Here is a 72,089-nt window from a genome sequence, read left to right as displayed (position 1 = left end):
ACATGATGAATGTCATCCGGCATAATTATCCATCACCGATCCAACGCCTACGAGCTTTACCGCTACTGTTGTCACTACTGCTACTGTTACCGCTACTGCTGTCACTGGTGCTACTGTTACTGCTACTGCTGTCACTATTGCTACTGTTATCGTTTCTACCGTTGCTATCACACTACTTTGCTACTGAAACTTTACTGCAGATACTAAGTCTTTCAGGTGTGGTTGAATTGACAACTCAACTGCTAATACTCGAGAATATTCTTTGGCTTCCCCTTGTGTCGAATCAACAAATTTGGGTTGAATACTCTAGCCTCGAAAACTGTTGCGATCCCCTATACTTGTGGGTTATCAAGTGGCAACAGCCTAAGCTTGGGGATGCCCAAGGCACCCCAAAGCCAAATTCAAGGACACCAAAGAGCCTAAGCTTGGGGATGCCCCGGGAAGGCATCCCCTCTTTCGTCTTCAATCCATCGGTAACTTTACTTGGGGCTATATGTTTATTCACCGCATGATATGTGTTTTTCTTGGAGCGTCATTTTCTTTTATTAATACTTGCTTGCTGTTATTTAGATTAATGTTTCGCATCATTTAGTTCATCCGGATAAGTGTTGAAGCAATCAGTGTTGAAGGTTGCATCGACGTAACCCTTTACGATGAGGTCTTCATCACCTCGATAAACGAGAAACATTTCCTTAGTCCTTTTCAGGTAGTTCTGAATATTCTTAACCGTTGTTGAGTGCTCCATTCCTGGATTACTTTGAAACATGACTGCCATACTTATGGCCAGGCTGACATCTGGTCTAGTGCACATCATTCCATACATGACAGACCCTATGGATGAAGCATAGGGGACGACATCATCGTTTCTCTATCTTCTGCAGTCACTTGGCATTGAGTCTTACTCAACTTTACACCTTGTAACACAGGCAAGAAACCCTTCTTGGATTGTTCCATTTTGAACTTCTTCAAAATACTATCAAGGTATGTGCTTTGTGAAAGTTCTATCACGTGCCTTGATCTATCTCTATAGATTTTAATGCCCAATATGTAACTAGCTTCTCCTAGGTCCTTCATTGAAAAACTTTTATTCAAGTAATCCTTCACGCTTTCCAAAAGTTCTACATTGTTTCCAATCAGCAATATGTCATCCACATATAATATTAGAAACGCTATAGAACTCCCACACCCTTTCTTGTAAATACAAGCTTCTCCAAAAACTTGTATGAACCCGAACGCCTTGATCACCTCATCAAAGCGCTGATTCCAACTCTGAGATGCTTGCACCAGTCCATAAATGGATCACTGGAGGTTGCATACTTTGTCAGCATTCTCTGGATCAACAAAATGTTCTGGTTGCATCATATACAATGCTTCCTTAAGAAAACCGTTAAGGAACGCTATTTTGACATCCATCTCCCAAATGTCATAATCGAAAAATGCAGCTATTGCTAACATGATTCTGACGGACTTAAGCATCGCTACGGGTGAGAAAGTCTCATCATAGTCAACTCCTTGAACTTGTGAAAAACCCTTTGCCACAAATCGAGCTTTATAGACGGTCACATTACCGTCCGTGTTCGTCTTCTTCTTAAAGATTCATTCGTTCTGAATGGCCTTCCGGCCTTGAGGTAATACTTCCAAAGTACATACTTTGTTTTCATACATAGATTCTATCTCAGACTTGATGGCCTCTAATCCGGGCCCACCATTGGTTCTCCATAGCACGTAGGTTCATCGATGTTTAACAACATGATTGATAAGACAAAATTCCCATACCACTCAGGAGTAGTACGTGCCCTTGTCGACCTACGATGTCCAATAGCAACTTGATCTGAAGTTTCATGATCATCATCATTAGTTTCCTCTTCAACTAGTGTAGCCTTGACAGAAACTTCTTTCTGTCCTGCGCCACCATCTAGTTGAAGCAAAGGTTCTACAACCTCATCAAGTTCTATATTCCTCCCACTCAATTCTTTCGAGAGAAACTCTTTCTCAAGAAAAGCTCTGTTGTTAGCCACAAACACTTTGCCCTCAGATCTGAGATAGAAGGTATACCAAACTGTCTCTTTTGGGTAACCTATGAAGACGCATTTTTCCTCTTTGGGTTCCAGCTTTTCAGGTTGAAGCTTTTTGACATAAGAATCACATCCCCAAACTGTAAGAAACGACAACTTTTGATTCTTGCCATACCATAGTTCATATGGTGTCGTCTCAACGGATTTTGATGGTGCCCTATTTAAAGTGAATGCAGTTGTCTCCAATGCATAGCCCCAAAACAATAATGGAAAATTGGTAAGCGACATCGTAGAATGCACCATATCTAATGAAGTACGATTACGATGTTCGGACACACCATTACGCTATGGTGTTCCACGCGATGTCAACTGTGAAACAATTCCACATTGTCTTAAGTGAGCACCAAACTCGTAACTTAGATACTCGCCTCCTCGATCAGATCGTAGGAATTTGATCTTCTTGTTATGATGATTTGCAACTTCACTCTGAAATTGCTTGAACTTTTAAAATGTTTCAGACATGTGCTTTATTAAGTAAATATAACCATATCTACTCAAATCATAAGTGAAGGTGAGAAAATAACTATATACATGGCACGCCTCTATGCTCATTGGTCCACACACATCAGTATGTATGATCTCCAACAAGTCACTTGCATGCTCCATTGTTCCAGAGAACAAAGTCTTAGTCATCTTGCCCATGAGACATGGTTCGCATGTGTCAAGTGATTCAAATCAAGTGACTCCAAAAGTCCATCAACATGGAGTTTCTTCATGCGTTTTACACCAATATGACCTAAGCGGCAGTGCCACAAGAAAGTGGCGCTATCATTACTAACTCTACATCTTTTGGTCTCAATGTTATGGACATGAGTGTCATCACTATCGAGATTCAACATGAACAAACCCCTTACATTGGGTGCATGACCATAAAAGATATTATTCATATAAATAGAACAACCAATATTCTTTGACTTAAATGAGTAATCGTCTTGCAATAAACAAGATCCAGATATAATGTTCATGTTCAACGCAGGCACTAAATAACAATTATTGAAGTTCATCACTAACCCTGATGGTAACTGAAGTGAGATCGTGCTGATGACAATCACATCAACCTTGGAGCCATTTCCCACGCGCATCGTCACTTTATCCTTCACGAGCCTTCGTTTATTCCATAGTTCCTGTTTCGAGTTGCAAATGTGAGCAAAAGAACCGGTATCAAATACTCAGGCACCACTACGAGAGCTGGTGAGGTACACATCAATAACATGTATATCAAATATACCTAGTTTGGAGTTGGACGCCTTCTTATCGGCCGATACTTTGGGCAGTTTCGCTTCCAGTGACCAGTCCCCTTGCAATAATAACACTCAGTTTCCAGCTTGGGTCCAGCCTTGGGTTTCTTCGTCGGAGGGGCAACAACTTTGCCACTCTTCTTGGAGTTACCCTTCTTGCCCTTATCGTTTTTCTTGAAACTAGTGATTTTATTGACCATCAACACTTGATGCTATTTCTAGATTTCCAACTCAACGACTTTCAGCATCACAAACAGCTCGGCGAGTGACATATTCACCCCTTGCATGTTTTAGTTCAACACGAAGCTCTTATAGCTAGGCCACAGTGACTGAAGAACTTTGTCAGTGATAGCCTCTTGCGGGAGAGCAATCCCCAGCCCAGTTAGATGACTAGAGTACCCATACATTCTGAGTATGTGTTCACTGACAGACACGTTCTCCTCCATTTTGCAAGCATAGAACTTATCGAAGGTTTCATACCTCTCGATCTGGGCATTCTTCTCAAAGATAAACTTCAATTCCTAGAACATCTCATATGCTCCATGACGTTCAGAATGTCTTTGAAGTCCCCATTCTAAGCCATACAAAACTACACATTGAACTAATGAGTAGTCATCCTTACGCGACTGCCAAGCGTTCAAAATGTCCTGGGTCGTTGTATCGGGTGGTGCATCACCTAGCGCTGCACCAAGGACACATTACTTTTGGGCGACCGTGAGGATAAGCCTCGGATTATGGCCCCAGCCAACAAAGTTTCTTCCATCATCTTTCAGCTTAGCTTTCTCTAGGAACGCATTAAAATTCAGGGTTGCTACTGCGCGAGCCATTGATCTACAACACAAAATTTTGCAAAGATTACTTAGACTATGTTCAAGATGATAGAGTTTAGCTAATCATATTACTCATAAACTCCCACTCAAATTGACATACCTATAGTCATTCGAGTGTCGCATGATCCAAATTCACTAAGTCAAGTCCGATCATCACGTGAGTTGAGTTTAGTTTCAATGGTGAACATCTCCATGTTGATCATATCAACTATATGATTCATGCTCGACCTTTCGGTCTCTTGTGTTCCGAGGCCATGTCTGTACATGCTAGGCTCGTCAAGTTTAACTAGAGTGTTCCGCGCGTGCAACTGTTTTGCACCCGTTGTTTGTGAACGTAGAGTCTATCACACCTGATCATCACATGGTGTCTCGAAACGATGAACTTTCGTAACAGTGCACAGTCGGGGAGAACACAACTTTGTTCTGAAATTTTAGTGAGGGATCACCTTATAATGCTATCGTCGTCCTAAGAAAAATAAGGTGCATAAAAGTATTAATATCACATGCAAATCATAAGTGACATGATATGGCGATGAACTTGTGCTTCTTGATCTCCATCACCAAAGCACCGGCATGATCTCCATCACCAAAGCACCGGCATGATCTCCATCATCACCGGCGCCACACCATGATCTCCATCATCATGCTTCCATCGAGGTTGCTGCGCTAACTATGATGTTGCTACTAAAGCTACTACTAGCGATAAAGCAAAGCATCACCAAGCACAAAAATAATTAAAGACAAACCTATGGCTCCTGCCGATTGCCGTAGCATCGACGTGCAAGTCGATACTTAACTATTACAACATTATCAACTCATACATCCAATATATCATATCATGTCTTTGGCCATATCACATCACATGCATACCCTGCAAAAACAAGTTAGACGTCCTCTAATTTGTTGTTGCAAATTTTATGTGGCTGATATTGGTATCTAGTATGATCGCATCTTACTTACGCAAAGCCACAACGGTGATATGAAAATTGCAATTCAACCTTCTCCAAGGACCGCCTTGGTCAAATAGGATTCAACTAAAGTTGTAGAAATAGCCAGTCATCTTTATGTTGGAAATATGCCCCAGAGGCAATGATAAAATAGTTATTATTATATTTCCTGTTACAAGATAATAGTTTATTATCCACGCTATAATTGTATTGAATGAAAACATAAATACGTGTGTGGATGCATAGACAAAACAATGTCCCTAGCAAGTCTCTAGTTGGCTAGCCAGTTGATCAATGATAGTCAAGGTTTTCTGACTATATGCAAGTGTTATCACTTGATAACTGGATCAAGTGATATGAAAATTGCAATTCAACCTTCTCCAAGGACCGCCTTGGTCAAATAGGATTCAACTAAAGTTGTAGAAATAGCCAGTCATCTTTATGTTGGAAATATGCCCCAGAGGCAATGATAAAATAGTTATTATTATATTTCCTGTTACAAGATAATAGTTTATTATCCACGCTATAATTGTATTGAATGAAAACATAAATACGTGTGTGGATGCATAGACAAAACAATGTCCCTAGCAAGTCTCTAGTTGGCTAGCCAGTTGATCAATGATAGTCAAGGTTTTCTGACTATATGCAAGTGTTATCACTTGATAACTGGATCACATCATTAGGAGAATCATGTGATGGACTAGACCCAAACTATGAACGTAGCATGTTGATCATGTCATTTTGTTTCTATTGTTTTCTGCGTGTCAAGTATTTATTCCTATGACCATGAGATCATATAACTCACTGGCACCGGTGGAATACCTTGTGTGTATCAAACGACGCACATAATTGGGTGACTATAAAGGTGCTCTACAGGTATCTCCAAAGGTGTTCGTTGAGTTAGTATGGATCAAGACTGGGATTTGTCACTCCATGTGACGGAGAGGTATCTCGGGGCCCACTCGGTAATACAACATCACACATAAGCCTTGCAAGCAATGTGACTAAGTGTAAGTCACGGGATCTTGTATTACAGAACGAGTAAAGAGACTTGCTGGTAACAAGATTGAAATAGGTATGCGGATACCGACGATCGAATCTCGGGCAAGTAATATACCAAAGGACAAAGGGAATGACATACGGGATTATATGAATCCTTGACACTGAAGTTCAACCGATAAGATCTTCGGAGTATATGTAGGATCCAATATGGGCATCCAGGTCGCGCTATTGGATATTGACCTAGGAGTGTCTCGGGTCATGTCTACATAGTTCTCGAACCCGCAGGGTCTGCACACTTAAGGTTCGATGATATTTTAGTATAGTTGAGTTATATGTGTGGTTACCGAATGTTGTTCGAAGTCCTAGATGAGATCACGGACGTTATGAGGGTTTCCGAAATGGTCTGGAAATGAAGATTGATATATCGGATGGTTTCCTTTGGTCACCGGAAAGTTTCGGGTATTACTAGAAGTGTACCAGGAGTGGCGAATGGGTTCCGGGTGTTTACCGGGAGGGACCCACCCACTCGGGAGTGAGCCCAAGGCCCTAGGGTGGCGCACCAAGTCCTTAGTGGGCTGGTGGAATCAGCCCAAGAGGGCTATGGCGCCACATGTAAAAATACCAAAGGAAAAGAAGAAGAAAAAAGGAAAGAGGGAGGTGGGAAGGAAGAGGGGGACTCCTCCTTCCCAAACCGAATTGGAGGAGGAGTCCTCCCCCTCCCTGGCGGCCGGCGCACCCTTGGGGCCCTTGTGCCCCAAGGCTAACCCCTCCCCTCCTCCTATATATATTGGTGGTTTAGGGCTTTTTGAGACACAACTTTGCCATGTGCAACTCTAGCCTATTCCACATAGTTTTACCTCTAGATTGGATTTCTGTGGAGCTCGGGCGGAGCCCTCCATGAGTAGATCATCACCACCACCGGAGCGTCGTCATGCTGCCGAAGAACTCATCTACTTCTCTGTCTTGCTTTCTGGATGAAGAAGGCTGAGATCGTCATTGAGGTGTACATGTGTTGAACACGGAGGTGTCGTCCGTTCGGCGCTAGATTGGGACGGATCGTGGGACGGATCGCGAGACGGTTCGTGGGACAGATCGTGGGACGGTTTGAGGGATGGATCGTGAAGACGTACCACTACATCAACCGCGTTTCTTAACGCTTCCCGCTGAGTGATCTACAAGGGTACGTAGATCTAATCTCCTTTCATAGATGGACATCACCATGATAGGTCTTTGTGTGCGTAGGAATTTTTTTGTTTCCCATGCACCGTTCCCCAACAGTGGCATCGTGAGCTAGGTTCATGCATAGATGTTATCTCGAGTAGAACACAAAAGGTTTTGCGGACGGTGATGTTCGATTTTCTACCCTACTTAGTCTTTTCTCGATTCGGCGGTATTGTTGGATTGAAGCGGCCCAGACCGACATAACTCGTACACTTACGAGAGACTGGTTTCATCGATTGACACGCAACCTTGTTGGATAAATATGACTGCTGGTGCCTGTTTCTTCAACTTTAGTTGAATTGGTTTTGACCGAGGTGGTCCTTGGAGAGAGGTTAAATAGCAATTTGCACATCTCCGTTGTGGTTTTTGCGTAAGTAAGATGCGATCATACTAGATACCCATAGCAGCCACGTAAAACATGCAACAACAAATTAGAGGACGTCTAACTTGTTTTTGCAGGGTATGCTTGTGATATGATATGACCAATGATGTGATGTGATATATTGGATGTATGAGATGATCATGTTGTAATAGTTAATATCGACTTACACGTCGATGCTACGACAACCGGCAGGAGCCATAGGGTTGTCTTTAAACTAACATTTGTGTTTGCAGATGCGTTTACTATATTGCTAGGCCGTAGCTTTAGTAGTAATAGCATAGATGGCACGACAACCTCAATGGCGACACGTTGATGGAGATCATGTTGTGGCGCTGGTGACAAGAAGATCATGTCGGTGCTTTGGTGATGGAGATCAAGAAGGACAAGATGATGGCCATATCATGTCACTTATGAATTGCATGTGATGTTAGTTCTTTTATGCACCTTATTTTGCTTAGAACGACGGTCGCATTATAAGGTGATCTCTCACTAAAATTTCAAGATGAAATTGTGTTCTCCCCGACTGTGCACCATTGCGACAGTTCGTCGTTTCGAGACACCACGTGATGATCGGGTGTGATAGACTCAACGTTCACATACAACGGGTGCAAAATAGTTGCACACGCGGAATACTCGGGTTAAACTTGATGAGCCTAGTATGTGCAGACATGGCCTCGGAACACATGAGACCGAAAGGTCGAGCATGAATCGGATAGTTGATTTGATTAGCATAGAGATGCTTACCACTGAAAGTATTCTCAACTCGCGTGATGATCGGACTTGAGTTAGTGAATTTGGATCATGTACCACTCAAATGACTAGAGAGATGTACTTTTTGAGTGGGAGTTTATCAGTAATTTGATTAGTTAAACTCTAATTATCTTAAACATAGTCAAAGTCCACTTTGCAAAATTTGTGTTGTAGATCAACGGCTCACGCGACAGTCACCCTGAATTTAATACGTTCCTAGAGAAAGCTAAGTTGAAAGATGATGGAAGCAACTTTGTAGACTGGGCTCGTAATCTTAAGTTGCTCCTGCAAGCTGGGAGGAAGGATTATGTCCTTAATGCTGCGCTAGGAGATGAACCACCCGCTATGGCTGACCAAGATGTTAAGAACGCCTGGTTAACACGTAAGGAGGAGGACTCAGTAGTTCAATGTGTAGTCTTGTATGGCTTAGAGTCGGGACTTCAACGTTGCTTTGAGCGTCATGGAGCATATGAGATGTTCGAGGAGCTGAAGTTTATCTTTGAGAAGAACGCCTGGATCGAGAGGTATGAGACCTCCGATAAATTATATGCTTGCAAGATGGAGGAGAATTCGTCTGTCAGTGAACATGTGCTCAAAATGTGTGGGTACTCAAACCGTCTAGCTGAGCTGGGTATTGAACTCCCGCAAGAGGCTATCACTAACATAATTATTCAATCACTGCCACCTAGCTATAAGAGCTTTGTGTTCAACTATAACATGCAAGGGATGAACAAGTCACCCGACGAGTTATTCGTGATGTTGAAAGTCGCAGAGTCAGAACTCCGGAAAGAGCATCAAGTGTTGATGGCAATAAGACCACTAGTTTCAAGAGAAACGGCAAAGGAAAGAAGGGTAACTCCAAGAAGAGCGGCAAGCCTATTGCCAATCCGACGAAGAAACCCAAGGCTGGGCCTAAGCCTGAAACACAGTGTTATTATTTCAAGGGACAGGGTCACTCGAAGCGCAACTGCCCCAAGTATTTGGCTGATAAGAAGACGGCCAAGGAAAAACCAGGTATATTCGATATACATGTTATTGATGTGTACTTAACCAACTCTTAGTAGTGCCTGAGTATTCGATACCGGTTCTGTTGCTCATATTTGCAACTCGAAGCAGGAACTGCGGAATAAACGAAGGCTAGCGAAGGATGAACTAACGATGCGCGTGGGAAATGGTTCCAAGGTTGATGCAATCGCCGTCTGCACAGTTTCACTTCAGTTACCATCAGGATTAGTTATGAACTTAAATAATTGTTATTTAGTGCCTGCGTTAAGCATGAACATTATATCTGGATCTTGTTTATTGCGAGAAGGTTACTTGTTTAAGTCAGAAAAAATGGTTGTTCTATTTCTATGAGTAATATCTTTTATGGTCAAACACCCAATGTGAGAGGATTGTTCATATTGAATCTTGATAGCGATGATACACATATACATAACATTGAGACCAAGAGATGTAGAGTTAACAATGATAGCGCCATGTTTTTGTGGCACTTCCACTTAGGTCATATTGGTGTAAAGTGCATGAAGAAACTCCATTCCGATGGTCTTTTGGAGTCACTTGATTTTGAATCACTTGACACGTGTGAACCATGCCTCATGGGCAATATGACTAACACTCCGTTCTCCGGAACAATGGAGCGTGCAAGTGACTTGTTGGAAATAGTACATACCGATGTGTGCGGTTCGATGAGTGTGGAGGCGCACAGCGGATATCATTATTTTCCCACCTTCACTGACGATCTGAGTAGGTATGGATATATCTACTTGATGCAGCACAAGTCTGAAACGTTTGAGAAATTCAAGCAATTTCATCTTAACAAGAAGATCAAGTTCCTATGGTCTGATCATGGGGGTGAATATCTGAGTTTCGAGTTTGGTGCTCACTTAAGACAATGTGGAATTGTTTCATAGTTGACACCGCCTCGAACACCACAGCGTAATGGTGTGTCCGAACGTCGTAATCGTAGTTTGTTAGAAATGGTGCGATCTATGATGTCTCTTACCATTTTGCCGTTATCGTTTTGGGGTTATGCATTAGAGACAGTTGCATTCACTTTTAAATAGGGCACTGATATGTCTCAAACGTATCTATAATTTTTGATGGTTTCATGTTGTTATCTTGACATCTTTGGATGTTTTATGTAACTTTTATATATTTTTTGGGACTAACTTATTAATTCAGTGCCAAGTGCCAGTTCCTGTTTTTTCTGTGTTTTTGGCTCTTTTCAGATCAGATTTTGGAACAGAGTCCAAATGGAATAAAATCCCCGAAAAAAAAGTTCCCGAACGGAAGAAGATCACGGGGCTTGAGGGCCAAGCCAGGAGGGCTACAGGGGGCCCACAAGCCCCCTATCCGCCACCAGGGGCGGCGGCCAGCGGGCTTGTGGCCTCCCTGGAGCCCCCCTGACCTAGCTCCTTCGCCTATATATTCCCTAAAATACAGAAAAAATCAAGGGATCCACGAAAATACTTTTCCGCCGCCGCAAGCTTCCGTTGCCGCGAGATCTCATCTGGAGACCCTTCCCGGTGCCCTGCCGGAGGGGACTTTGGAGTTGGAGGGCTTCTACATCAACATCATCGCCCCTCCAATGACTCGTGAGTAGTTCACTTCAGACCTACAAGTCCGTAGTTAGTAGCTAGATGGCTTCTTCTCTCTCTTGGATCTTCAATACAAAGTTCTCCATGATCCTCATGGAGATCTATCCGATGTAATCCTCTTTGGTGGTGTGTTTGTCGAGATCCGATGAATTGTGGATTTGTGATCAAATTATCTATGATATATATTTAAGTCTTTGCTGATTTCTTATATGCATGATTTGATATCCTTGTAAGTCTCTCCGAGTCTTGGGTTTTGTTTGGCCAACTAGATCTATGATTCTTGCAATGGGAGAAGTGCTTGGTTTTGGGTTCTTACCGTGTGGTGACCTTTCCCAGTGACAGTAGGGGCAGCAAGGCACACATCGTGTAGTTGCCATCAAGGGTAACAAGGTGGGCTTTGTCGTAGATATGAGATTGTCCATCTACATCATGTCATCTTGCTTAAGGCGTTACTCTGTTCTTTTGGACTTAATACACTAGATGCATGCTGGATAGCGGTCGACGTGTGGAGTAATAGTAGTAGATGCAGAAAGTATTGGTCTACTTGTTTTGGACGTGATGCCTATAGATATAATCATTGCCATAGATGACGTCACGACTTTGCGCGGTTCTATCAATTGCTCGACAGTAATTTGTTCACCCACCGTCTACTTGCTTTCATGAGAGAAGCCACTAGTAAACACTACGGCCCCCGGGTCTATTCACACCTATCGTTTCCACTTTCGCTTTTACTTTTCTTTGTTACTTTGTTTCTTTCAGTTCTCACTTGGCAAACAATCTATAAGGGATTGACAACCCCTTCATAGCGTTGGGAGCAAGCTTTTTGTGTTTGTGCACGCACTTGTGATACTCCTTCACTGGATCGATACCTTGGTTCTCAAACTGAGGGAAATACTTACCACCGCTGCGCTACATCACCCTTTCCACTTCGAAGGAACACCAACGCAAGGCTCCAACGCCACGGGGGAAATCCTTTGCATATTTTCCTAGGAAGTCCCTTAAGGCGTAGGTGTAGCAGAAGGATTCCAGGTGTCGTAGCACGTTTCTGGCGCCGTTGGAAGGTCTTTTGTTGCAGTAGCACAAGTATTTCTGGCGCTGTTGCCGGGGAAGGAGAGATCTATCCAAGTAGGTCTCACAAACTCATCTCTTGCATTTACTTTTTTGCCAGTTGCCTCTCGTTTTCCTCTCCCCCAATTCACATTTGCCATTTTCATTTGCCTTTCTCCTTTGCCGTTTTCTTTTGCCTTTTGCCTTTTTGCCGGTTTTCTTGCTTGCTTGTGTGCTTGTTTGTTTGTTGAAGTCATCATGGCTGAAAACACCAAACTTTGCGACTTCTCGAGCACTAGTAATAATGATTTTATTAGTACTCCGATTGCTCCCGCCACTAGTGCGGAATCGTATGAAATCAACGCAGCTTTGCTGAATCTTGTTATGAAAGAGCAATTTTCTAGCCTTCCTAGTGAAGATGCCGCATCCCATCTCAATACCTTCATTGAGCTTTGTGATATGCAAAAGAAAAGAGATGTGGATAATGACGTGATTAAGTTGAAACTTTTTCCTTTCTCGTTGCGAGATCGCGCAAAAACTTGGTTTTCTTCTTTGCCTAAAAATAGTATCGATTCTTGGGATAAGTGCAAAGATGCTTACATATCCAAGTATTTTCCGCCGGCTAATATCATCTCCTTACGTAACGATATCATGAATTTCAAGCAACTTGATCATGAACACGTTGCACAATCTTGGGAGAGGATGAAGCTTATGATTAGAAATTGTCCCGCTCATGGCTTAGGTTTCTGGATGATAATACAAATCTTTTACGATGGCTTGAATTTCGCTTCTCGCAATATCTTGGACTCCGCCTCGGGTGGAACGTTCATGGAAATCACGTTAGGAGACGCTACAAAACTCCTAGACAATATCATGACCAACTACTCAGAGTGGCACACTGAAAGGTCGTCTGCTAGCAAAAAGGTACACACTATAGAAGAAATTAACTCGCTTAGTGCTAAGATGGACGAGTTGATGAATTTGGTTGCTAGTAGAAATGCTACGGTAGATCCTAATGACATGCCACTATCTTCCTTGATTGAGAGTAGCAACGCTAGTTTGGACGTGAATTTTGTTGGTAGGAACAATTTTGGCAACAACAATGCTTTTAGAGGAAACTATGTTCCTAGGCCTTTTCCTAGTAACTCCTCTAACAACTATGGCAATTCCTACAACAACACTTATGGAAATCACAACAAATTACCCTCTGATTTAGACAGTAATATCAAAGAGTTCATCAACTCTCAAAAGATTTTCAATGCGTCCATAGAGGAAAAACTACTCAAAATAGACGATTTGGCTAAGAGCGTTGATAGGATGTCTTCTGATATTAATGCTTTGAAAGTTAGATGTGCTCCTCCCAAGGTCAACTCGGATGAAACTTTGAAAGCTATGTGTTTCTCCATGAATGAGAGCAAAGAAAGAACCGCCCAAATTCGCGCTAGGCATGAATGGTTTAAAAGGGTGCGTTCTAGTGATGCAAATCACGAAGATCTTAAAGTGCTTGGTGTGTCTCCTATTGAATCTTTGTTTTCGCGTGTAAAACCTATTGATGGAGGGGCTGGATATGAATCCACTTTGGTTGAAAAACACCCCAATGATTCGGAGTCTACCCATCTTGATGATAAAGGTGTGGAGAGTGGAGTAGAAGAAATCAAAATTTTGGGTAGTAATGAAACTCCCACTTTGGATTTCAAGGAATTCAATTATGATAATTGCTCCTTGTTTGAATGCATTTCTTTGATGCAATCCATTGCAAACTCTCCACATGCTTATAGCCAAAGCAAAGCCTTTACCGCGCATATCGTAGATGCTATGATGAAATCTCTTGAAGAGAAGCTCAAATTAGAAGTCTCTATACCTAGAAAACTTCATGATGAGTGGTAACCTACTATCATAATCAAGATCAAAAACTATGAGTGCAATGCTTTGTGTGATTTGGGTGCTAGTGTTTCCGCGATTCCAAAGTCTTTATGTGATATTCTTGGTTTTCATGAGATTGAAGAGTGTTCTCTTAATTTGCATCTTGCGGATTCTACTGTCAAGAAACCCATGGGAAGGATCGATGATGTTCTTATTGTTGCAAATAAGAACTATGTACCCGTGGATTTCATTGTACTTGACATAGATTGCAATCCTTCATGTCCCATTATTCTTGGTAGACCTTTCCTAAGGACTACCGGTGCTATCATCGATATGAAGGAAGGGAATATTAGATTTCAATTTCCTTTAAAGAAGGGCATGGAGCACTTTCCTAGAAAGAAAATAAGATTGCTTATGAATATATGATGAGGGCTACTTATGGTTTGAGCACCAAAGATGACTATACGTGATTCCATCACCTTTTCCCTAGCTAAGGGCGTTAAACAAAAGCGCTTGTTGGGAGGCAACCCAACGAATCTATCCTTTTTATTTCTTTTTTGTGTTTTCCACACTTTCATAATTCTGTTATGATTGTGTTTCTTTTTGCGTTTGTGCCAAGCAAAACCGTTAAGTTTAGTCTTGGGGATGATCGTTTGGTCATGCTGGAAAAGACAGAAACTTTCTTGCTCACGAAAAGAATTTTCATTTTTTTTCTTTCTGTAAGAGCTTTTGAGTTGATTCCTTTTGCTGCTGATTGCTACGCAAATTCTTCAGACTGTCGTAAGTTTTCAGAATTTCTGAAGTACCAGAAGTATACGAAATATACAGATTGCTACAAACTGGTCTGCTATTAACAGATTCTGTTTTTGTTGTGTTGGTTGCTTATTTTGATGAAACTATGGATAGTATCGGGGGGTATTAGCCATGGAAGATTGAAAATACAGTAACCCAACATCAGCATAAGTAGAATTTAAGTTTGCTACAGTACCTAAGGAAGTGGTGGTTTGCTTTCTCATACTAATGTTATCACGAGTTTCTGTTTAAGTTTCGTGTTGTGAAGTTTTCAAGTTTTGGGTGAAGTTCTTATGGACAAAGAGATAAAGAGTGGCAAGAGCTCAAGATTTGGGATGCCCAAGGCACCCCAAGAGATTCAAGGATGTTGTAAAAGCCTAAGCTTGGGGATGCCCCGGGAAGGCATCCCCTCTCTCGTCTTCAATCCATCGGTACGTTACTTGGGGCTATATTTTTATTCACCACATTTTATGTGTTTTTGCTTGGAGAGTCTTGTATCCTAGGAGTCTTTTATATTTGTTGAGTCACAATCATCCTTGCTGCACACCTACAGAGATATATATGCACTCACCATGATTTTGTCGAGCTTCACTTATATCCTTTGGTAAACAATTCAGCTCACATGTGCTTCACTTATATCTTTTGAGCTAGATACTTTTGCTCTATGTGCTTCACTTATATATTTTATAGCATAGCGGTGCGTGGCTTGGTAGTTGATCTATGCTTTGAAAGTAGTCTCAAAAGGGGTAGTTATCCAAAGGGATACGAAAACTTCCACCTTCATGTGCATTGAATAGTTAGAGAAGTTTGATTCATCTCAATTAGTTTTGAGTTGTGGTTATGGTAATATTGAAGTCATGCTAGTAAGGTGTTGTGGATCTAGAAATACTTGTGTTTAAGTTAGTGATTCCCATAGCGTGCACGTATGGTGAACCGCTATGTGATGAAATCTGAGCATGATTAGTCTATTGATTGTCATCCTTTGCGTGGCGGTCGGGATCGCGCGATGGTTTATACCTACCAACCCTTCCCCTAGGAGTATGCGTTGAATGCTTTGTTTCGATTACTAATAAAACTTTTGCAAAAAGTATATGAGTTCTTCATGACTAATGTTGAGTCCATGGTTTAGATGCACTTTCACCTTCCACCATCACTATCTTCTTAGTGTCGTGCAACTTTCGCGGGTGCACAAAACCCACCATTAGCCTCCCTCAAAACAGCCACCATACCTACCTACTATGGCTTTTTCAAAGTCATTCCGAGATATATTGCCATGCAACTACCACCATGACATGTGCCACCACGTCTACATTGCCATTTCATGATCATAAGATAGCTAGCATGATGTTTCCAGTAATGTCTATGCCATGCTAGATTATTGTCACGGTACACTACCGAAGGCATTCCATATAGAGTCATCGTTGCTCTAAGTTTTGAGTTGAAAGTGTGATGATCATCATTGATGGAGCATTGTCCCATGTGAGGAAATAAAAGAGGCCAAAGATGCCCACCAAAAAAAAGAAAAAGAGGCCAAAGAGCCCACCAAAAAAACAAAAAAATGAGACAAAAAGAGAGAAGGGACAATGCTACCACCTTTCCACACTTGTGCATATTAAGCACCATGATCTTCATGATTGAGAGTCTCTCATTTTGTCACCACCATATAGTAGTGGGAAATTTTCATTATATAACTTGGCTTGTATATTCCAATGATAGGCTTCCTCAAAATTGCCTTAGGTCTTCGTGAGCAAGCAAGTTGGATGCACACCCACTAGTTTTCTTTAAGAGCTTTCGCATACTCTTAGCTCTAGTGCATCATTTGTATGGCAATCCCTACTCATTCACATTGATATCTATTGATGAGCATCTCCACAGCTCATTGATATGCCTAGTTAATGTGACCATCTTCTCCTTGTTTTTTCTTGCAACCTCCACCACACTCCACACCACTTATAGTGCTAAAACCATGGCTCACGCTCATGTATTGCGTGAGAGTTGAAAAGGTTTGAGAAAGTAAAGGTGTGAAACAGTTACTTGGCCAATACCGGGGTTGTGCATGATTCAAATTATTTGTGCAATGATGATAGAGCATAGCCACACTATATGCTTTTGTAGGGACAACTTTCTTTTGGCCTTGTTATTTTGAAAGTTCATGATTACCTTGCTAGTTTGCTTGAATTATTATTGTTTCCACGTCAATAAAAAACTATTGTTTTGAATCTAATGGATCTGAACATTCATGTCACATAAGAGGAGTTACAAAGGACATCTATGCTAGGTGGCATGAAAGCATCTAAAAATCATTCTTTATCACTTCCCTACTCGAGGACGAGCAGGAGTTAAGCTTGGGGATGCTTGATACGCCTCAAACGTATCTATAATTTTTGATGGTTTCATGATATTCTCTTGTCATCCTTGGATGTTTTATGTACCTTTTATATCTTTTTTGGGACTAACTTATTAATTCAGTGCCAAGTGCGAGTTCCTGTTTTTTCTGTGTTTTTGGCTCTTTTCAGATCTGATTTTGGAACGGAGTCCAAACGGAATAAAATCACCGAAATAAATTTTTCCCGAAAGGAAGAAGATAAGGGGGCTTGAGGGCCAAGCCAGGAGGGCTACAGGGGGCCCACAAGCCCCCTATCCGCCACCAGGGGGTGGCGGATGGCAGGCTTGTGGCCTCCCAGGCGCCCCCTGACCTAGCTCCTTCGCCTATATATTCCCTAAAATACAGAAAAAATCAAGGGATCCACGAAAATACTTTTCCGCCGCCGCAAGCTTCCGTTTCCGCGAGATCTAATCTGGAGACCCTTCCCGGTGCCCTGCCGGAGGGGACTTTGGAGTTGGAGGGCTTCTACATCAACATCATCGCCCCTCCAATGACTCGTGAGTAGTTCACTTCAGACCTACGGGTCCGTACTTAGTATCTAGATGGCTTCTTCTCTCTCTTGGATCTTCAATACAAAGTTCTCCATGATCTTCATGGAGATCTATCTGATGTAATCCTCTTTGGTGGTGTGTTTGTCGAGATCCGATGAATTGTGGATTTGTGATAAGATTATCTATGGTATATATTTGAGTCTTTGCTGATTTCTTTTATGCATGATTTGATATCCTTGTAAGTCTCTCCGAGTCTTGGGTTTTGTTTGGCCAACTAGATCTATGATTCTTGCAATGGGACAAGTGCTTGGTTTTGGGTTCTTACTGTGTGGTGACCTTTCCCAGTGACAGTAGGGGCAGCAAGGCACACATCATGTAGTTGCCATCAAGGGTAACAAGGTGGGATTTGTCGTAGATATGAGATTGTCCATCTACATCTTGTCATCTTGCTTAAGGCGTTACTCTGTTCTTTTGGACTTAATACACTAGATGCATGTTGGATAACGGTCGACGTGTAGAGTAATAGTAGTAGATGCAAAAAGTATCGGTCTACTTGTTTTGGACGTGATGCCTATAGATATAATCATTGCCATAGATGATGTCACAACTTTGCGCGGTTCTTTCAATTGCTCGACAGTAATTTGTTCACCCACCGTCTACTTGCTTTCATGAGAGAAGCCACTAGTAAACACTACAGCCCCTGGGTCTATTCACACCTATCGTTTCCACTTTCGCTTTTACTTTGCTTTGTTACTTTGTTGCTTTCAGTTCTCACTTGGCGAACAATCTATAAGGGATTGAGAACCCCTTCATAGCATTGGGAGCAAGCTTTTTGTGTTTGTGCAGGCACTTGTGATACTCCTTCACTGGATCGATACCTTGGTTATCAAACTAAGTGAAATACTTACCACCGCTGCGCTACATCACCCTTTCCACTTCGAGGGAACACCAACGCAAGGCTCCAAGGCCACGGGGGAAATCCTTTGCATATTTGCCTAGGAAGTCCCTTAAGGCGTAGCCGTAGCAGAAGGATTCCTGGTGCCGTAGCACGTTTCTCGCGCCGTTGGAAGGTCTTTTGTTGCAGTAGCAGGCACCATAAAAATCCGTTGAGACGACACCATACGAAATGTGGTATGGCAAAAGACCGAAGTTGTCATTTCTTAAAGTTTGGGGATGTGATGCTTATGTCAAAAAGCTTCAGCCTGAAAAGATGGAACCCAAAGTGGAAAAGTGTGTCTTCATAGGTTACCCAAAAGAGACACTTGGCTACTGATACGTCTCCGTCGTATCTACTTTTCCAAACTCTTTTGCCCTTGTTTTGGACTCTAATTTGCATGATTTGAATGGAACTAACCCGGACTAACGCTGTTTTCAGCACAATTGCCATGGTGTTGTTTCTGCGTAGAAATAAAAGTTCTCGGAATGACCTGGAAATTTACGAGGATTTTTTGTGGAATATATAAAAAAAATACTGGCACAAGAATCAACCAGAGGAGTGGAGCGAGGAGCCCACTAGCCCAGGACGCGTGGGCCCCCGTGGTCGCGCCTAGCAGGCTTGTGGGGCCCTCGGGGCTCCACCGCCTCCAACTCCAGCTCTATTTAGTCCCTTCCGTCCAAAAAAGATCAAGGACAAGAGTTCATCGCGTTTCACGATACGGAGGCGCCGCCACTGATGACCCACAAGTATAGGGGATCAATCATAGTCCTTTCGATAAGTAAGAGTGTCAAACCCAACGAGGAGCAGAAGGCTCTGATAAGCGGATTTCAGCAAGGTAATAACTGCAAGCACTGAAAGTAGCGGTAACAAGTGATTGTGTAACGAGGTGAAATGTAGCAAGCAAAGAGTAACAAGTAACAAGTAGTAGCAACAGTGCAGCAAGTGGCCCAATCCCTTTTGTAGCAAGGGACAAGCCTGAACAAAGTCTTATAGGAGGAAAAACGCTCTCGAGGACACACGGGAATTTCTGTCATGCTAATTTCATCATGTTCATATGATTCGCGTTCGTTACTTTGATAGTTTGATATATGGGTGGACCGGCGCTTGGGTACTGCCCTTACTTGGACAAGCATCCCACTTATGATTAACCTCTCTCGCAAGCATCCGCAACTACAAGAGATGAAGTAAGACAAAGTCTAACCATAGCATTAAACTAGTGGATCCAAATGAGCCCCTCACGAAGCAACGCATAGACTGGGTTTAAGTTTCTGTCACTCCAGCAACCCATCATCTACTTACTACTTCCCAATGCTTTCCTCTAGGCCCAAATATGGTGAAGTGTTATGTAGTCGACGTTCACATAACACCACCAGAGGAAAAGACAACATATAGCATATGAAAATACCGAACGAATATCAAATTCACATGACTATTATTAACATGACTTATCCCATGTCCTCAGGAACAAAAGTAACTACTCACAAAACATAATCATAATCATGATCAGAGGTGTAATGAATAGAATCAAGGATCTGAACATAAACTCTTCCACCAAGTAATCCAACTAGCATCAACTACAAAGAGTAATCAACACTACTAGCAACCTTACAAGTACCAACCGGAGTTGCGAGACGAAGATTGGTTACAAGAGATGAACTAGGGATTGGAGAGGAGATGGTGCTGATGAAGATGTTGATGAAGATGCCTCCCCTCCGACGAGAGGAGTGTTGGTGATGACGATGGCGACGATTTCCCCCTCCGGGAGGGAAGTTTCCCCGGCAGGATCGTCCTGCCGGAGCTCAAGATTGGATCTGCTCAAGTTCCGCCTCGTGGCGGCGGCGAAACCATGAAAAAGCTCCCTCCTGATTTTTTCTGTACCAGGACGCTTCATATAGCAAAAGAGGGGGGCTAGTGGGCCGTCAGGGAGCCCACAAGCGCCCACTCCGCCACTAGGGGGTGGCGGTGTCAGGGCTTGTGGCGCCCTGGCAGCCCCCCTCCGGTAGTTCTTTCGCCTAGTATTTTTATATAATCCCAAAAAATCCACGTAACTTTTCACGACATTTGGAGATGTGGAGAATAGTGGACTAGGATTTGCTCCTTTTCCAGTCCAAAATTCCAGCTGCCTGAATTCTCCCTCTTCAAATAAACCTTGCAAAATAAGAGAGAAAAGGCATAAATATGGTACCACAAGTAATATAACAGCCCAAAAAGCAATAAATATCAATATGAAAGCATGATGCAAAATGGACGTATCAGCCACCACCTGTTCTTCCTCCCGAGGGCAGATCTGGAGTCCGTTCTGGGCTCCACAGAGGGGAGATAGTCGCCATCGTCATCACCAACCTTCCTTCATCGCCAATTCCATGATGCTCTTCACCGTTCGTGAGTAATGTTACCGTAGGCTTGCTGGATGGTGATGGGTTGGATGAGATCTATCATGCAATCGAGTTAGTTTTGATGGGGATTGATCCCTAGTATCCACTATGTTCTGAGATTGATGTTGCTACTACTTTGCCATGCTTAATGCTTGTCACTAGGGCCCGAGTGCCATGATTTCAGATCTGAACCTATTGTGTTCTCGTCAATATATGTGTGTTCTTGATCCTATCTTGCAAGTTGTAGTGAGCTACTATGTGTTATGACCCGGCAACCCGGAGTGACAATATCCGGAACCACTCCCGGAGATGACCATATTATGAGGAGTTCATGTATTCACTAAGTGCTAATGCTTTGTTCCGGTTCTCTATTAAAAGGAGAATCTTAATATCCCGTAGTTTCCATTAGGACCCCACTGCCATGGGAGGGATGGACAATAGATGCCATGCAAGTTCTTTTCCCTAAGCACGTATCACTACATACGGAATACATGCCTACATTACATTGACGAACTCGAGCTAGTTACATATCTCCCCATGTTATAACTTTTGCATGATGAATGTCATCTGGCATAATTATCCACCACCGATCCAATGCCTACGAGTTTTTCCTACTAGTCCTTGCTACTGTTACTCTGTCGCTACTTCTGTGACTGTTTCTTCTGTTACTCTGTCGCTACTGCTGTCACTTCTGCTACTGTTACTTTGTCGCTACTGCTGTCACTGCTGCTACTGTTACTCTGTCACTACTACTGTCACTGCTGCTACTATTACTGTTGCTACTGTTGCTATCACCCCACTTTCGTACTGATACTTTTTTGGAGATACTAAGTCTTTCAGGTGTGGTTGAATTGACAACTCAACTGCTAATACTCGAGAATATTCTTTGCCTTCCCCTTGTGTCGAATCAACAAATTTGGGTTGAATACTCTACCCTCGAAAACTGTTGCGATCCCCTATACTTGTGGGTTATCAAGACTATTTTCTGGCGCTGTTGCCGGGGAGGCCTAGCACTATTCTCTGATTCACTTGGGATTTACGCCTGCTGATCACTATGAGGAATCCGAGAGATCAAAAAACTAAAGTCTTGCCCTCAACTACGAGGACATGTAAGGAACTGCCATCTAGCTCTGCACTTGATTCACCTTCAGTTATGAGTAAGTTTGCGACACCACCTCCTCCTAGAAATTTTGATGTGTCGCATGTGCTTGATGATGCTATCTCTGCTATCCATGATGCTTGTGACGATGCTATGCTTGATACTGCTTTGCCACTAGGGGCATTCCTAGATGCACAAATTGCTAGAGTTGCTGCTGAATGTGATGATACTTCTAAGACTGCTGAAATTATTGAAGTAGAACCTGCTATTCCACCTGTTATAACTAGCTCTCCTAGATATGAATTGCCTGATATACCTGAGGGTTATCTTACGCAGGGAGAGATAGCTGAGGACTTTCTTGCTTGTAAGGATAGCTATGATGTTGAGAATTTACTGCGCAAGTGGAAAGAAAAATCTCTGAACGCTAGGATGAAATACGACCTGAAGTTTGCTACTTCGCCTATCTTTGTGACCGATAAGGATTATGAATTATCTGTCGACCCTGAGTTAATCACTTTGGTCGAATCTGATCCTTTTCACGGTTATGAGTCTGAAACGGTTGTAGCTCATCTTACTAAGTTGCACGATATAGCCACTCTATTCACGAGTGAGGAAAAGATTCGCCACTACTATATCCTTAAGTTGTTTCCTTTCTCGCTAAAGGATGATGCTAAGACTTGGTTCACTTCCCTTGCTCCTGGTTGTGTGCGTAGTCCCCAGGATATGATCTACTACTTCTCTGAGAAATATTTTCCTGCCCATAAAAAACAAGCTGCCTTGTAGGAAATATATAACTTTGTGCAAGTTGAAGAAGAGAGTCTCCCACAAGCTTGGGGGAGGCTTGTCCAGCTGCTAAATGCTTTGCCTGATCACCCTCTTGAGAAGAATGAAATACTTGATATCTTCTATAATGGACTAACCGATGCTTCTCGGGACCACCTAGATAGTTGTGTTGGTTGTGTTTTCAGGGAACGAACTGTGGAACAAGCTTAGATTCTATTGAATAATATCTTGTGCAATGAGAATGCTTGGACTATTAGCGAACCACCTTCGAAGCTAACTCCAAATAAAAGAGGTATTCTATTCCTCAGTCCTGAGGATATGAAAGAAGCTAAGAAATCTATGAAAGAGAAAGGCATTAAATCTAAAGATGTCAAAAATCTACCACCTATCAAAGAGATCCATGGTCTTGATAACCCGACACAGGTAGTAGAGGTAAATTCTCTTCGTAGATTCAATGAGAGTGATAGTCCTTTTGATAAACCTGCTAGCTTATGCCAAGATGAATTTGATAACTTTGTTGCCAAACAACATAGTTTCAATGATTATGTTAGCGGACAATTGGAATAGAATGCTCGTATGCTTAGTCATTTAAGTGCTTGTGTGGATAGAAATGTCAATGACCTTTAGCTTTTGAGTAAACATGCCTCTATGGTAACCACTCAGGTAGAACAAGTACTTAAAGATCAAAATGACTTGCTCAATGAGTTGAATGACAATTCTGTTAGAGTCATCACTAGAGGCGGTAGAATGACCCAGGAACCTTTGTATCCTGAGGGTCATACGAAGAGAATTGAACAAGATTCTCAAGGAGTTAGCACTGATGCACCTAGTCATCGTAGAAAGAAAAAGAAAGATGATAGGAACTTGCACGCTAGCAACCCTGCTAATGTTACACCTGAGAATCCAAACGATGTCTCTGTTTCTGATGCCGAAACACAATCTGGTGATGAACATGAGCCTAGTGATAATATCGATAGTGGTGTTCATGATTGTGCTCAACCTAGCAATCATAAGGATGTGGAGATTGATCATGTTGATCTTGATAACCCACACCCTAAGAATAGGAGATACGATAAGAATGAATTCATTGCAAGGAAGCAAGGTAAAGAAAGAGAACCATGGGTTCAGAAACCCATGCCCTTTCCTCCCAAACCATCCAAGAAAAAGGATGATGAGGATTTTGAGCGAATTGTTGAAATGATTAGACCTGTCTTTCTGCAAATGTTTTTGATAGATATGCTCAAAATGTCTCCGTATGCTAAGTACATGAAGGATATTGTGACTAATAAGAGGAGGATACCTGAGGTTGAGATTTCCACCATGCTTGCCAATTACACCTTCAAGGGTGGAACTCCATTAAAGGCAACTATGTTAGAACTGCTTTATGCGATCTTGGATCCGGTGTTAGTGTTATGCCTCTCTCTCTCTTTATCATAGACTTGAATTGGATAAGTTGATACCCACTAAAATCTCCCTGCAAATGGCCAACAAATCAACTTCTTTTCCTATCAGCATTTGTGAGGATGTGCCTGTTGTGGTTGCTAACGTTACTATCTTAACAGACTTTGTTACTCTAGATATTCCCGAGGACGATGCCATGGTGGTCATCCTTGGAAGACCCTTTTTAAACACTACAGGGGCTATTATGGATTGCAACAAAGGCAATGTCACTTTCCATGTCAATGGTAATGAGCATACGATGCACTTTCCGAAGAAGCAATATCGAGTACATTGCATCAATGCTATTGGAAAAACTGTTGGAATTATGCCCTAGAGGCAATAATAAATGTATAGTTATTATTATAATTCCTGTATCAAGATAATGGTTTATTATCCATGCTATAATTGTATTGAATGAAGACTCTTTTACATGTGTGGATACATAGACAAAACACCGTCCCTAGCATGCCTCTAGTTGGCTAGCCAGTTGATCGATGATAGTCAGTGTCTTCTGATTATGAACAAAGTGTTGTTGCTTGATAACTGGATCACGTCATTAGGAGAATCACGTGATGGACTAGACCCAAACTAATAGACGTAGCATGTTGATCGTGTCATTTTGTTGCTACTGTTTTCTGCGTGTCAAGTATTTATTCCTATGACCATGAGATCATATAACTCACTGACACCGGAGGAATACTTTTTGTGTATCAAACGTCGCAACGTAACTGGGTGACTATAAAGATGCTCTACAGGTATCTCCGAAGGTGTTAGTTGAGTTAGTATGGATCAAGACTGGGATTTGTCACTCCGTGTGACGGAGAGGTATCTCGGGGCCCACTCGGTAATACAACATCACACACAAGCCTTGCAAGCAATGTGACTTAGTGTAAGTTACGGGATCTTGTATTACGGAACGAGTAAAGAGACTTGCCGGTAAACGAGATTGAAATAGGTATGCGGATACCGACGATCGAATCTCGGGCAAGTAACATACCGAAGGACAAAGGGAATGACATACGGGATTATACGAATCCTTGGCACTGAGGTTCAAACGATAAGGATCTTTGTAGAATATGTAGGATCCAATATGGGCATCCAGGTCCCGCTGTTGGATATTGACCGAGGAGTCTCTCGGGTCATGTCTACATAGTTCTCGAACCCGCAGGGTCTGCACACTTAAGGTTTGACGTTTTTTTATGCGTATTTGAGTTATATGGTTGGTTACCGAATGTTGTTCGGAGTCCCGGATGAGATCACGGATGTCACGAGGGTTTCCGGAATGGTCCGGAAATGAAGATTGATATATAGGACGACCTCATTTGATTACCGGAAGGTTTTCGGAGTTACCGGGAATGTACCGGGAATGACGAATGGGTTCCGGGAGTTCACCGGAGGGGGGCAACCCACTCCGGGGAAGCCCATAGGCTTTTGGGGGACACACCAGCCCTTAGTGGGCTGGTGAGACAGCCCCAAGGAGGCCTATGCGCCAAGATAAGAAAATCAAAGGAAAAGAAAAAAAAGAGGGAAGAAGTGGGAAGGGAGGGGGACTCCTCCCACCAAACCAAGTCCAACTCGGTTTGGGGGGGGAGTCCTCCCCCCCTTGGCTCGGCCGACCCCTTGGGAGTCCCTTGGACCCCAAGGCAAGGTCCCCCTCCCTCCTCCTATATATATGGGGCTTTTAGGGCAGATTTGAGACGACTTTCTCACGGCTGCCCGACCACATACCTCCATAGTTTTTCCTCTAGATCGTGTTTCTGCGGAGCTCGGGCGGAGCCCTGCTGAGACAAGATCATCACCAACCTCCGGAGCGCCGTCACGCTACCGGAGAACTCTTCTACCTCTCCATCTCTCTTGCTGGATCAAGAAGGCCGAGATCATCGTCGAGCTGTACGTGTGCTGAACGCGGAGGTGCCGTCCGTTCGGTACTAGATCGTGGGACTGATCGCGGGATTGTTCGCGGGGCGGATCGAGGGACATGAGGACGTTCCACTACATCAACCGCGTTCTCTAACGCTTCTGCTGTACGATCTACAAGGGTACGTAGATCACTCATCCCCTCTCGTAGATGGACATCACCATGATAGGTCTTCGTGCGCGTAGGAAAATTTTTGTTTCCCATGCGACGTTCCCCAACAGTGGCATCATGAGCTAGGTTCATGCGTAGATGTCTTCTCGAGTAGAACACAAAAGGTTTTGTGGGCGGTGATGTGCGTTTTGCTGCCCTCCTTAGTCTTTTCTTGATTCCGCGGTATTGTTGGATTGAAGCGGCTTGGACCGACATTACTCGTACGCTTACGAGAGACTGGTTTCATCGTTACGAGTAACCCCCTTTGCTCAAAGATGACTGGCAAGTGACGGTTTCTCCAACTTTAGTTGAATCGGATTTGACCGAGGAGGTCCTTGGATGAGGTTAAATAGCAACTCATATATCTCCGTTGTGGTGTTTGCGTAAGTAAGATGCGATCCAACTAGATACCCTTGGTCACCACGTAAAACTTGCAACAACAAAATTAGAGGACGTCTAACTTGTTTTTGCAGGGTATGATTGTGATGTAATATGGCCAATGATGTGATGTGATATATTGGATGTATGAGATGATCATGTTGTAATAGAAATATCGACTTGCACGTCGATGGTACGGCAACCGGCAGGAGCCATAGGGTTGTCTTTATACTAACATATTTGTGCTTGCAGATGCGTTTACTATTTTGCTAGGATGTAGCTTTAGTAGTAATAGCATAAGTAGCACGACAACCCCGATGGCAACACGTTGATGGATGATCATGGTGTGGCGCCGGTGACAAGAAGATCGTGCCGGTGCTTTGGTGATGGAGATCAAGAAGCACGTGATGATGGCCATATCATGTCACTTATGAATTGCATGTGATGTTAATCCTTTTATGCACCTTATTTTGCTTAGAACGACGGTAGCATTATGAGGTGATCTCTCACTAAAATTTCAAGACGAAATTGTGTTCTCCCCGACTGTGCACCGTTGCTACAGTCCGTCGTTTCGAGACACCACGTGATGATCGGGTGTGATAGACTCAACGTTCACATACAACGGGTGCAAAACAGTTGCGCACGCGGAACACTCGGGTTAAGCTTGACGAGCCTAGCATGTGCAGACATGGCCTCGGAACACATGAGACCGAAAGGTCGATCATGAATCATATAGTTGATATGATTAGCATAGGGATGCTTACCACTGAAACTACTCTCGACTCACGTGATGATCGGACTTGGGATAGTGTAAGTGGATCATGAACCACTCAAATGACTAGAGAGATGTACTTTTTGAGTGGGAGTTTAGCATATAATCTGATTAAGTTGAACTCTAATTATCTTGAACATAGTCTAAGTCCACTTTGAATATATTTGTGTTGTAGATCATGGCTCACGCAAGTGTCATCCTGAATTTTAATACGTTCCTAGAGAAAGCTAAGTTGAAAGATGATGGAAGCAACTTTGTAGACTGGGCTCGTAATCTTAAGCTAATCTTACAAGCTGGAAAGAAGGATTATGTCCTTAATGCTGCGCTAGGAGATGAACCACCCGCTACGGCTGATCAGGATGTTAAGAACGCTTGGTTAGCACGTAAGGAGGACTACTCAATAGTTCAATGTGCAGTCTTGTATGGCTTAGAGCCGGGACTTCAACGTCGCTTTGAGCGTCATGGAGCATTTGAGATGTTCCAGGAGTTGGAGTTTACCTTTCAGAAGAACGCCCGGATCGAGAGGTATGAGACCTCCGATAAATTCTATGCTTGCAAGATGGAGGAAAACTCGTCTGTCAGTGAACATGTGCTCAAAATGTCTGGGTACTCAAACCGTCTAGCTGAACTGGGGATTGAACTCCCGCAAGAAGCTATCACTGACAGAATCCTCCAATCACTGCCGCCAAGCTATAAAGGCTTTGTGTTGAACTACAACATGCAAGGGATGAACAAGTCTCCCGGCGAGTTGTTTGCGATGCTGAAAGTCGCAGAGTCTGAACTCCGTAAAGAGCATCAAGTGCTGATGGTGAGCAAGACCACTAGTTTCAAGAGAAACAGCAAAGGCAAGAAGGGCAATTCGAAGAAGAGCGGCAAGCCTGTTGCCAATCCGCCGAAGAAACCCAAGGCTGGACCTAAGCCTGAAACAGAGTGCTTCTATTGCAAGGGTATGGGTCATTGGAAGCGCAATTGCCCCAAGTATCTGGCAGATAAGAAGGCGGGCAAAGAAAAATCAGGTATATTTGATATACATGTTATTGATGTGTACTTAACCGGCTCTCGTAGTAGTGCCTGGGTATTCGATACCGGTTCTGTTGCTCACATTTGCAACTCGAAGCAGGAACTACGGAATAGACGAAGGCTGGCGAAAGACGAAGTGACGATGCGCGTAGGAAACGGTTCCAAGGTTGATGCAATCGCCGTCGGCACCATGTCACTTCAACTACCATCGGGATTAGTGATGAACTTAAATCATTGTTATTTAGTGCCTGCGTTGAGCATGAACATTATATCTGGATCTTGTTTATTGCGAGACGGTTACTCTTTTAAGTCTGAGAATAATGGTTGTTCTATTTCTATGAGTAATATATTTTATGGTCATGCACCGAATGTGAGAGGATTGTTCATATTGAATCTCGATAGCGATACGCATATACATAAAATTGAGACCAAAAGAGTTAGAGTAGACAATGATAGCGCCATGTTTTTGTGACACTGCCGCTTGGGTCATATTGGTGTAAAGCGCATGAAGAAACTCCATGCTGATGGACTTTTGGAGTCACTTGACTTTGATTCACTTGACACGTGTGAACCATGCCTCATGGGCAAGATGACTAAAACTCCGTTCTCCGGAACAATGGAGCGTGCAAGTGACTTGTTGGAAATCATACATACCGATGTGTGTGGTCCGATGAGCGTGGAGGCACGCGGCGAATATCGTTATTTTCTCACCTTCACTGACGATTTAAGTAGATATGGTTATGTCTACTTGATGAAGCACAAGTCTGAAACATTTGAAAAGTTCAAGCAATTTCAGAGTGAAGTAGAAAATCATCGTAATAAGAAGATCAAGTTCCTACGGTCTGATCGTGGGGGTGAATATCTGAGTTTCGAGTTTGGTGCTCACTTAAGACAATGTGGAATTGTTTCGCAGTTAACACCGCCTGGAACACCACAGCGTAATGGTGTGTCCGAACGTCGTAATCGTACTTTGTTAGAGATGGTGCGATCTATGTTGTCTCTTACTGATTTGCCGTTATCATTTTGGGGTTATGCATTAGAAACAGCTGCATTCACTTTAAATAGGGCACCATCAAAATCCGTTGAGACGACACCATACGAACTGTGGTATGGCAAAAGACCAAAGTTGTCGTTTCTTAAAGTTTGGGGATGTGATGCTTATGTCAAAAAGCTTCAGCCTGAAAAGCTGGAACCCAAAGCGGAAAAGTGCGTCTTCATAGGTTACCCAAAGGAGACAGTTGGGTACACCTTCTATCTCAAATCCGAGGGCAAAGTGTTTGTGGCTAAAAATGGAACTTTTCTCGAGAAGGAGTTTCTCTCGAGAGAATTGAGTGGGAGGAAGATAGAACTTGACGAGGTTGTCGAACCTCTCATCCCTCTGGATGGTGGCGCAGGGCAAGGGGAAACCTCTGTCGTTGCGACGCCGGTTGAGGAGGAAGTTAATGATGATGATCATGAAACTCCAGTTCAAGTTTCTGTTGAACCACGCAGGTCGACGAGATCACGCGCTGCTCCAGAGTGGTACGGTAATCCCGTCTTGTCAATCATGTTGTTAGACAACAATGAACCTGCAAATTATGAAGAAGCAATGGTGGGCCCAGATTCCAACAAATGGCTAGAAGCCATGAAATCCGAGATAGGATCCATGTATGAGAACAAAGTGTGAACTTTGGAGATACTACCTGAAGGCCGCAAGGCTATTCAGAACAAATGGATCTTTAAGAAGAAGACGGACGCTGACGGTAATGTGACCGTTTATAAAGCTCGGCTTGTGGCAAAGGGTTTTTCACAAGTTCCAGGAGTTGACTACGATGAGACCTTCTCACCCGTAGCGATGCTTAAGTCCGTCAGAATCATGTTAGCAATAGCTGCATTTTTCGATTATGAAATCTGGCAGATGGATGTCAAAACGGTGTTCCTTAACGGTTTCCTTAAGGAAGAGTTGTATATGATGCAACCCGAAGGTTTTGTCGATCCTAAAAATGCTGACAAGGTGTGCAAGCTCCAGCGATCCATTTATGGACTGGTGCAAGCATCTCGGAGTTGGAATAAACACTTTGATGAGGTGATCAAAGCATTTGGGTTTATACAAGTGGTTGGAGAATCTTGTATTTACAAGAAAGTGAGTGGGAGCTCTGTGGCGTTTCTAATGTTATATGTGGATGACATATTACTGATTGGAAACAACGTAGAGCTTTTGGAGAGCATAAAAGGTTACTTGAATAAAAGTTTCTCTATGAAGGACCTAGGAGAAGCTGCTTACATTCTAGGCATTAAGATCTATAGGGATAGATCAAAACGCCTGATAGGACTTTCACAAAGCACATACCTTGATAAAGTTTTGAAGAGGTTCAAAATGGAACAGTCCAAGAAAGGGTTCTTGCCACTGTTACAAGGTACGAGATTGAGTAAGACTCAGTGCCCAGCAACTGATGAAGATAGAGAGCATATGCGCTCTGTCCCCTATGCTTCAGCCATAGGCTCTATCATGTATGCGATGCTGTGCACTAGACCGGATGTTAGCCTGGCCATAAGTATGGCAGGTAGGTTCCAGAGTAATCCAGGAGTGGATCACTGGACGGCGGTCAAGAATATCCTGAAGTACCTGAAAAGGACTAAGGAGATGTTTCTCGTGTATGGAGGTGACGAAGAGCTCGTCGTAAAAGGTTACGTCGATGCAAGCTTTGACACAGATCCGAACGACTCTAAGTCGCAAACCGGATACGTATTTATTCTTAATGGGGGTGCAGTAAGCTGGTGCAGTTCCAAGCAAAGCGTCGTAGCAGATTCTACATGTGAAGCGGAGTACATGGCTGCCTCGGAGGCGGCTAAGGAGGATGTCTGGATGAAGCAGTTCATGACGGATCTTGGAGTAGTGCCAAGTGCACTGGATCCAATAACCTTGTTCTGTGACAACACTGGTGCCATTGCCTTAGCAAAGAAACCAAGGTTTCACAAGAAGACCAGACACATCAAACGACACTTCAACCTCATCTGCGACTACGTCGAGGAGGAGGACGTAAATATATGCAAAGTACACACGGATCTGAATGTAGCAGACCCGCTGACTAAACCTCTTCCACGGCCAAAACATGATCGACACCAGAACTGTATGGGTGTTAGATTTATTACAATGTAATTCACATGGTGATGTGAGGGCTAGATTATTGACTCTAGTGCAAGTGGGAGACTGTTGGAATTATGCCCTAGAGGCAATAATAAATGTATAGTTATTATTATAATTCCTGTATCAAGATAATGGTTTATTATCCATGCTATAATTGTATTGAATGAAGACTCTTTTACATGTGTGGATACATAGACAAAACACCGTCCCTAGCATGCCTCTAGTTGGCTAGCCAGTTGATCGATGATAGTCAGTGTCTTCTGATTATGAACAAAGTGTTGTTGCTTGATAGCTGGATCACGTCATTAGGAGAATCACGTGATGGACTAGACCCAAACTAATAGACGTAGCATGTTGATCGTGTCATTTTGTTGCTACTGTTTTCTGCGTGTCAAGTATTTATTCCTATGACCATGAGATCATATAACTCACTGACACCGGAGGAATACTTTGTGTGTATCAAACGTCACAACGTAACTGGGTGACTATAAAGATGCTCTACAGGTATCTCCGAAGGTGTTAGTTGAGTTAGTATGGATCAAGACTGGGATTTGTCACTCCGTGTGACGGAGAGGTATCTCGGGGCCCACTCGGTAATACAACATCACACACAAGCCTTGCAAGCAATGTGACTTAGTGTAAGTTACGGGATCTTGTATTACGGAACGAGTAAAGAGACTTGCCGGTAAACGAGATTGAAATAGGTATGCGGATACCGACGATCGAATCTCGGGCAAGTAACATACCGAAGGACAAAGGGAATGACATACGGGATTATACGAATCCTTGACACTGAGGTTCAAACGATAAGGATCTTCGTAGAATATGTAGGATCCAATATGGGCATCCAGGTCCCGCTGTTGGATATTGACCGAGGAGTCTCTCGGGTCATGTCTACATAGTTCTCGAACCCGCAGGGTCTGCACACTTAAGGTTTGACGTTGTTTTATGCGTATTTGAGTTATATGGTTGGTTACCGAATGTTGTTCGGAGTCTCGGATGAGATCACGGACGTCACGAGGGTTTCCGGAATGGTCCGGAAACGAAGATTGATATATAGGATGACCTCATTTAATTACCGGAAGGTTTTCGGAGTTACCGGGAATGTACCGGGAATGACGAATGGGTTCCGGGAGTTCACCGGAGGGGGGCAACCCACTCCGGGGAAGCCCATAGGCTTTTGGGGGACACACCAGCCCTTAGCGGGCTGGTGAGACAGCCCCAAGGAGGCCTATGCGCCAAGATAAGAAAATCAAAGGAAAAGAAAAAAAAAGAGGGAAGAAGTGGGAAGGGAGGGGGACTCCTCCCACCAAACCAAGTCCAACTCGGTTTGGGGGGGGAGTCCTCCCCCCCTTGGCTCGGCCGACCCCTTGGGAGTCCCTTGGACCCCAAGGCAAGGTCCCCCTCCCTCCTCCTATATATATGGGGCTTTTAGGGCAGATTTGAGACGACTTTCTCACGGCTGCCCGACCACATACCTCCATAGTTTTTCCTCTAGATCGTGTTTCTGCGGAGCTCGGGCGGAGCCCTGCTGAGACAAGATCATCACCAACCTCCGGAGCGTTGTCACGCTTCCGGAGAACTCTTCTACCTCTCCGTCTCTCTTGCTGGATCAAGAAGGCCGAGATCATCGTCGAGCTGTACGTGTGCTGAACGCGGAGGTGCCGTCCGTTCGGTACTAGATCGTGGGACTGATCGCGGGATTGTTCGCGGGACGGATCGAGGGACGTGAGGACGTTCCACTACATCAACCGCGTTCTCTAACGCTTCTACTGTACGATCTACAAGGGTACGTAGATCACTCATCCCCTCTCGTAGATGGACATCACCATGATAGGTCTTCGTGCGCGTAGGAAATTTTTTGTTTCCCATGCGAGGTTCCCCAACAAAAACTTCATAGATTCTTATTGGGAGCTTTGAATGCCCTATACCTACTATTAAGATGAAGTATGATTTGCTTGTTGGGGATATGCACATCCCCATTGAGGTAACCTAGTGACTATTCGAAAATTCTCTGTTTTTTTATGCGATTCGAAAAAGTTTGCCAAGGAGACTTGATCAACCTCATTGACGGATTTCTTTTGATGACCATGAGATGGATGAATCTGAGAGTCACAACCCTGTGTTCCAAACCTTTACCTTCGGTTGCTTAGAAGAAAAATGATAGATTTAGCTTTAGTTTCTCTTGTTTTCTGCTTTTTGCGTCCCGTAGAAAAGTGTCCCGAAAATAGAAGTTCTCCGAATGCCCTGCATATCAAGTACGAATCTTTTTGGAATTTTTGAACAGTTCTGAGACGGAGAGCTAGTCAGGGGGATGCACCAGTGGGCCACAAGCCCAGGAGGCGTGGGCACCCCCCTGGCCACGCCTACCAGGCTTGTGGGGCCCAGGTGTCCCCCTACACTTATTCCAGCTCCCATCTCCTTCTCCTACCTCCAGAGAAAATCATTCTACAACTCAAACCCGTGTTCTTGCTGTCCTTGTTGCGATTTTCGATCTCCTTGTGCAAAGCCCCATTCACCAAACTGTTTTGGGGAAATTGTTCCTTGGTATGTGACTCCTCCATTGGTCCAATTAGTTTTTTCTCTAGTGCCTTATTCATTGCGTATTTTTGCTGCCTTGGTGACCCTGTTCTTGAGCTTTGCATGCTAATTTTAGCTGGTCCCAAGTAGTTTTGATGTGTGATATGGCCTCTATGCACTTGTAGGAGTAGTTGCTACGAGTTTCGTTGGACCTTGTTCGCTTTTCCTTAGAGTCACTAAAAATTTCAGAAAATTTCAAAGAAAGAAAAAGGAAAAGATGAGGAGGTTCCTAAGAGGCTCTTCAAGCCGTGAACCCAAGGATGATGAAAATGAGAAGAAGAAACCCAAGTATCCGGTCCCCCGAGTTGTAGAAGTTCGAGCGTGCGAGTGGCCAAGCGATGTGTTCTTACATGCCTCCGGACTTTATCAGGATGTTTATTACTTGGTGGAGAACGCAGGCCTTACCGCCTTCATTGAAGATAAGTGTCCGCAATACCTCCTCCTCACTAATATTTTCGTGCAAAGCTTTAACTTATATCCAAGGAAGATTCCTCCTATGGTTGACTTCAAGCTATATGATATCCCCGAGCGCATGTCACTTCAGGCTTTTTGCAATGTCTGCAAATTACCTTATGTTGGGGATATTCATGAACCTCGTCCACGGGACTTGGAGGCTATCATTGATACTATTGTTGTAGGAGAGGAGAGAGGAGTGTCTTGCGCTAGAGCTGCTAGCATACATTTTCCCGTGCTTCGGTACTTCTCATTATTCGTGGGAAAATGTTTGATTGGCCGTGGGAAAGCTGGGGCCCTTAGCTCCCCAGATCTTGCGGTTTTGCGCGAAGCCCTTTATAATGATAAAACTTATAGCTTGGGCGCTATAGTAGCTCAACGGTTGAACACGAACCGTTCTAAAGGCGTTGTTTATGGAGGTATCTATGCTACCCGTCTTGCTAGACATTTTGAGATACCTATTAGACTGCACAAGGAAGAAGAGATTCTTCTTCCTGAGAGATATCTAGATTATGATAGCATGGTTCGCCATGACTTTCTTGATAAAGATATAAATAAGAGGATGATTTATAACGTGGTATTTAGTCAGGGTACTCGTGAGACTATTACTTTGCCTGCTCCTTCTTTGTTCAATCTTCATCTAGGCAGGTACATTATTATGCCCTCGGACATCTACGCATATTGGGTTATAGCACCACCACAGGCGCCCGTGCCTGAGCTACCAGTCGAGTACCAGACGCCAGTTTATTAGTGGGAGCCAGAGGAGCTCACACAGCAGTGGCACCCTCAGTACACTCCGGGGTACCCCGGAGACGGTTATTTCCCTCCTTGGGAGTAGACCAACTTAGTCCAAAAGCCTAAGCTTGGGGGAGTACGTGTTTCCCACCGACTTTATAATCATTCTTACGCTTTCACTTTGTTAGTCGGTGTTTGCACCTTGCCACTGTATCATCCATGCTAGTTTATTTCTTTTTCTCGCATCCTTCTCGTGTGTTTTTCTAGTTGAGAAAACCCAAAAATATTTCCTTTTCTTCTTTTGCTTGTTGGGAGCTTTCCCGTGTAAATAATTTTCTTTTTCTTTGGGTCAATGTAGAAGACCATGGTTACAATGTTAATGGCTCTCGCATGCATATCTGTTTATCTGTCAAAGATCCATATTACTTTGTCTTCTCCTTTGTGTTTGCTTGCAGATTCCAGCTTAGTCCAATGCACGAGCTCTCTTATTATTGTTCACATCATTCGGTCGTGCAAGTGAAAGGCAATAATGATGATATATGATGAAGTGACTGAGCCTCGAAAAGATGGTATGAACTCGATCCATTTTGTTTTTGTAAATATGACTAGCTCATCGTTCCTAATTCAGCTTTGTTGTGAGAGAAGCATGTTTGCAATGACAACTTAGAGATCATAGTTTATGATGACATGCTTAATTAGCTAGGAGCTTATAATGGTTTGCCTTGGATGCCAACATGAATTTCATGATGATTATGATGTAGTATGATAGGATGGTATCCTCCTTTGAATGATTCAAGTGGCTTGACTTGGCACATGTTCACGCATGTAGTTGAAACAAAATCAACATAACCTCTATGATATGCATGTTCATGGTGATTTATGTCCTACTCATGCTTGCACTCAATGTTGGTTAATTTCAATGCATTTTGATGATTGTTGTCGCTCTCTAGTTGGTCGCTTCCCAGTCTTTTGCTAGCCTTCACTTGTACTAAGTGGGAATACTGCTTGTGCATCCACTTCCATAAACCCAAAGTTGTTCCATGTGAGTCCACCATACCTACCTATATGCAGTATCTACCTGCCGTTCCAAGTAAACTTGCATATGCCACTCTCTAAACCTTCAAGAAATAATATGTTTTGCATGCCCGAACCGCTCATGTGGTGACAAGGGGTGATCAGTATCTTCCATGCTAGGCGTGTTATCCTCGATATTTGTTTATTCACTATCACTCACGAGAAAGGGGCCAGTAATTGGAATGCCTAGTTCCATGCTCAAATCGAAAAGATAACTAAAAACAAAACTCCCCCTAGATTGTTGTTGGTATGGACGGCACCCGAGTATTCGGCTAGTCGTGGAGTGTGATTTATCGGTGGTGGGGGAGTCAAAACTTTACTTTTCTGTTTGGGAACCGCCTATAGTATGTGTAGCATGGAAGATGGTGAAAACTCTTGGTCATTGCGTTGACAATGAAAGCATGCCACCCAAAATTATTTATCTTTGTCTTCAAAGCTTGAGCTCTGGCACCTCTGCAAATCAATGCTTCCCTCGGCGAAGGGCCTATCTATTTATGTTTCTGTTGAGTCATCCTCTTCTGACAAAAGGCACCAATTAGAGAGCACCTCTGTCATTTTTATGCTTTGCTTTTAATTGTTATTGAGTATGACTGTGACTGGATCTTCTTTGCCATGAATTACAATGTTCAGTCAGACCTCGGTCTTTGAAGGTGCTCTGCATTTATGTTTTGCGGTATCAAAAAGATCTAGCGAGATACCATCTGTTCATACTGCTTCATGATTATTTTGATTAAAGTGTTGACGTCTCAAACTTATTATTATTGCTCTCTAGTTGATTATGCCATTGATATGGGTTTTCCATGAGACCTAAATGTCATTGCTTGTGTGGTTAGCTTATGATCTTGCTGAAAATCTGAATGTGAGTTAGACATAATTACAACAACAAGATCAAACAGAGTTCATAAAAGTTTTTCTTTTGTCTCTTTCAGTTTGTCAACTGGATTGCTTGAGGACAAGCAAGGCTTTAAGCTTGGGGGAGTTGATACGTCTCCGTCGTATCTACTTTTCCAAACTCTTCTGCCCTTGTTTTGGACTCTAATTTGCATGATTTGAATGGAACTAACCCAGACTAACGTTGTTTTCAACAGAATTGCCATGGTGTTGTTTTTGCCCAGAAATAAAAGTTCTCGGAATGACATGGAAATTTATGAGGATTTTTTGTGAAATATATAAAAAATACTGGCGCAAGAATCAACCGGAGGAGTGGAGCGAGGAGCCCACAAGCCGAGGAGGTGCGGGCCCCCTGGCCGCGCCTAGCAGGCTTGTGGGGGCCCTCGGGGCTCCGCCGCCTCCAACTCCAGCTCTATTTAGTCCCTTTCGTCCAGAAAAAATAAAGGAGAAGAGTTCATCGCGTTTTACGATACGGAGGCGCCGCCACCACCTGTTCTTCCTCTGGAGGGCAGATCAGGAGTCCATTCTGGGCTCCGGAGAGGGGAGATCGTCGCCATCGTCATCACCAACCTTCCTTCATCGCCAATTCCATGATGCTCTTCACCGTTCGTGAGTAATCTTATCGTAGGCTTGCTAGACGGTGATGGGTTGGATGAGATCTATCATGTAATCGAGTTAGTTTTGATGGGGATTGATCCCTAGTATCCACTATGTTCTGAGATTGATGTTGCTACTACTTTGCCATGCTCAATGCTTGTCACTAGGGCCCGAGTGCCATGATTTCAGATCTGAACCTATTATGTCCTCGTCAATATATGTGTGTTCTTGATCCTATCTTGCAAGTTGTAGTCACCTACTATGTGTTATGACCCGGCAACACCGAAGTGACAATAGCCGGAACCACTCCCGGAGATGACCATAGTATGAGGAGTTCATGTATTCACTAAGTGCTAATGTTTTGTTCCGGTTCTCTATTAGAAGGAGAACCTTAATATCCCGTAGTTTCCATTAGGGCCCCACTGCCACGGGAGGGATGGAAAATAGATGTCATGCAAGTTCTTTTCCCTAAGCACATAGACTACAAACAGAATACATGCCAACATTACATTGACGAACTGGAGCTAGTTACATATCTACCCATGTTATAAATTTTGCATGATGAACGTCATCCGGCATAATTATCCATCACCGATCCAATGCCTACAAGTTTTTCCTACTCGTCCTTGCTACTGTTACTCTATCGCTACTGCTGTCACTGCTGCTATTGTTACTCTGTCGCTACTGCTGACACTGTTGCTACTGTTACTTTGTCACTACTGCTGTCACTGTTGCTACTGTTACTCTGTCGCTACTCCTGTCACTGCTGCTACTACTACCGTTGCTACTGTTGCTATCACACCACTTTGCTACTGATACTTTGCTGCAGATACTAAGTCTTTCAGGTGTGGTTGAATTGACAACTCAACTGCTAATACTCGATAATATTCTTTGGCTTCCCCTTGTGTCGAATCAACAAATTTGGGTTGAATATTTTACCCTCGAAAACTGTTACGATCCCCTATACTTGTGGGTTATCAGGTACACCTTCTATCTCAAATCCGAGGGCAAAGTGTTTGTTGCTAAGAACGGAGCTTTTCTTGAGAAGGAGTTTCTCTCGAAAGAATTGAGTGGGAGGAAGATAGAACTTGATGAGGTTGTCGAACCTCTAGTCCCTCTAGATGGTGGTGCACGGCAAGAGGAAACGCGTGTCGAAGCGACGCCGGTTGAGAAGGAAGTTAATGATGATGATCATGAAACTTCGGATGAAGTTCCTATCGGACCTCGCAGGTCGACAAGATCACGTACTACTCCTGAGTGGTACCGTAATCTTGTCTTATCAATCATGTTGTTAGACTACAATGAACATGCGAATTATGAAGAAGCAATGGTGGGCCTAGATTCCAACAAATGGCTGGGGGCTATGAAGTCCGAGATAGGATCTATGTATGAAAACAAAGTATGGACTTTGGAAATATTACCTGAAGGCCGCAATGCTATTCCGAACAAATGGATCTTTAAGAAGAAGACGGACGCAGACGGTAATGTGACCGTTTATAAAGCTCGACTTGTGGAAAAGGGTTTTTCACAAGTTCAAGGAGTTGACTACGATGAGACGTTCTCACCGGTAGCGATGCTTAAGTCCGTCCGAATCATGTTAGCAATAGCTGCATTTTTCGATTATGAAATCTGGCAGATGGATGTCAAAACGGCGTTCCTTAACGGTTTTCTTAAGGAAGAGTTGTATATGATGCAACCCAAAGGTTTTGTCGATCCAAAGAATGCTAACAAAGTATGCAAGCTCCAGCGATCCATTTATGGACTCGTGCAAGCATCTCGGAGTTGGAATAAACGCTTTGATGAGGTGATCAAAGCATTTGGGTTTATACAAGTGGTTGGAGAATCTTGTATTTACAAGAAAGTGAGTGGGAGCTCTGTGGCGTTTCTAATGTTATATGTGGATGACATATTGCTGATTGGAAACAATGTGGAGTTTTTGGAGAGCGTAAAGGATTAGTTGAATAAAAGTTTCTCTATGAAGGACCTAGGAGAAGTTGCTTACATTCTAGGCATTAAGATCTATAGGGATGGATCAAAATGCCTGATAGGACTTTCAAAAAGCACATACCTTGATAAAGTTTTGAAGAAGTTCAAAATGGAATAGTCCAAGAAAGGGTTCTTGCCAGTGTTACAAGGTATAAAATTGAGTAAGACTCAGTCCCCAGCAACTGCGGAAGATAGAGAACAAATGAGTTCCGTCCCCTATGCTTTAGCCATAGGTTCTATCATGTATGCAATGTTGTGCAGTAGACCAGATGTCAGCTTGGCCATAAGTATGGCAGGAAGGTTTCAGAGTAATCCAGGAGTGGATCACTAGACGGCGGTCAAGAATATTCTGAAGTACTTGAAAAGGACTAAGGAAATGTTTCTCATTTATGGAGGTGACGAAGAGCTCGTCGTAAAGGGTTATGTCGACGCAAGCTTTGACGCTGATCCGGATGACTCTAAGTCTCAAACCGGATACGTATTTATTCTTAATGGGGGTGCGGTAAGCTGGTACAGTTCCAAGCAAAGCGTCGTAGCAGATTCTACATGTGAAGCGGAGTACATGGCTGCCTCGGAGGCAGCTAATGAGGGTGTCTCGATGAAGCTGTTCATGACAGATCTTGGAGTTGTGCCGAGCGCACTAAATCCAATAACTCTGTTCTGTGACAACACTGGTGCCATTGCCTTAGCAAAGGAACCAAGGTTTCACACGAAGACCAAGCACATCAAACGACGCTTCAACCTCATTCGTGACTACATCGAAGGAGAGGACGTAAATATTAGCAAAGTGCACATGGATCTGAATGTAGCAGACCCGCTCACTAAACCTCTTCCACATGCAAAACATGATCAACACCAGAACTGTATGGGTGTTAGATTTATTACAATGTAAATCGCATGGCGATGTGAGGACTAGATTATTGACTCTAGTGCAAGTGGGAGACTGTTGGAAATATGCCCTAGAGGCAATGATAAAATAGTTATTATTATATTTCCTGTTACAAGATAATAGTTTATTATCCATGCTATAATTGTATTGAATGAAAACATAAATACATGTGTGGATACATAGACAAAACAATGTCCCTAGCAATCCTCTAGTTGGCTAGCCAGTTGATCAATGATAGTCAAGGTTTTCTAACTATATGCAAGTGTTATCACTTGATAACTGGATCACATCATTAGGAGAATCATGTGATGGACTAGACCCAAATTATGAACGTAGCATGTTGATAGTGTCATTTTGTTGCTATTGTTTTCTGCGTGTCAAGTATTTATTCCTATGACTATGAGATCATATAACTCACTGGCACCGGAGGAATACCTTGTGTGTATCAAACGTCGCAATGTAACTGGGTGACTATAGAGGTGCTCTACACGTATCTCCGAAGGTGTCCGTTGAGTTAGTATGGAACAAGAATGAGATTTGTCACTCTGTGTGACGGAGAGGTATCTCGGGGCCCACTTGGTAATACAACATCACACATAAGCCTTGCAAGCAATGTGACTAAGTGTAAGTCACATGATCTTGTATTACAGAACGAGTAAAGAGACTTGCCGGTAACGAGATTTAAATAGGTATGCGGATACCGACGATCGAATCTCGGGCAAGTAACATACCGAAGGACAAAGGGAATGGCATACATGATTATATGAGTCCTTAACACTGAAGTTCAAACAATAAGATCTTCGAAGAATATGTAGGATCCAATATGGGCATCCTGGTCCCGCTATTGGATATTGACCGAGGAGTGTCTCGGGTCATGTCTACATAGTTCTCGAATCCGCAGGGTCGGCACACTTAAGGTTCGATGATGTTTTAGTATAGTTGAGTTATATGTGTGGTTACCGAATGTTGTTCGGAGTCCCGAATGAGATCGCAGACGTCATGAGGGTTTTCGGAATGGTCCGGAAACGAAGATTGATATATATGATGGTTTCATCTGGTCACCGAAAAGTTTCGGGCATTACCAAAAGTGTACCGGGAGTGACGAATGGGTTCAGGGTGTTTACCGGGAGGGGCCCACCCACCCGGGAGTGAGCCCAAAGACCTAGGGTGGCGCACCAATTTCTTAGTGGGCTGGTGGAGTCAGCCCAAGAGGGCTATGGCGCCACATGTAAAAATACCAAAGGAAAAGAAGAAAAAAAAGGAAAGAGGGAGGTAGGAAGGAAGAGGGGGACTCCTCCTTCCCAAACCGAATTGGAGGAGTCCTCCTCCTACCTGGCGGCCGGCGCACCCTTGGGGACGTTGTGCCCCAAGGCTAGCCCCTCCCCTCCTCCTATATATATTGGTGGTTTAGGGAGTTTTGAGACAGAACTTTGCCACGTGCAACTCTAGCCTATTCCACATAGTTTTACCTCTAGATCGGATTTCTGCGGAGCTTGGGCGGAGCCCTGCAGAAGTAGATCATCACCACCACCGGAGCGCCGTCACGCTGTCGTAGAACTCATCTACTTCTCCGTCTTGCTTGCTGGATCAAGAAGGTCGATATCATCATCGAGCTGTACGTGTGCTGAAGCGGAGGTACGTCCTTCGGCACTAGATCGGGACGGATCGTGGGACGAATCGCGAGACGGTTTGTGGGACGGATCGTGGGACGGTTCGAGGGACGAATCATGAAGACGTACCAGTACATCAACCGCGTTTCTTAACGCTTCCCGTTGAGCGATCTACAAGGGTACGTAGATCTAATCTCCTCTCGTAGATCGACATCACCATGATAGGTCTTCGTGTGCGTAGGAATTTTTTTGTTTTCCATGCATCGTTCCCCAACACTTTATGCAACAAGTTGTATGTTAGTCGATGATACCGGTCTCTCGTAAGCGTACGAGTAATGTTGTCTGGGACGCTTCAATCCAACAATACCGCTGAATCAAGAAAAGACTAAGGAGGGCATCAAATTGAACATCAACACCCACAAACTTTTTTGTGTTCTACTCGAGATATCATCTACGCATGAACCTAGCTCTGATACCACTGTTGGGGAACGTTGCATGGAAAACAAAAATTTTCCTACGCACACCAAAACCTATCATGGTGATGATCATGTACGAGAGGGGAGATCGGATCCACATACCCTTGTAGATCGCCAAGCGAGAAGTGTTAAGAAACGCGGTTGATGTAGTCGAACGTCTTCGCGATCCGAATGGCAAGCGTCCCACGAACTTCGTCCCGATCAAGCGTCGAACGGACGGCACCTCCGCGTTCAGCACACGTACAACTCAATGACGATCTCCGCCTTCTTGATCTAGCAAGAGGGGCGCATAGGTAGATGAGTTCCCCGACAGCACGACAGCGTGGTGGTGGTGGTAGTGAACTAATCCAGCAGGGCTTCGCCAAGCTATGTCGGACTAATCTAGATGAGGAAGACGATATGTGGAGAAGAGGACATCACATGGCTTTTTCTCGTGAAGTTTGCTCTCAAAACCTCCACCATACATAGGAGGAACAAGAGGTAGGGTCGCCTTGCCTCCTACTCAAAGTAGGAGGGCTTCGGCCGAGCCAAGGGGATGAGTCCTCCTCCAATTCGATGTGGTGGAGGACTCCTTTCCCACTTGTCCACCTCCTTCCTTTTTCCCTTTTCCTTTTATTTTTGCTTTGGCTGAAATAGGTTATTGGGCTGGCCTCACCAGCCAACAAAGTGCTGATGCACCACCCTTGGGCCTATTAGGTCCTCTCCCGATGGGTTTGGCCCCTCCCGGTAAAACCCCGAAACCCATTCGTCACTCTCGATACTTTATCGGTAATGCCCGAAATCTTTCGAAAGTCAAATGCAACATTCCTATATATCAGTCTTTACCTCCGGACCATTCCGGATCTCCTCGTGACATATGGGATCTCATCTGGGACTCCAAACAACTTTCAATCCTCAACATACATAACCCAATATGACGAAAACGTCACCGAACCTTAAGTATGGAGACCGTACGGGTTTGAGAACTATGTAGACATGACCGAGACACTCTCCGGTCAATATCCAATAGCGGGACCTGGATGCCCATATTGGATCCTACATATTCTACGAAGTTGTTACTGGTTGAACCTCTATGTCAAGGATTCAGTTAATCCCATATAACATTCCCTGTGTCCTTCGGTATGTTACTTGCCCGAGATTCGACCGTCGGTATCTTCATACCTATTTCAATCTCGTTAGTCGTTCCATAATACAAGATCCCGTGGCTAACTCTTTAGTCACCTTGCTTGCAAGGCTTGTTTGTGATGTTGTATTACCGAGTGGGCCCCGAGATACCTCTCCGTCATATGGAGTGACAAATCCCAGTCTTGATCCATGCCAACTCAATGGACACCTTCGGAGATACCTGTAGAGCACCTTTATAGTCACCCAGTTACGTTGCGACGTTTGATACACACAAGGCATTCTTCCGGTGTCAGTGAGTTACATGATCGCATGGTCATAAGAACGTATATTTGACATGCAGAAAACAATAGCAACAAAATGACACGATCACATGCCACGATCAAAGTTTGGGTCTTGTCCATCACATCATTCCCCTAATGATGTGATTCCGTTATGAACTGACAACACTTGTCTATGGCTAGGAAACCTTAACCATCTTTGATCAACGAGCTAGTCAACTAGAGGCTCACTAGGGACATTGTTTTGTCTATATATCCACACATGCATTTGTGTTTCCATTCAATACAATTATAGTATGGATAATAAACGATTATCTTGAAACAGGAAATATAATAATAACTCTTTTATTATTGCCTCTAGGGCATATTTCCAACACGGTGGTCGGCCAACTGCTCATCTTTATGGACCATGGAGGTTCCGACGTTGCGGTCGTGACTCGAACGTGGTTGTGGGCCCAAGTGGTGTTTGTGTGCGACAAGGTTGATGCGATTCTCTTCTAGATTGAGCTTCACGGCTTGCTCGCACGTTTGGAAAAGGCTAGCCTTGGATCTGGCAAGACGATTGTGGAGGAGACTCTCACGAACAATGCAAAGAAGAGTGACGTCACGGGAAAGGCGTCCATAGGTGCTTGATGGCTCCGCGGATTCTGATGGTGCTCGTCGTCTTCAGCGAGATGGTTTCTTTATGATGTAGTAGTGTGGGGTTTGGTGGTCGTTGTGCTCTTATGAAGTTACATGCTTTGTGGGTATTTCACATATGATGGATTTGTGGTGGGTTTGTATCGGTTTTTATTCGTTTTTTCATTAATTAACTGGGCACTTCTTCTTTTCCTTTAGTTAATTAATGAGGTATTTTTTGTCTCTGGTTTATTTATGGGCGTTGATTTGTCCGGCCGAAACTTTCGGCCGGCCGCACGCGAGCCAGCCGATCCGTCAGATTGAATCCGTTTTGACCGTTAGATCTGTCCATGCAGCAAAAATCCTCGATGGTAGCAAAAGTAAGCAGCGATGTAGCAAATTTCAGGCACGGATGCAACAAAAATATGGTTGTAGCAAAAAATATATCAACGTGGTCGTAGCAAAAAAACGACGCTGCTGATGAGTGGTAACAAAACAAAATGTGGGTTGTAGCAAAACAATCCGGTGAACTCGGGTTGCAACTCTGACGAATGTGCATGCAGCTTTTTTAATGAATGGTTGTAGCAAAAATTGAAACCGGTTATAGCAAAAATCAACACCGGTTGTAGAAAAAAATCCGACGAACTCGGATTGCAACTAAATGTGGATGCAGTTTTTTTAGTGAACAAAATGTAGCAAAGTCACCAACGATTGCAACAAAAAACCCATCGGTAGTAACAAAAAAAAATGATACACAGTTACAGCAAAAATGACACGACGCGCACCGCTGTCGGGCGGTCGTGAAACGTTTCCCTTTATTTATATATGGCAGGATGAAAATAAGCTTGCTCGGTGGGAACACCTTTGACGAGTTGGATGGATCACTCGACATGCACTATGAATGAAGAGTAAAGCTTCTTTTGAGGAGAAAATGGTGGACGTACTCGGCCGGATATCAGGAAGGGAGGGAAGAAATTTAAGTAAGTGCTACTGCTACTCCCATGATGATGAGATGATCCAACCAAGATGGATTTGTATGGCCCTGTCGTTGCGTGAATGATGAGCCAAGAGGAAGAGGGGCCATGCCCACTATTTCCATTTGCTCCGCTGTAAGCCACAGCTAGCTAGATCGTTGCTTGCCGATGGATCATGACCACCTCCCAAAACAAGCCCTGGGGAGCCAACAAGAGCCACTTTCAGTACGAGTAATCCACAGAAATAGGCCGAATTCCCGCCAGCTAGCTCGCCCGCCGCATGGAGAATGTGTTGCATGTCTTAGAAAAACCCCTTGCTTCCAGTTCTGGATTGGAAGGCTAAGTTTCCTTGAGTTTTGTTGGCCTTTGAGGGTGAGAAGATAACAAACTCCGGCTGGCATCAGTTGCTGAATTGGACGGAGCATTTCCGGAAGAAAACACGCGCCACGCCACGCCACGCGCCGGGACGTTACAACTTAAAAGCTTGTTGCAACAGCTAGCGCACACATACATTGCTTGCTTCAGGCTTCAGCTCACAACAACCAGCACGCCACATCTGGGAACACAAGTCGTTTTCTTTTATCTTTTGTAAAATAATAAAAACATAAGTCACTAGACATGTACTACTAGTAAGTTTCCATTTCGTAAACCGAAGAAGCAGACCAGATTAGAGACCCTGTAAGAGCATCTTCAACAGTTCGTATGTTCAATCGTTGGTATAAGTGTCCACATCAACAACCAACAGCACATCATACAAGCTCTTCAATGAAGTGTATGTTAATCGTATGTAAAATAACTAAGCGGATCCACTAAACATGGAAGAAATAACCATACTTGTCTCGGAGCTTGTGGGTGAACCGTTGCTTCAAGTTCATACGATTTCATTCTCTCTCTTCTTTTATTTTGCGTCATGTCATCAAAATCATCTATGTGGCAATTTACCAACGATGATCATACAACCATTGAAGATGCCCTAAGTACAATTGGTAAGATTCATTCATTTCCAAATTGTACATTCCGCAGGCCCACGATTCAGTTTGGCACAGACTAATTAATCAAACACTGGGATGCAACTAGTACACTAGTGTACTTGGCACCGAAGGTTCGTTGGCACGCGAAAGAATTTTAAGCGCGTAATTGGTACCAGTACTCCTCCTACCAGTAGACAGTAGTGGTGTGCTGGATTAAGAAAAGATTGACGTTCACCTAGTCCAACGCATTACACTAGACTCTCAAGTGCCCAACGATCAATCATTCATTCCCCGTTTTCTTCAACCAAAATCATTTTGATTCCGTGCCGCATAATATAACCGGACAAACAACTTAAGCATGTCCTATCAAAAAAAAAAAAACTTAAGCATCTACTCACCTCAACACACCTCACGTATATAACCAGCCAAGAAGAAAGCAGACGCAGACACAGGAGGCCAGCAGATTAGCGAGACAGAGAGAGATTCAAAAAGCTTGACACGAACCATTAGTTGCTGCTGCTGCTTTGGCCTTTTTGCGCTTTTGGCTTTCGCATCTCAACCGTGCGAGAAATCGACACGGCCGGAAGCTGCTGCTGCGCGCGATGGAGGAACAAAGGACCGGTTCCAGCGCTGTCGCCACGGGTCCTAGCACCTCCTCCTCCTACTCCACCGCCGACGCCGACGCCGACGACAATGGCGCCGCCGGCGGCGCCAAGGTCTGGGTCCTCGTCCTCCTCTTCTCCCTGCTCGTGCTGCTCTTGCTCCCCTCCGCGGTGCGCCGAGGCGGCGGCGGCTTCCAGCGTGGAGGGATTACCCTCAAGAGCGGCTGGGACGTCGTCAACCTCTGCCTCGTGCTCTTCGCCATCCTCTGCGGCCTCCTCGGCCGCGGCGGGGGCGACAACGATGGGGAGGCCCCCGGCGCCGCGGTGCCTGCGCCCAAGAGCCATCCTCTGGTGTCCTCGGCGGCGGTGGCCACGCCGGAGCCGTCCACGGAAGACGTGTGGGCGAGCCTCAACAACTCCTACACCAACCACAACGCACACACGGGGATCCGGCGGATGAAGAGCAGCAGCTCCTACCCCGAGCTGCGGCTGGACAGCGACGGCGTCTGGGGCCTCGCGTCACCGGAGTTGGCCTGGCGCTCGTACGACGACGCCGAGCTGTACAGGACCCGGCGAGAGGAGCGGCCCGACAGGACCCGCGGCGTCGATCGGTCGCTCAGGAGGACGTCGTCGGATGTGAAGACGATCCCGGTGGACACCTACGAGGTGCTCCCTCAGGGTGCGAGGAGGCGGAGGCGGAGCGTCGAGAGGCTCCCCAAGATGGTTGAGGTGGAGGAGGAGAGGATTCATCCCACGCAGATTCTCGCTACACCGGCGAGGAGCAGGAAGTGGAGCCCGGAAGAGCTGGGCGCTACGCTCTCGGGGATGGCGTCCGCACAACTACCACCTGCCCCGCCGCCGCAGCCTCGCCGTCGCCGCCGCAGCCTCCCCGAGATGGTTGAGGTGGAGGAGGAGAGGACGCATCCCACGGAGACTCTCGCTACTCCGGCGAGGAGCAGGACGTGGAGCCCGGAGGAGCTGCACGCTACGCTGTCGGGGATGGCGTTCGCGTACCCACCACCTGCCCCGCCGCCCCAGCCTCGCCGTCGCCGCCGTAGCCTCGAGAGGCTACCCAAGATGGTTGAGGTGGAGGAGGAGAGGACGCATCCCACGGGGACTCTCGCTATGCCGGCGAGGAGCAGGACGTGGAGCCCGGAGGAGCTGGGCGCTACGCTATCAGAGATGGCGTCCGCAGAACCACCACCTGCCCCGCCTCCGCAGCCTCGCCATCGCCGCCGCAGCCTCGAGAACCTGCCGATAATGGAAGAAGTGGAGAAGGAGGTTATAGTGGAAGAGATCAATAATCTGCGGTCGTCATCGCCAGCCATGTTACCCCCAGGGACTCCGCCGCCACCACCTCCTCCGCCACCGGCGACAATGTCGAGGAGCAAGAAGAAGAGGAGCGGCAGCGTGGGCGGCGCAAAGGAACTGGCCTCCGCCATTGCTCTGTTCTACCAGAAGAAGCGGAAGAGCATAATCATGAAGAGGGAGAGGCACCACCACCACCACCATCTCTCCGATGACCACTACTCGTCGCCTTCGTCCGAAGCATCTGCAAGCCCCGAAGCTACCGGCCGTACCAATCCTCCACGCCCTCCACCGCCGCCACCCCCTCCCCCGCCGCCGCCGTCATCCATCTTCTCCAATCTCTTCAAGAAAGGAGGCAGCAAGAGCCGCCGCATTAACTCCCTCGCGCCACCTCCGCCCCCACCAACGCGCCGATCAAGGAAACCACCACAGCCTCCGTCTCGCCCTGCTCCTCCGCAGCCACCGCTGGCTCCGGTGAGGACACGGCCGCCGCGCGCGAGCTCGCACCAGCACCCGCAGCAGCAGCCACGCGCGCAGGGGTATCCGCAGCAGCCGCCACTGTATCCCAGGCGCGGTGTCGTCTACTACGCCTACCCGCTTCCTCCGCCGTTGCCTCCAATGCCGCCACCGCCTCCTCCACCGCCGATGCTGGAGGGGGAGGAGGAGGAGGTTCCGTCGGTCACAGCGTCGCCGGCACCGTCATACTGCGCGAGCCCCGACGTAAACACCAAGGCGGACAACTTCATCGAACGCTTCCGCGCCGGGCTGAAGCTGGAGAAGATCAACTCGTACAGGGAGAAGTTGCAGATCCAAGAAGGCGCGACCGTGACCGTGACGGAGGAGGACGGGGAGTTCATGGTCATTGGGTCCCTCTTCGAAGATGACGACGACGATATCTCGTTGCCGGAGACGCCGGCAACCGCCACAGCGGCCGCTGTTGCCGTCGGCTTCTAAATTCTACTACTTCTGACTTCTGAAGTGTTGCATTGACGCTTGGAAAAAAGACAGAGAAAAACGAATAGAAAAACAAAAAAAGGAACTTAGTTTGTTTTTTGGGTTTGTTTGCGGTTTCTTTTCCATGAAATTTGTTTCACTTTTCTTCCCATTTTTTGGGAGAGGCTAGGAGAATTGACAGTGAGATTGGATTATTGATTCCTTCTGGAGAGGATCAATTCAGTGTTGAGGTTATTACTCTAATTGAAGGAGTGATATAGGGAGCTTTATGCGCATGTTTTAAAATGGCCAGAAAGCTCGGTGAGGTGATTTAAATTTCGTGTGTCTACACTCTATACTATAGTTGTACTAGAAAGTAAAAGAGATTTGCATTCTTTTTTCAATCATCATGTTGTACGTGTAATCGTGAATAATGTCCCTATATAGATATACCATATACCATGTACTTCATCCGTTCTAAAAAAAATATATTTTTTAAATATTTTATTAATGGACTACATACGAAATAAATGAGTAAAACTATACTCTTAAGTTATCTTCATATATATCTAATTTTTTAGTATTTTTTTCAAAATAACTTATATTTAATAACAAAGAAAGTACGTACTAGTAAGTACTCCCTCCGTTCCTAAATATAAGACCCTTTAGAGATTACACTATGAACTACGTACGGATGTACCTAGCCATATTTAGAGTATAGATTCACTTATTTTACTTTGTATGTAGACTTCTAGTAGAATCTCTAAAATGTCTTATATTTAGGAACGGAGGGAGTACGTTTTTGTAGAGTTGCATGAGCTGTCTAGCTTAATGAATTGGAAAACTCTGTCGTCCCACCGACCGATCAGTCTTACTCGTCCGCCGCCTCTTGGTCCGTTGATCCTTATCTCATCTAACGGCTCAAATTATTCCCGTGGCCGGCGGGTCCGTGACCGAGTCGTGACCGTTTTCCTGAAACTTTCCAATTGTTTCAGGAAGTTGTTCCTGCAGCTGGAAGCAGTTGACCGCAGCTGGAGGGATTGGGAGGACGACGGCGACTGGTTCTGGGAGGACGGCGGCGCGAACCCACGCGTGGCGACGACGACTTCTTCAAGAGTGGCGGCGATCGTCGACGACCCAAGCAGGTATGGCTCTCGTCTGGATCCTGCAGCGCCACCCTCCGCCCCACGCTCCATTAGGACCGCAGCACCACCCGCCTGCCGGCAGCGTGCGGTTCTCCTCTGGATCCCGCAGCGCGACCCGTCGCTCACGCACCGCAAGCACCGCAGCGCCACCCGCCTGCCGGCAGCGGGTGTTTCTCCTCTGGATCTCGCAATGCCACCCGCCGCCCCCACGCAACGCAAGCACCGCAGCGCCACCCGCCTGCCGGCAGCGTAGCCGAAGCAAACCCGACCGCAGCTAGCCGACAGGGCCAGTTTCCTGGTGCTCCGCCGAGGAATGGCCGATCCGCCGTAGTCTCCAGCGGGGAATGTCTGAATACTGAACTGAGAGGACGTGATTTGGTGATGGCATTGCAAGCCTATTTCAGTTAACTGACGAAAGTGTCGATATCTTCAGACGTAAACTCAGTTTCAGGTCTCTAGTGGTGTTGTCTGAATTCTGTGTGCTTGCCTAAATCGTTGATGTTGCACATGCAGATTAGCTGTTCATTTCTCTCTAGTGGTGTTCATTTGTTTTAATAGTGCTCCTTTCAATTTCGTGCCACTGCCCGCCATGGTATTGGAGAACTGAAGATTTTGGTGCGGTGTGTAAAACCTATTAGAGGTAGTAGTTGGAGTGTTGATCAGATCAGCCTCTCCGGTTATACAATTCCAAGTACAATCCTCGCATGTGCACTATTTGTGGCCTTTGGCAAGTGGCAGCGCTAGGTTCTTGACGTTCGCTATGGTTTCCGACATTGTCGCGAGGAATGGCCGATCCGCCGGGGTCTTATTGCAAAAAAATAGGAAAGAAGAGGTTGTGCAACATGGATCTTGCTGCAAGATATTGGAGAAGAAAATATTTTGCAACAAGGTCTTTGTTGCAGAAAATTTATTGTTGACGCGTAGGGTCGCCTACTTTATAAGGGAAATGATTACTACCTACCGGCGGATCGCTCCTAAGCGTCAACCGCCTCCATCGTCTACCACGTGTCCACCTTTCGTTTCTTAGAAATATCTTCATCTTATTCAGAAACAGGGTCACGGCTCGCACGGACATCGATTATGGAAACATACAAATTTCTGCAACGAGATCTTAGTTGCAGAATAATTCTGCAGCAAGACCTTTTGTTGCAAAATGTTTGTGCAAATTTTTTGACTTCTGTAAAGTTTCTTCAAGAAGACTTTTGTTTACAGAAATTTATTTGACAAGATTGTTGTTGCAAGAATAAATTACAGCAAGACCTTTGTTGCAATAAAAAAAATCTACAACTTGATCTATGTTGTAAAAAATTCTGCAACATGACCTGTGTTTCCTGCAACTTTGTGCAAGCTTATGCTTCTTGCAACTTTTGTGCAAGCTTATGCTTCCTGCAACTTTCTTTTTCTTGCAACTTTGTGCAAGCTTATGCTTCTCATACAATGTTTCATTTTCTTTTGCATTTTTTACGACTGCTTTTGTAGTAGCTCATGTGTTTCCATTTGTTTTTGTTTCTGCAGCATGGGTATCTATATAACTCGATGGTCGGCGAAGCGGCTACGTGAGATAGCCAACACCGTCAAAGAGAAAAAGAGGGATGTCATAAGCAAGTCCTCTTTCGGGGATTTGCTTCATATCTCCCCTTTACCACCTCCTCCAGAAGAACTTGTCGATTTCATAGTCATGAGGATTGATACTAAGAAGCGGCTGCTCAAGTATGTGTTTGCTGTTTTTGTTTTTGCTTCATTTTTTTTTCTATGTTCCATAAATTCTTTTGATCTTCTTTTTTCTCGAAACATGTACTGATTTTCTCATGTCTCGCAGGTTAAGTGACCACAAGAAAATCCAACTCACAAGGGATATGGTTAAGAAGCTATTTAATGTGCCATCCGGAAGCAAGCCACTTGAATTTGGGAAAAGGGGGAAAGCAGATTTCCGTGAAATTTATTTGGAAGGCGAAAGGGCTCCAATACCAACCACAGTCTCTGTCCTATCAAACGCTCATGATGACGATGAGGATACCATTAATAGGACATGGATTCGACTTTGCCTTTCGTTGGTCCTAGCTCCTGGTACCGGAAATATGGTGCCTTTGGAATATCTGCACACTTTGCAAGACATGAGTGTTGTCCACGAGTTTGAGTGGGATGAGCATATTCTGTTAGACGCGATGAAGGAAGTTAAGAAATACCAGGATAAGAGGAATGAAGGCAAACTAAAATCCATATTGGCGGTTGTCTACCAATGCTTCCGGTACTTCCCTTCATTCCCGCAGCATCCCCATTTTTTTGTTTTCCGGAGCCTATTGGTTTTACACTGGCTTCTGCGCCTCTTCTTTTTTGTAGGTAATTTACATGGACCACATTGACATCCAAAGAGGATGTATAGTTGATCATACCATCGATTATTCTCTTCCACGGGCTTGTTTTGTGAAGGAGTTGGATTTCACCGCTGTTATTGCAGTTGATACCATTGAAGATGGTTTCGGGAAGCGCCCTGTAAGTATTATTTTTTTCAAACTGTTCAAACAATACCTTCAATGCAAATCTGTATTCTTTTTTATCACATTTTTTCAAGTGTTTTTCAATATATTTACTTTTTTGGATTTGCAGTTCAGCTCCACTTCACCTTACGCAACAACCAAGTTTCTGTCATACATAGAGCAGCTTGCCAAGTTACCCAACAAAGCTAGTATGTCCGCAACAGAGATTCCCGATATGGTTGGTGCTGATGGCGTCCAACAACCAACAGAAGGTGCTACAAACAAAGCTGATGGCACAACACGGAATGTGCATGAGCCACCTCCGAAAAACACGGAGGGTGGTGATGATGTGTGTGGTTCTTTGGAGGACTGGCTGCACCCTCTACCAACATTTGACGAATTAGAGGTGAGCCATATTTTGCATTTCTTCTTTTCTGCAGCTCTCTGTTTTTCCCCGCATAATATCTTGTTTGGTTGACAGAAAATATGAAACTTTGAGGCTAATGTCGTTCCCCCGTTCTTGGGTTTTTGTTTTTTATGCATTCCAGCTGCCCCCACACATGCGTGCTATATTCAACAAGCATAAAGACATCCATGCTGCAGAACTTAAAGGTGCATTGAGCTCATTTGGGAGTTTGTTGGAGGGCATCTACCTCAAAAGAATGGGCCTGATGTTGTCTGAAGCATCCAAAGCTGGATTTAGGAGTGACGAAGCGAAACATGATGTCACTTTTCATGCAGCAGCAGCTCCCGCTCCTGGCATGTGCAAAGCAACTGCTAATGACTCGTCTCCGCAACAGCAGAAGAAACGGGATACTAATACAGGAACTGTCAATGCATCTGTCACAATTTCATCTCCACAGCAGCCCAAGCAGCCTAACAACTTGGAACAAGGTAATACATCAACTGCTCAATCCACCGTCATTGCCTCGTCTATGCAGCAAGCCTCTCAGCCGGACAACACAAAGAGTGTTGATCCAGGAGTTGTAGTTGGGAAAACAAATGCTGACAAAAAAACCCATAAGAGTGAGAGTGAGAACAACATTGGAGATGATCGCAACAATGCAAAGGGAGAAGATATATGCAGTCGCGTGAATCTGATTAGGAGACCAGGAGAAACAACTCTCGAAGACGGGCCTTCATTTGGATTGTTTGAACCTGGAAGCCCGGATGCCTTGCTGTTTCAGGATGTGCCACAAGTTGAATCACCTCCACGATCGCCTGGTGTTGATATCGAGTCTTTCATGGAGATTCGAGCGAGGAGCCCTTTGTTTGATAACCTTTTTGTTGCCGCTGCTTCACCCGGTCCTGTTTATGATGTCACTCCACTCGCGACGTTCCCGCCAATATCAACAGGCCCTGCACGTTTATATAAGTCGTTCCCGTGATTTTTTGTTTACGCAACATATCATCCTTTATTTTTGTTTTTTGAAACTTAGCACATGCATGATTCAAAACTGTTACTCATCAGCTGTCTTTTTTCATTTTTTTGGGGCAGAAGCATGTATTGATGATACAATAGAGGAGGCACAGGTTGAAGTCAGCAGCGGGCAAGGCCATGATCAGAAGCATCCTACACTTAAGAGAGCTGCACCGACCGAATCAACCGCAGCAAAGTTGCCAAAAATGAAGAAGAAAAAAATTGATGCAATGGATGATGCGATATATGAGAGGTACTGTTGTACCAATTATAAGATAAAGGACCCACCCCGAGGCAAGCCACTGTAAGTTTTTTCACGCTTTTTTGCTCTTTTTGTGTGATGAGAGAAAATAAACCAAAGGAATAGTTCCACAACTTCTAACCAAGTTTCTGTCATCTCTTGTAACAAATTAGCCCTTCGTTCATAAGGATAGGTGGTTTCGATATTTCATTCACAAACATTTCAGCAACGGGCTCAAAAAGCGGGCTCATGTGAACAATGAGGTGATGTCACTCTATATTGAAAGTTTCAACATTGAGCACATGTACAGTTCAAGCAAGCCAAGGAAGTTTGCATTCTCACCACATGTTGATGTGAGTTAACTATCATGTTTTTTCCCTGTTGTTGTCACTTGTGATTTCGAAACGCAACATAGTCGGTTTTTGAGGACAACCACATTCCCTTTTTTTCACCTTTCTTTTTTGTTGCAATTTTTTTTGCTTATATATGCAGTCAAAACTCTGTGTGGACCCAAGTTCATTCAATACAAATTCCTGCACGAAAGATTTGAAAAGGGCCTTTGAGAAGAACGACATTGCCAAAGCTGACCAAGTAAGGCTTTTTGTTCATCAAAGTTTTATCTACAATTGCAGTAATTTTTTTCTACCTTGTTATGAAACTATGCCCTTATATCATTATAGCATTCTTCTTTGTGAGAGAGGAATTGCTTTGCAGTTTCTTCCATCTGTTACAACAGTTATTTTTCTACCTTTGCTTTGTTTTTGAGAGGAACAAGTTCATTTGTTCTGCTTTGCCAAATAAGTTCAGAAACTAAGTTCATTGTTCTGCAACTATTTCAGAAACTAAGGCAATTGTTTCTGCAACTATGTTCAGAAACAACCATCCACGGCACCATCCAACCATCGTGACCCTTTTTCCTTCTTCATATTTTGCAGTTGTTCTTCACCATTGTGAAACAAGACCATTGGGCGGTCGTTGTTCTAAACTTGATTCATAAACAGTTCAATGTGTTCGACTCCAACATTAGAGACTCTGATTATGTCAGCATCCTCGAGAAGCCTTGTTCCAATTTGGTATGGGGTAGCATTTTGTTTTTCTTCTTTTTTCACCATGCTTTTTTTCAAATCAATGTTTCAGAAGCAACCAGTCTTACATTTTTGCAGATAGAGAACTTCAAAACTCTGGTGAGAGGAAGAAACCCTTGGAAGCACAATCTTGACATGTTTGAGCGCTTCAGTCCATCAGGCTACCCACAACAGTCAACAACGTACTGTTTTCCGCAACTATACATTATTTTTCTGGCAACTTTTTATTTCATATATGTGATCTCATTTTTCTCCAACCTTTTTTTTTTACTGGCAAATTTGATTGCGGCTTGTTTCCTATTCTGTACATGGAGAACTTAACTGCAAGGGGGTTAAAGCAATTCAATACAGTATGACTTTTTGCTTTTCCTCTTTTTTTCTACTCATTTTTTGTGTGGAATCTGTGTTGCGGAATCTCTTTTCCGGACACACTAGCTTTTCCCTTTTTGTTGCTAGTAGTATCTAAACATGTTTTTTTCTTTTTGTTGCCGTGTATGATCAGGACACAACCTCGTTGCTCAACTTCCGCAAGTACATCGCAGCAAAGGTTTTCAAACATCCGCAAAACACCCTCAGCTCGGAGGAGGAGCTCGAAAAGTTGCTGAAGAAGTCATAGTTTCAAGTGAAAAGACGACCGCAACAAGACCTAGCTAGTAGTTTTAGGCTTCTTTTTTTTAGTGCATGTGTGCGCGACATGTGTTTTTGCAACTGAGTTCTCTAGTTACCTCATCCTGATCCTGATGTGTTACAGAGACATTACCTGATCTTTTTTGTCATTGATCACATGTAGCTGGGGCATGCCATCTTTTTCGAGCATGAGAAATATAATTTGCAGTTACCTGATCCCTGATGTGTGAACATGACAAAATACAAATACAAATGGGCAGTTACCTGATCCTGATGGTGTGTTTCAAAAGCATTTTTTCATGTTTCTGTAATGTGTTTTTTCATGTAACATTTTTGGTACAGTGGTAATCTTTTTTTAATGGATGCATTCTGCAACATATGCACGCCATGCAAAAATGAAAATCAACATAACGAATATTATTTCTGTAAACAAGATCATGAACAGGGGACAAACTGTATGTGTGCTGCAACTTTTTGCATGACCATTTTTTGCAATGATTTCTACGGCACGACCTTTGATGCGGATGTTTCCGCAGCAATACCTCGGTTTGCGAGGCTGATCTTTTAAAAAGAACAACCGGTATACGCGTAGCAAACATACAGTTTTGCTCCCAAAATGAAATACTTTGGGAGCATGGGGACAACTAAACAGGCAATTTTTCTACAACAAAGCATTTTGTTACAAAAAAAATTACACACATTTCTGAAACAGGATTTCTACTGTAACTCAAGTTCACAAAACATTTCTGCAACAACATTTTTCTACAAAACATGACCTTCATTGCAGAAAATAGTGTATAACAAACTTTTGTTGCAGAAATTTAAAATAGTATTTTATTGCAAAAAATAGATAAGAAAAAGATTCTGCAACAAGTATCAGCCTCTGTTTTCCAAACACTGAGAGCAAGTACATTTTTTTTACATTTACCATGATGAAAATAAAACAAAAATTGTGTCTGTTGTTTTGTCGCCTCCCTGTTTCTGTCTATCTTTTCCCTACAGGTTCAGTTGTGTCATTTGGGCAACTCTTTGATCATTTGCCATCACAGCTCTCAAGTATTGACATTCTGGGACTGCATGTCCAACCCCAGAGCAGAATTGGCATTTTGAGGGCGCTGCTGCCGCCTCCATCGCAGCTTTTAGGGTGCCACATGTCTGAATATTGTGTCCCAATTCATTGCAGTGCTTGCAGCGAACAGTCCTTTTTTGAGCTGTTGTCTTGTCCGATGTTGTTGCTTTTTTCCCTTGTTTTTTCATCTTCTTTTTTTGTTCATCATCTCGCTGCTCTACAAGGGTCTTCTTTCCCTTCTCTCTGTCAGTTGGTCGGCCTTTCTTAGGCACACGAGCTGGGTTTTGCAGCATATCGGAGCGTTCTCGTTGTGGCATGTCACCATTCACTGTTACCGTTGTCGCAGCGGGTGGTGTTGGAGGTTCACTATGTTGCGTGGCTTGTTGATCAGGCATGGCTCCTCTCTTGGCCGCTGCTATGGCAGGCTCAAGGGCTTTAATTGCATCATCCAATATTCTATAGGCATCATCATTGTAACATGCATTAGAGGCAAGCCATGTCAACCTTCGACACAAGGAGTTGTATTTCAGTGTGTTTGTCGAGGGGTGCCCAAATTCCAGCAACCTGCCAGTCCTACCCATGCTTGTAGTGGCTGCTTCGGACCACCTCTCCAATAAGTATTTTTGTGGAATTGCTTGCACATTGAGATGAACCATCGCCCTTATTATGTGTGCACAAATCAGCCCATTCATCTCAAAGGAGTGGCAGCTGCACTCAAACAACCCTTCATCCTTCACAGCATGCACAGAATACAGCTTCGGGTTCTCATAGGATGTTGCTTTCAGCTCAAACACGACACCTTGCCCTTGGTAGTCAGTGTCTTGGTTGACAATGAAGCCAGTAGATGCTGTCACCTGTTTCTGAAACTTACCGAAGACAGTGCGGGTGTACTACGCAGCAGCTTGGCGCTCGATGTTGTAGCTGCAAGAACATAAAAAGAAATAGGTCAACAACAACATTTTTATTTTGTTTTTGAATTTTGGGCAAAGCTCAAAAGTGTGCCTACCGAGAGTATAGAGGCGGAGCTGTTGTTTCACCAGTGAATCCAGCATTGTCCTCACGATCAAGCATAGTTTCTTGACACATTTCATATTGCTGCACAAATCTCCAAACGGAATCAGCTGGTCGATCAGGGTCTTAAAATATGAGTTGAGACCCTCAGACCTGCCTGTTGTGCTCGTGAACGGGAAGAATTTGTCCTTGAAATATGCTGGAGCCCACGTGCGCCTTGTTCGCCACATATTTTTGAGGTGTCTGTTTTCTGCAACTTCAAAACAATGCAACATGTGCTGCCATGTTTCCTTAAATTCCTCCACGGTTTCGGATTGGTTGATACAAGTGTAAAACACATCTGCAAAAGCCCCATCTCTGCTCAATAGCCTTCCCAACTTGGACCGTGCATTGCTAAGCACATGAAACTTGCAACACCTATGGCAAGTGTTCGGGAACACTTGATCAATGGCTGTTGCCATCGCTTGGTCCTGGTCAGTCATGATGTTGGTAGGATGCTCGTTATCCATCGCAACCATCCACTGCTGGAAAACCCACTTAAATGTGTCAATAGTTTCATCCGGCAACAGGGCACATCCTAGTGCAATTGTCTGGAGGTGGTTGTTTACACCAACTATAGGAGCAAATGGCATGTTGTATCTGTTTGTGCAGAATGTTGTATCGAAGAATACACAATCTTTGTATTTCGGGTACAACGCCCTTGTTCTCCCATCAACCCAAAACAATGCAGTCACTGAGTTTGTTGCAGGATCTTGCTGTTTCGCAAAGAAAAACTCTAGATTCTCACCCTTCCTCCTCTCAAAATACTTCACTGTCATATCCATGTCTCGAAATGTTAACCCTCTGCGGAGCTTTGCACGTTCATTTGTAACATCTCTTTTCACATATGGGAGTATCCTAGTGTCACCTCCATGGATCCTGCCAAGGACGCTCATGCATTCTGAATTGGAGAGGTTCACATCATGCAGCGTCAACAACAGTTGGTAATCCTCGCTGGGTATGCTGCGGTGCGAGCGGTAGTACCTAACACGCTCTGGCTGATCCATCATCGGATGTGTATGCTCCGCAACAAAACAAGTCACTGTCCATCTCCCCTCCCTTAGCCCAACAATCATATGTGCCTTACAATCATGACGGAGCATTCTGTTTTTTTGACGTTTTCTTGTGACATTCATCCCCTCACTAGGCTGCCTACTAGAGTTGCTGGTTCCAGTTGCAATGCTCTCTGAACTGCTGTTGGTTTCCGTTTTAACGGGCTTTCTAGCGTGCACACATCCAAAGACCCTTTTTATGAGGGTTGCATCCTCTTTCTTTTGACCTCTCTTCTGTGTGCATTTTGAAGTAGATATATGCGTTCCAAACCCCAACTTGAAGGCATAGTCATTGTAGAATTTGCGAGCATCATCAACTGTGTCAAACACCATCCCAACATAGGGCGGCAGCGGCTGCAAAGAAACATCTCCATCATCTGAATCATATTGGCTTGCATCTTCAGCAAACAACAAACCTTCTGAATCTTCGACATAGCTTCCTTCACCTTCAGTTACATTTTCCTGCAACACAATTATTGTGCAACACTCACATCATACTTCAAAAATCACATATGATAGTTGGAACAAAATCAAAATCAATAGTAACTGAAATTGGGAGCAGAGGGGCAAATAAACAGGCAATTTTTTCAGGTTATGTTTCTGAAACTAGACAATTGTTTCAGAAGCCATAGAGGCTCATTTTTGCTTTGTTTTTTGAGAGGAACAGGTTCATTGTTCTATTATTCCAACTAATTTCAGAAACTAGGCAGTTGTTTCTGCAACTAAGTTTAGAAACATGCTCATTCTTTCACTAGTAAAAAAATTCAGGAACAGGTTCAGAAACTAAGCAAGTTCAGAAACTAGGCAGGTTCAGGAACATGTTCAGAAACTAGGCAGGTTCGGGAACAGGTTCAGAAACACAAAGGTGTTCATTCTTTCACTTTGGATCAGAGCTACAGTTTCAGAAACTGGATGTCTCACCGAATTTTGTTGACGGGATCTGCTCGATGTGGGTTCAGGAAACACCACCGAAGGATTTGTGAACCAACTTGAAGATCCAGCTCGCGGCGGAAACTCCCCGAAGGCGCTTGGAGCTGAGAAAGATGGTCATGCTCGGTCAGTTAGGTTGGCGTCCGATCCGACCATCTGGCGCGCGATGTGGTGCGCCATGGAGTTCAGGCAGGTTGCGGGCGGCGTAGGTTAGTCGGGGCCGCGGTGGTTTGCGGGGCAGCGCCGCGGTGGTTGGAGCAGTTGCTACCGGGGCGGCGCCGCGGTGGTTGGAGGCGGTGGCTGCGGGCGGCGCCGCGGTGGCTGCGTGGCGCACAGTCTGTCGGAACCGCAGCAACCTGTTAGTTTCTGAAACTGAGCAGCAGTTTCAGGTTCTATTTGGTCGGAAGATATCGGATCGGACGGACGACATCGCTTACATCCGACGGCTATAACGGTGGTGGATATTTCTTACGTATCCGCCGGTGGACGCGTAGCGTCTCCCTAATGAATTTAGTGTTCGGATGCGGGTATGGGCACTGCGGGCTACCGTGTGTTGTCTCTTGTCATATCTTCTTTCTAAAACGCAGCAAAAGGGAAGAGACCGTCTAAGGTAAATGTGAGCATATGTGACAATATTTACTGTCAGTTATTTTGACAACTGAAAAAATAAATCATCTCCTTCTCAACTTTTTTCATAAACAACTTTTTTATTCATTGAAGCTTACAAATTAGTTACGAGAAACTAATTTAGAGAGGGCAACTTAATTTTGAGATAAATACATTTGTGGTTACTGTATTTAAGACGAAGATACAATACAGTATATGCTCGTTACAGTCATTAAATATGTAAAGCATTTGATTATACCATCACTCACCCACACTATAGCACTGTACGACATTGTGTTGACCAGTCAAATGGTCTACGTGGCCATCTGTTGATCGGTCAAATAAACTACGTGACAAATATTGGAGTGAGCCAAGTCTGTTAGTGGGTCAAAGAAATTAGATACTGCTCCTTGCTCCCCGTCGAGAGAGAATGGGTGCTCCCTATGTTGGAAATATGCCTTAAAGGCAATAATAAAGTAGTTATTATTATATTTCCTTGTTCATGCTATAATTGTATTAACCGAAAACAGTAATACACATGTGAATATATAGATCATAATATGTCCCTAGTAAGCCTCTAGTTGGCTAGCTCGTTGATCAACAGATGATCATGGTTTCCTGATCATGGACATTGGATGTCGTTGATAACGTGATCACATCATTAGGAGAATGATGTGATGGACAAGACCCAATCCTAAGCATAGCACTAGATCATGTTGTTCGTCTGCTAAAGCTTTTCTGTTGCCAAGTATCATTCCCTTGGACCGTGAGATTGTGCAATTCCCGGATACCGTAGAAGTGGTTTGGGTGTAGCAAAGGTCACAACGTAATTGGGTGACTATAAAAATGCACTACGGGTATTTCCGAAAGTGTGTGTTGAGTTGGTACGAATCGAGACCGGGATTTGTCACTCCGTGTGACGAAGAGGTATCTCTGGGCCCACTCGGTAGAACATCATCATAATGAGCTCAGTGTGACTAAGGAGTTCGTTACGGGATGATGTGCTACGGAACGAGTAAAGAGACTTGCCGGTAACGAGATTGAACAAGGTATAGGGATACCGACGATCGAATCTCGGACAAGTATCATACCGATAGACAAAGGTAATTGCATACGGGATTGATTGAATCCTTGACATCGTGGTTCATCCGATGAGATCATCGTGGAACGTGTGGGAACCAACATGGATATCTAGGCTACGTGGGCCAAGTGTGGGAGGGAACCAGCCCCTTGGTGGGCTGGTGCGTCTCCCACCCAGCCCAAGGCATGGCAAAGGGAGGAAGGGGGGAACCCTAGTGTAGGAGGGGGCCCAGGCCCACCTCGCGCGCCACCCCTCACCTCCCTGCCCTGGCCGCCACCTCCTGGTGCCAGATGGGGCTGCCGCCACCCCTAGGGTGGGAACCCTAGAGGTGGCGCACCCTCCTCCCTCTACTCCTATATATACCCATGAGTTGGGGCTGTTTTGAGACGGACAAACCTCTCCCTCTCGGCGCAGCCCTACCTCTCTTCTACCTCGTCCTCCGCGGTGCTTCGCGAAGCCCTGCCGGAGTTCCACGTAGCTCCACCGCCACCACGCCGTCATGCTGTCGGAGCTTTCCCTCAACCTCTCCTCCCTCCTTGCTGGTTCAAGGTGTTGGAGACGTCACCGGGCTGCACGTGTGTTGAACGCGGAGGTGCCATGATTCGGCACGTAGATCGGAATCACACCGCGATCTGAATCGCTCCGAGTACACCTTGCTGTCTCTTTGTCGTCCACGCCTTGCTGTAGTTTAAGTCTGTGGCCGTTGTCGTCTCTTTGTCGTCCACACCTTGTTGTAGCCCGAGTGTTGGGGCACGTCCGACTAACAGAAGATGAACCGAGTGACTTTGTGCAAACCGAGTGAGAGCCTATTTGCCCGAGTGAGACCGTGACTGCACGGGTAGTTTTGGAGACATTGATGTCCATGTGGGGTCTTAGGTGGGCTCTCAGAGGCAGGTTTGTGGGCCTACCACTAATGTATAACCCCATCAGTAGCCCCCGAATCGGTTGTGGTTTTACTGGCCGAGTGAATGACACTCTTTAGCGTCCTCGATGTCTCGGAGACGTCAATGTCGTAGCTCGGGCCTACTTCAGTTGAACTCTCAATAAACCACTATGGATTCAAGGATGAAAAATTCCAAGTGTTTGAGCATGTCCGCATGCTTGCAATCGATAATAATTGCCTATCTTTCGGGAAGATAAGTTGACGATTCGGATGATCGTGAGCTTGGGGCTCGGAATGCCCAGCGACGAGATAGGACAGATCTCGCCCGTGCTATGGTGAGGGTGATCAGGTCACCTTCTCGTTTCATCCGAGTGATCGGGGTTCCATGGAAGGACGAGCCGCATGAGGTTCGGCTCACCTCATTCTACGTCGTGGATACATAATCCATTCGGGTTATGAGGGGGGCGGCATTCCGCGCTTTTTGAATTGAAGGAGCGCGCAAGAGGAATGGAAACGACGACGACATGGTTAGTAGACACAGTGGAGAGGTGCCTCGGTTCTCGCGCGTGAGATGTCTGTTGGAAATATGCCCTAGAGGCAATAATAAATTAGTTATTATTATATTTCTTTGTTCATGATAATCGTTTATTATCCATGCTATAATTGTATTGATTGGAAACACAATACTTGTGTGGATACATAGACAAAACACTGTTCCTAGTAAGCCTCTAGTTGACTGGCTCGTTGATCAAAGATGGTCAAGGTTTCCTGGCCATAGGCAAGTGTTGTCACTTGATAACGGGATCACATCATTAGGAGAATCATGTGATGGACTAGACCCAAACTAATAGACGTAGCATGTTGATCGTGTCATTTTGTTGCTACTGTTTTCTGCGTGTCAAGTATTTGTTCCTATGACCATGAGATCATATAACCCACGGACACCGGAGGAATGCTTTGTGTGTATCAAACGTCACAACGTAACTGGGTGACTATAAAGATGCTCTACAGGTATCTCCGAAGGTGTTCGTTGAGTTAGTATGGATCAAGACTGGGATTTGTCACTCCGTGTGATGGAGAGGTATCTCGGGGCCCACTCGGTAATACAACATCACACACAAGCCTTGCAAGCAATGTGACTTAGTGTAAGTTACGGGATCTTGTATTACGGAACGAGTAAAGAGACTTGCCGGTTAACGAGATTGAAATAGGTATACGGATACTGACGATCGAATCTCGGGCAAGTAACATACCGAAGGACAAAGGGAATGACATACGGGATTATATGAATCCTTGGCACTGAGGTTCAGACGATAAGATCTTCGTAGAATATGTAGGATCCAATATGGGCATCCAGGTCCCGCTATTGGATATTGACCGAGGAGTCTCTCGGGTCATGTCTACATAGTTCTCGAACCCGCAGGGTCTGCACACTTAAGGTTAGACGTTGTTTTATGCGTATTTGAGTTATATGGTTGGTTACCGAATGTTGTTCGGAGTCCCGGATGAGATCACTGACATCACGAGGGTTTCCGGAATGGTCCGGAAACAAAGATTGATACATAGGATGACCTCATTTGATTACCGGAAGGTTTTCGGAGTTACCGGGAATGTACCGGGAATGACGAATGGGTTCCGGGTGTTCACCGGGGGGGGGGGGGGGGGCAACCCACCCCGGGGAAGCCCATAGGCCTTGGGGGTGGCGCACCAGCCCTTAGTGGGCTGGTGGGACAGCCCAAAAGAACCCTATGCGCATTGGAAGAAAAATCAAAGAGAAAAGAAAAAAAAAGAGGGAGGTGGGAAAGGGAAGAAGGACTCCACCTTCCAAACCAAGTAGATTTAGGTTTGGGAGGGGGAGACCTTCCCCCTTAGGCTCGGCCGACCCCTTGGGAGTCCTTGGACCCCAAGGCAAGGCTCCCCCCTCCTCCTCCTATATATAGTGGGGTTTTAGGGCTGATTTGAGACTACTTTGCCACGGCAGCCCGACCACATATCTCCACGGTTTTACCTCTAGATCGCGTTTCTGCGGAGCTCGGGCGGAGCCCTGCTGAGACAAGATCATCACCAACCTCCGGAGCGCCGTCACGCTGCCGGAGAACTCTTCTACCTCTCCGTTTCTCTTGCTGGATCAAGAAGGCCGAGATCATCGTCGAGCTGTACGTGTGCTGAACGCGGAGGTGCCGTCCGTTCGGCACTAGATCGTGGAACTGATCGCGGGGCGGATCGAGGGACGTGAGGACGTTCCACTACATCAACCGCGTTCACTAACGCTTCTGCTGTACGGTATACAAGGGTACGTAGATCTCACATCCCCTCTCGTAGATGGACATCACCATGATAGGTCTTCGTGCGCGTAGGAATTTTTTTATTTCCCATGCGACGTTCCCCAACAATGTCACTCTCATCCTGTAGGTGCGCTATCCCAGGGATCCTATGGATCCCCCTCGTGCTGGCGAGGTACTTGACGGAGAATCTCCGGGTGGTGTATAAAAGGGACAAGGTAGAGAGAGGAGAGGATCATGCCGCGAGATCTCGGCCATTTCCATCTCCTCCCCGAACCTTGCCGTTGTAGTTGAGGGCTCTCCTTCGTCCCCATCCTCCTCCCGCCTCGCCCACCTCGCTGCGCGACATGGTGAAGGGCGCAACAGTGAAGGCCAAGCGGGCCAAGAAGGGCTTGTGTGGGTCTCCATCGAGTGTGGGGGCGCTCCCGCTGGGCTGGATTGAGGGTGACTAGATGTCGTCTCGAGTCTCCAAGGGGCATGTGGAGGAGATGGAGAGTGAAGGTCTGGTGGTCCCGGGGAGGTGGCGACTGCCGGAGGAGGGTGAGCACGAGCCCGCACCGAGGGGTGATGAGCGACTGCTCCTCGTCACCCATGTGGAAAGAGGTTTTTCTTTGCCCCGACATCCATTCTTCCGCGCTGAAAGCACAATTGCTCCCTAAGGTGCTTTTGGTAATTAATCACAACATATGCATCATTGGAATAATGAGTTTATCCAATTATATTTCGGAAAAGTTCAAAGATGCTTTAGCTATAGGATTGTGTCGAGATGCCCCTTCATGCAAGGAAGGGATAGGATTGGCTCAAGCTTCAAGCAAGAAGACTCTTCATTTTATATTTGTAAGAAACCACTTTGAATCCATAGGAAAGCCATTACTATTAGAACGGGATGAGGTATTATGATGAATTGGTTGCTCAAGTGCTTACACGTAGCCACCAAAAATAAGCAGCCATTCTCCTGCAAAATATCTTTGTCCAAACCCAAACGTGCAAAATCGGTGCCACCAACAATTTCCATTCGGCCGTACCAATTTTACACTTGACAGAACCTATGCCAAACCCTACCATCTAGGTACCACCAACATTCCTACCGGTGCCACCGAGATTCAACAACCAACTTTCTGTTGAGAAGATTTCACAAATCGGAATTTCCGAGCTTGAAATCGGTCTCATCGAGATTTGGAAACTGGTCTAGGTCATCCTATCGGTACCACCGAGATTCATATATCGGTCTTACCGAGAATTCAAAAGTTGCCACATTTAGTGCAACTCGGTACGACCGAGATTCATTTCGGTGTCACCGAGTTGGCAACAATGTTGTAACGGTTGGATTTTGGGAGATGCCTATATATACACCTCCACCTACCTCTCATTCGTAAAGGAAGCACTGAGAACACACTTACAGTTGTGAGATCCATTTTTCTGAGTGAGAGCCACCTACTCATGTGTTGAGATCAAGAGATTCCATTCCAACCATTTGAACCTTGATTTCTAGCCTCCCCAAGTTACTTTCTGCAAGATCAATCTCTCCTACCCCTGCCAAATATGAGAGGGAGTGATTGAGTGTTGAGGAGACTATCTTTTGACGCACAAGAGCAACGAGTTCATCGTTCTACCACATCTATTACCTATTGGAGGGTGGTGCCTCCTAGATTGGTTAGGTGTCGCTTGGGAGCCTCCTACTTCATCTTGTGGAGTTAAACCAAGATGTTTGTAAGGGCAAGGAGATCGCCTACTTCATGAACATCTACCATGAGGGAGGCTAGTCGTGTGTGGACGAAAGCTGTGGTGGAATAGAGAAGGCCGCTTCTTTGTGGACCCCTTGTGGATGGAGCCCTTCGTGGACTCTCGTAGTCGATATCCTTCATGGGTTGAAGTCTCCACTAACATGGACTTACGATAGCGCCACCTATCGGAACCATGCCAAAAATCACCGTGTCAACTTTTGCGTTTGATCTCCCTACCTTACCCTCTACTTTACACTTGTATGTTTTACTTTCCGTTGCTATTCTCTTAGATGTGCATGTGTAGGGTGTATTTGACTAGTCATAATTGCTAAAACTGGCCCACACTTAAAGTTTGGGAAAAGGGTAAGTTTTTATCATTTCAAGTACTCTAATCACCCCCTCTAGACATACTTTCGATCCTACAAGTGGTATGTGAGCTTTGTTCTCCATTGCATTGGTTTAAAAACATAGGAGAATATAACGTCTAGTGAGGGAAATTATCACCGTAGAGGTCCATACTTTGATGGTACAAATTTCGCTAGTTGGAAGCATAAAATGAAAATGCATATTCTTGGTCATAATCTTGCCGTTTGAACTACTGTTCGTATTGGTGTGTAAGGTGATTTCTTGGGAGAAGAAAAATAAACGGATCGTGATGCGAGAGGAGATGAGCTGAAGATGTTGAAATACAATGCTAAAGCTTGTGATATTGTATTCAACTGCTTGTGTCCCGAAGAATTCAACAAAATCAGTTGCCTTGAGAATGCAAAGAAAATTTGGGATATTTTGATTAATATGCACGAAGGTACAGATTCTGTCAGGTAATCTAAGTTGGATGTGCTTCAAAGTGAGCTTGACAACTTCAAGATGAAGGATGGTGAAGAAGTCGCTAAGATGTATTCTAGGCTAGCTCTCATCACAAATGAGATTGCTGGCTAGGGAAGTGAAGAGATGACCGACAAATTCAATATCAAGAAGATACTTAGAGCCTTGAATGGAAGATACGACACCATGTGCACATTAATCCAAATGATGCCAAACTACGAGGATTTCAAGCCAACTGAAGTCTTTGGAAGGATTGTTGCGCATGAAATGTCTCTTGAGGACAAAGATGAGTTGCACAACAAGTCAAGCGATGCTTACAAAGCCTCAATCGATACTCCCGCCACTTAAAGTGACAACCTTTTTACCAATGAAGAGATCAGCCCCATGATCAGAAAATCAACAAGTTCTACAAGAGTAGAGGCAAAGATAGAAGCTCAAGCTCAAGATAATATAAGAAGCGTTCGTCTAGTCGTGACCGAAACTGCTACAACTGTGGAAAGCCCGGACACTTGTCCAATGAGTGTTGGACCCCCCCCTCCCAAAAAAAACAAAGAGAAGAGTCACCTAGAAGACAAAGCTCAATGGACGTGTCACCTCGTAGAGAGAGAAGGAGTAGAGAAGATCACTATGAACGAAGACACTCCCAGAGAGGCAAAGAATCGGAGAAGAAGGACAAGTACACCAAGAGTAGTTCAAGAAGAAGACATCAAGCTCATGTTGGTGAATGGGTTTTCGGCTTCGAGTCTAACAACCAATTCGAGAGAAGCTATCACTACAACTCCGACTATAGTCAAGGTGTTACCGGCATTGCACTCGTTTCCTCCAACTCCTACGACTTATTTCATTCACCAAATGAAGGGATTGGAAACTGCTTCATGGAATATGGCCCCAAGTTATCAGACCCCAAGTACTTTGACTTTAATAGTGATGAGAATTGTTTGTTAGGAGATGATGACTTTCTCCTTGATAAGACTTGTGGCAACATTGAAAATGAACTTGAAAATATTCATGCTAGTCAAGAGAAATCAAATGATGATGATAAGAAAGATATTGAATGACTAACTTAAGACTTAAACACTCTTAAGTTAGCTCATGAAACTACTCTAGAATATCATAGAGAGCTTGCAAGAACTCATGAGAAGCTACGCTTAGAGAAGCTAAATTTGGAGCAAGAGCATGAGTTTCTAAAAGCAATCAACGATGATCTTCGAAAGAAGAGGTCTTCTTATCTAGCCAAACGATTACTCTTGTCTAGTTTTGTTCCAGAAGTTAAACCTAAGAGCACTAGTAACAAAGGCAAGAAAGTTTCTTCATTAAGTAACAACAATGCTAAAGCTAGATCAAATGACGTTGTTGCTAGTAGATCTCTTGATTGCACTAATGATTCTCTTAGCCAAGTTACACTTGAGCAAGAAAACGATTTATTGAAAGGGATTATAGAGAGAGGTGTCTTCAAGAGTTTTGCCGGAAGTAAGCAATTTGAAGAAATTGTGCGCAATCAAGGAGGACATCGGAAGAAGCAAGGTGTTGGCTACTTAAACGTCAACAGAGATGTTTGGGAAGAAGGTCCATATCCCATTCCCAAGTTTGTTCCTCAAGTGAAGTATGATCCTACTCCTCCCAAGGGAACAAGTTCTCAAGATGGCCTTCTACCACAAGACCACAAGGACAAGAGAAAGCTTCAAGAGGAGATATACTCATTCGAGGAAGAACCCCAAGCCAAGGTTGAGTGGGTTCCCAAGGACAGTTATAGTACTACGTCATCTAGTGCTACAACAACCCCAAGGATCCCCATTAAGGTGATGTGGGTCCCCAAGAGGAAGAATTAGAAAGTTCTTGAGGGGTGACTCCGCCAATGAAATTCACTCTTATTCATTTTGGCAAGAACTATATGCAATCAACTCCAACCATATGCATTATGTAACGACTAAGATGCGGCTCTTTCCTTATTTGGCCCGAGGCCTCAAAAGGGGAAAGGGGGCACATCTAAGTGTTTCGCAAGCAGGATAAACATCGCAACACATAATGGATGGAAGAGTAATAAGATTTGGCTTACACTCGCCACAAGCTAAATTATAGAGACACACACTCATACATTATTCAAATGAAAGCAGGGTCCGACTACGGACAAGATAAACGACAAAAGCAATGCTATCCCTCCTTGCTAGGCCCACGATCACGACCAAGTGACTCTAATCCTCGGGATACATCACATATAGCCTGCCACTGGCCTCGTCGAACTCCCACCTCATCTGGGTATCCTCGGGAACGTCTGGATCTAGGGTACCTGTACCTGTGGGTGGTTGTAGTAAACTATGAGCCACGAGGACTCAACAATCTCATGACCTTGGTATCGAGTCTAACTAAGTTAATAGGTGAGGTTGAGGTAAGTGTTTGAGTTTGCAGCAACATAAGCATATATGATGGCTATCTTACAAAGAACAAAAATAAGTTATGGTGGTCTAAGAATGATCACTAAGTGATCTTGAACACCTACTTCCGTCATTCATAACCCCACCGTGTTCTCGATCAGAGTAGGGACTCTCAAAGAAACAGTCACGGTTACGCACACAATTGGCAGATTTTAGTTAAGTTACTTTAAATTGTCTAGAACCGGATGTTAACAAAATATCCATGTTTGCCTCATAACCGCGGGCATGACTTTCCGAAATATGTAACCCTGCAGGGGTGCTCCAACCAATCCATCACAAATTACCACATTCCACCGACTAATCCTCGACCACGAAGCTCGCGAACTCGTCAGATTCCTTAGAGGAAAGCCTCAACTCTGAGAAGACCCAAAGTCTCACCGGAATCCCAATGCACAAGATATATCGCTGAGGTAAGACAAGTCTAGCAAGACAACCCGGTGTGTCGATGAACCCGATAGGAGCCGCGTATCTCGTTCTCAGGACACAACCGTCTATGCATAGTGGACGATAGCCAAACGACTCGAGTTGCCCCGAGGTGGCACCACCGACTACTAAGTGGGTGAACCAACACTCATGATGAGCATTGGCCCGGGGGTTGATTAGCTTCCTCGTGGTAGCTATTCCCTATGTTTTTTTATTAAGTTATTAGCAAATTAAAACCAAAGTTGGGCCTTGCCAGACAAGCCTTAACACTAAACGATTTACCAAGGGGGTCCCCATAACAACCCCGAACGTGGTAGGAGCGCTCAGTTATGGAATAAAACACCGATAGCCAAAACTAAAGTGGCAACAAAGGAACAAATCACCCGGCAAAAGGCTAGGCCTTCTGCTATTTACCAAGTATATCAATGCACTAATTAAATAGCATTTCAATAAGGATGATATCAAATGCCCATGTTATCACATGGACAAGCTCGCACCTGCAACTATCAACGCTAATAATAATGGTTGAGAAAGCCTAACTTAGCCAAACAATATTTGCTAGGAGGGGAGGTGTTTGAGGTTTCATGGCAACGTTTGATGGACTATATATCACGTGGTAGGCAACGGAGATAGAACGAAAGAAATGAATCAACTAAGCATAACAAAACCAGAACCGGTGTCAAGGTCACGATCATCTTGCCTATGATATCTTCAGAGTGGAACTATTCCTAATCTTCCTGCACGAACTCACCCGACTCCTCGAACTCGTTTCCGGAACGAGTAGCTAGTCAAAAGAAAGAAACAGCAAATAAACACCAACAATTGATAATGCAACAATCAATATGATGCATGCATGCACAAACTCTAAATATTCACGGAAACAAACCTACTCACATAACCGAGTGCCACCTCATCACAAAATGACACTTTTGCATAACTGCTCAACTCTCAAACCCAGTGCCACAATTGGATTCCTTGGGATATTCTACCCCAAATCCATATATCATAGTGCTA

The 72,089-nt window shown here is 44.6% G+C and overlaps 2 protein-coding genes and 1 long non-coding RNA gene across 3 annotated transcripts; all 3 read left to right on the top strand.

Moving 5' to 3' along the window:
* The first annotated feature begins 47,129 nt into the window (after positions 1-47,129).
* On the top strand, positions 47,130-50,059 carry LOC123443759 (formin-like protein 20). Its single transcript, XM_045120284.1, has one exon. It carries the CDS (start codon positions 47,483-47,485, stop codon positions 49,742-49,744), a length of 2,262 nt encoding a protein of 753 aa, XP_044976219.1. The 5' UTR covers positions 47,130-47,482; the 3' UTR covers positions 49,745-50,059.
* Positions 50,060-50,402: 343 nt separating this feature from the next.
* Positions 50,403-55,368, top strand: LOC123441737. The gene is made up of 9 exons (XM_045118004.1): positions 50,403-50,419; positions 50,719-50,868; positions 52,384-52,578; positions 52,688-53,096; positions 53,209-53,361; positions 53,476-53,751; positions 53,894-54,239; positions 54,844-55,018; positions 55,233-55,368. Exons 1-9 carry the CDS (start codon positions 50,403-50,405, stop codon positions 55,366-55,368), a joined length of 1,857 nt encoding a protein of 618 aa, XP_044973939.1.
* A 198-nt stretch (positions 55,369-55,566) lies between these two features.
* On the top strand, positions 55,567-56,317 carry LOC123439920. The gene is made up of 3 exons (XR_006630218.1): positions 55,567-55,597; positions 55,942-56,079; positions 56,170-56,317. It is a non-coding gene; the product is annotated as an uncharacterized LOC123439920 (long non-coding RNA).
* The last annotated feature ends 15,772 nt before the right edge of the window (positions 56,318-72,089 follow it).

The sequence above is a fragment of the Hordeum vulgare genome, chromosome 3H (assembly GCF_904849725.1).
Source record: "Hordeum vulgare subsp. vulgare chromosome 3H, MorexV3_pseudomolecules_assembly, whole genome shotgun sequence".
Taxonomy (NCBI): Eukaryota; Viridiplantae; Streptophyta; class Magnoliopsida; order Poales; family Poaceae; genus Hordeum; species Hordeum vulgare.
This window is presented reverse-complemented; position numbering and strand designations above follow the sequence as displayed.

What these genes read in the sequence shown, in the direction of transcription:
- LOC123441737 (XM_045118004.1), top strand. An exon ending in ATGGTTTCGGGAAGCGCCCT is followed by an intron (nt 53,362 to 53,475) that starts GTAAGTATTATT and finishes TTGGATTTGCAG; the next exon opens with TTCAGCTCCACTTCACCTTA. An exon ending in GCCTAACAACTTGGAACAAG is followed by an intron (nt 54,240 to 54,843) that starts GTAATACATCAA and finishes TTTTTGGGGCAG; the next exon opens with AAGCATGTATTGATGATACA.
- LOC123443759 (XM_045120284.1), top strand. Translation starts at nt 47,483, where the DNA reads ATGGAGGAACAAAGGACCGGTTCCAGCGCTGTCGCCACGGGTCCTAGC.